Here is a 72,089-nt window from a genome sequence, read left to right as displayed (position 1 = left end):
TACATAGACATTCATTTTATCGAGCTCTTATTCGCTCTGCAGTGCATCATCTTGTTTCATTCACATACTCACACAAACACTCACCTATCTTTCTCTTTGTACACCATACCTATTTGTACAACACCACATTGAGAGCACACATACCTCAGCAGGCAATATTTTCCACTGACTTTCAATGATACCACATGTAACTCGGAGTCAGGGTATGATTTTTCTAAAATTGCATAATGGATCCAAAGATCCGATGGCTGAAATGGGCTGTTATGATCATCCAGTCTGACTTTTGGTATAACAAAGGCCATAAAATAACAAAGGCAAGAAGTGATTCCTGAACCAAACCGATACCTTCTGGTTAAGCTGGAGAATGTTAACAGAGATCTCCAGTTTGGGCAATCCACTACAGCCTTGGAGAATTTGTTCCAGCAGTCAGAGGTAACTGGCCTTTTTTATTGTGAAGAAAACATCACCGCCTTGTAAAGTTTCCCTTTTCAGCCACTGATTTTTATTCCCTTTGGATCATAAAATCAATATCTATCTGACATCCAAAGTCTCCTCCCCACAGGGATTTTGGATGTGCAGAGGACATGCATCCGGACCATCCCCTTTAGCAGCGATGAGCAATTGGAGTTCTCAATCACCTGCAACCATGCCCCAGTTTCTGTCTGACAAAAAAAAATGGGTTATATTTCTTTCAATTTTCTCTATGAAGCAGGTTTTGAAGACCTTATCAGCCCATGCATTTCTGAATATTTCTCAGTCATAGGCCATTAACAGACTGGTAAGAAGTGATGTTGCAAGTACTTTCAGTGCTGGGCTGAGGAGGCTTTTTCAGCATCAAGGTGAATCACTTAATTCCTGCCTATTTCACAGTAAGTAACACATCAGCTCTGCTGCCCGAAAGAAAAGCCAGATGGCAATCTGCATAGATCATACACTTCTGATTGCTCCAAACCCTTCATCTAGCTAGGAGGATGAAGATTAGACTCCACACAACAAATAAAGTTCATCCCACCCTAGTGGAGAAAGGTGGAATAGTTAACTTGAGTTTCTTTCCAGCCTTGTTTTCCATCAGTCTAAAATACATAAAATTCACAAGATCGTGTAATTAATATTTATTTGCCTACCACCACCTGCATTCGGTGATGTAGGCGTGTCCCTAAGGCTTTCCCAATCTCTAAGAAATTTCAAATACCCATTTTAAATACATCCATATATTAGCAAAATCTTCTCTCTTTCCTCCAAAATTTGGGATTCTGTACCAATATGACTGTTTCTTGACATCTATTCTTTTCAACATTTAATGTGATTTACTGACACCATTTCCATACATAAAACTACCATAAACTGAAAGGCTGGCAGCTCACAGTCTGCAGGGTGAGATGCTGGATCTTTGCACTGCTGGATCTTTGCACTGCTGGAAGGATGGATGGAGCTGGAGCAATGCAGCGTGAGCCAGGACTTGTCCCAACCCTGGAACCATACAATGGATTAGACATTAATATCTGAATGATTTTTGCTTTAGAAAAGTTAATTTTGATATAACTGTTTATTTTATTTATTGCATAGTAAAAATTTTCACCAAAAAGTGAAAGTGGTATTTGTCAATGAGCTTTTTTCAGAAAATCTAGCCTTTATCTTCTCAAGGAGCTCTTCATGAGAGGAAGATAGCTTCACCAAGGGCAAGTCCTGCTTGACCAACATAGTGGTCTTCTGTGATGGAGTGACTACATCAGTGGACAAGGGAAGAGCTACGGATGTCGTCTGTCTGGACTTTTGTAAGGCCTTTGACATGGTCCTCCATAACCTCCTTCTGTCTAAATTGGAGAGAGATGGATTTGATAGGTTGACTCTTCAGTGGATGAGGAATTGATTGGATTGGTTGCATCCAGAGGGTAGTGGTCAACGGCTCAATGTCGAGATGAAGATTGGTGACAAGTGGTCTCCCTCAGGTGTCCATACTGGGACCAGTACTGTTCAAGATCTTCATCAATGAAATAGACAGTGGGATTGAGTGCATCCTCATCAAGTTTGCTGGGGGATGAAGGGATTAAGAGCAGCCCTGCTGAGAAGGATTTGGGGGTATTGGTGGATGAAAAGCTGGCCATGCGCTGACAATGTGCGCTCGCGGTCCAGAAGAACAACTGTATCCTGGGCTACATCAAAAGTAGTGTGGCCATCAGATTGAGGGAGGTGATTCTGCCCCTCTACTCCACTCTGCTGGGAGCCCACCTGGAGTACTGCATCCAGCTCTAGGGCCCTCAGCACAGGAAAGACATGGACCTGTCGGAGCGGGTCCAGAGGAGGGCCATGAACATGATCAAAGGTGGTAGATGCCCCATCCCTGGAAACATTCAAGGTCAGGTTAGACAGGGCTCTGAGCAACCTGATCTAGTTGAAGATGTCCCTGCTCATTGCAGGGGGGATGGACTAGATGACCTTTAGAGATGCCTTCCAAGCCAAACTATTCTATGATTCTAAGATTTTTATTGTTCAATGTCAAAGGAGAAAAAAATGCCAGGAAACCTCTTCATCAGTTTTTTTCTGTTTTCTGACTAATTCGTATTTCAGGATAATCCCCTCACAACCCTGGTCTATTTAATGTTACAAGTTATTCTCAAAATAGCACCTGGACTATGGACTCCTCTTCTATGAAGGTGAAAGGATGTGTGTCACCTTCCTTATCCTACTTGGTGACTGTCAGAAATTTTCAGGGTTTTATCTGAAGTACAGTTAATCTCAGAAATTCATTTTTCTTGTATACACAGACATTGTACAGTGGAGGTTTGAAAAGGACAGAATTCATCTGGAGTATCATGAATTCTGAACCATCCTTTCAACAGCCAAATAGCTGACATCTGATTATTGGGAAGATGCTTTGGATAATTCAGCCCGTTCTGTGGTTCCACTGTCATTTTTAAGTCATATCATGCCTGTTTCTTAGCACAAATTGCTTAACACATCCACTCGTTTTAAGACAGCAAAAAATCAGTTTGACAAGCATTCATTATTCTGAAATCACATATTAAAGAGAGTAACATTTGCAAAAGTACCACAACTATTAAGGGAGAAGAAGAACTTATATGGGGTATAACCTTACTGTGCAGTGGGTAACAGAAGCATTAATAGGAAAAACCTAAGTGGAAACAGTTGACAAAATAAATTAAAGCACAGCTCTCCCCTGAAAAGTGACTAAAAATGGCATCCTAGGGTCCCATGTTTATTATGTGTTACCGACTCCAGATCAGATTTGCTCAGTATACAAATAAGGGGTGAAATTCTAGCTGGGCTGAATTCAACTGGAGCTTTGCAGATGACTTCAATGGGGCCAGGATTTCATTTTAAGAGGGTTTTTGTTGGTTTTTTTTTCCTTCCTGAGCAGCCTGTGGAGATTTGACTTGGAGGATCACAAGGCTGGTTGAAATGTAAAACAGAAAAATCCTAAAAAATTTCAAAATTGTTTCCATTTTGTAGAGTTGAAAATAGGCCAGTTTTTCACTTCTGCATTTTATAGTTGAAGATTTTGCATACAATGTTTTTAATTAATGTTCTTATCAAGGATATCACTGACATATTTATTAGCATTCTTTTCTGCCAAAACCACAAAATTTGGAAAAATGAAAAATCTAAATGATCATGCTGGCATTGATCTTGATAATGCTCGTCCATAAAAATATCAAAAGAAAAAAGAAGCCAAATCATAACACGAAAAAGTTCAGTTTTCTCTCATGATTTCTCTCTTGAGGAAAAAGTCAACTTTTCAAAGACAGGAGAAGAGAAAGGCTTTCCCTAAATGGAGACTTGCTCTCCCAGAGACCTTGTGTACCTGGGCCAGTTTTACAGGTGCCTTGGGTGACTTTTTTCCCTGAAGCCCATGAAGGCTGGTGGGTGTTTGCTCTGCGTGTTTTCATCGGAGAATCCAGCAGGGAAGGATAACCCACTGTGCTTCCCTCCTCCCTGGTGCTGATGGGGCCGGGGAAGGAAGTTTCTTTTGCCATTTCCCGTGCTGTTCTCTTTCTGCGGTTAAAAAGAGACTCCAGACTCCAGAGCTGTCAATCTGGCACTTTTCACTAGCACTTAAAAGCAATTTCAAAATCTATTAAAAAAATTAGATCCCAAACCTGCTGTATGTGAACAGACAACAGCATGAGCCATATCAAGGGCTTTGATTGTAGGCGAGGCTGGCTGCAGAGAGTCGGTGCTGTGCGGATATTACATTTTATTTTTGATAGCGCAGGACCTCTCTGTGCTTCTGTCATGTCTAAGCTGTCTGTTTCCATCAGGGAAAGGTCTTATGAGCACAAAACACATGGGCAGCTTTTCGGCCCTGTTTCAAATTTCTGCAACACAATAAATCCGTTTGTTTTTATTTCTTCTTTCTGTAAACATTTCTCCATCTAACATAGTAACTGCTGTTTATACAGCGCAGTAAAAACACAGGTCAGAGCACAATAAGATTATAGTCTTACTTCAATATGTCCAATCCATAATAAAATAAAACCTTACAAAATATCCAGAGGAACAGTTTGGGGTTCTCTTCATATTAATGTATATCGTATGGGAGGGTTGTATTGGGGCATAATATTTTCCACAGCTGTCAGGACTTATTTAAAAGGCAATATCCTTTTTCTGGGATTTTATTTAGGTTCTGTTTATACCATGTGTAGGATTGTTAATCCCATGATGTATGACTCAGTGGTGTATGATTACTTGAAGGTAATATGTACAAAATGAGCTAAATATTTTGGGATACATCCTTGGGATCTGACATGCTGGGCTCACGACAGCGGAGGGGAGTGCGATAAAGAGGCAGCAGAAAAGTAACTGCAAACTGCTTTTGTGTCGTGTGCTTGGCCCAAAGGCAACCTGCATCCATCCTGCTTTAGTGCCTTCCTTGTTCCCTGTGGTCCCCATGCTCTCTTCTGCAGGTAGGGACAGGACAGAGGCTCGGATGCTTTGGTCTGGAGTGCTTTTTCACAACTCTCTGCGTTACACCTCTCTGTGCTGGGACATTGATCCCCTTGTCCTCGCTCTGCTCTATTCACTGGGGCATGCCTGAAGAGGCAGAAATCCCTCGAAGGCCAGCTACATCAGCTTTCGAGGGTGATGATTGCATCATGAAGGACAGAAGTAGGCTGATACAGCCTTCTGAGGGCTGTTTGACGTGAAACATGAAACATATACTGCGCCTTCAGATTTAAATGACATGAAACATGGGTTCGTTTCACAGATGGCGTGAATGTACTGAGATGTGCTGTCTATCAGCTGCGAATCCTTTGACATGGAAAACAGAGGCATGACTAAAACCACTGAGCTAAATTTGTCCCAGGTGTAACTTCATTGGCCTTACATCAGGAATGTCTTTGGCCCAGTGACTCTACAAGTATTTAGTTTTGCCATTTAGATGGGTTCTTTCCAAGTGAATGGAAATGAAAGGAAACCATTAAAAGGACATAAAATAGCTGTACTATTAGGTTGTTAATTTTCTCTTAGTTATTCAGTATGTTTGGTAACCAGCTCATTTGGTTAGAGAATTTGCAGGGATGCCACCAACTTCTGTGCTCCCAAGCTCTAGGTGCTTCTGGAAATAGATGAAAGATGTAGAGATAAAACTTGTTAAGGTGCCAGCAGGCCAGGGTTTTGTAAGTATTTATATGCATGGAGAAGCAGACAGACTCCTAAGGGGATGTTTTTAAAGTGCCCATATGCCTGAATCCAAGTCATAAGAGTGTAAGTGAGGAGGGAAGGAAGAACTCAAACATCTGAGGAAGGTGCCAGGCCAGGAGGATTTAACAGCTGAGATCTGGCTAAGTATGTTGCCATTTTAATGTCCAATATACCCAGCTTTTGAAGGGGATAAAGCAGGGCAAGTCTTTCTTGAAGCACAGGACCTGAAAAGGACTTCTCAGCTGCTGGGTACATCACCAGGAGTCACTGATGTGAAAGCCTGAAATCTCTGAGACCTTGGCTCGTCCCAGGCCTGCAGTTACCTTTAATGATGTTTTTGAGCACCGAACACACCTCTGTTCTCACACAGTTTGCAATTGCATGAAACCACTAGGAATGACACATGTTGCTGTACAATGTTCAAGGTCTCCTACGAACAAGCACATAGTGAGAGGCGTCCCACCAACAGAAGGCTGCCCAGGAGGCTAGTAGGTGGCTGCAGACCCAGCCACAGGCAGGTGATGAACAAAGGGACAACAGCAAAGTAGGAGGAGAGGAGGTGGCCCCCATGGCAAGGAGGGCTTAAAATATGTGAAACTTAGGCATCCACCCAGAGAGACGCCTTGTGTGGGGGTGGAGGGTGACAGTCCCCTGCTCTGCTGGGCTTGATGCACAGAGCAAGGCAGGGGGAGCAGGACAGAGCACAGATGAGAAAAGCTCATAAACCTTGTGAAATATAGTAGAGGTGCCTTTGTGGGATGGCATGGGACCAGGGTGCTGAGCTGCGTTACCTCAGCATAAAGAAGTCGGGAGGAATATGGCCTGTTTCAGGGAAAATAGATAGTATTGAGGCACCTTCATCACTTAAAGCCAGATTCAGAAATATTTACGTATCCCTAGTCAGAGATATGAAACCTGACTAGAGGGGAAGATTGGAAGACATTCAGTGTAGCACAGCTGTGGTAGGCTGTATTTGTACGCTCCCCAGATGAGAACTTATGTTCAAGCATTGCTCTGATCCACAACTCTGTTCAAGCCTGAAGCAGCCATACAGGCAGCCTTGGCACCACAGTTGGGCACAGGAACTGCATAAAGTGGGGAGATGCGTAAGAGAACAGGTAGGGTGGTAAAAGCATTTGCTAGGCTGAACTTCAGTGATACAGTCAGCCATTTTACCGCAACATTACTGCAAATGCTGACAGGCAGAGTTTCACCAGCAGCACAAGCAGCAGCCTCAGCTACAGTTGAGCGTTGGCCAATTTGATGGAAAACAGTTCTTAGTGGGGTGAATTGGATAACTGCAATTTTCCTGAAAACTGTCAGTATGAGACTTAGTCAGGAGGGAAATGGCTTTTAGAGTGGTCGGGCTTCTCTCACAGAGGTTGTTTAACACCATGGGATGCTACATGGGATGTTACTGAAGGGTCGGTAGGTGAGAACCCCACCAGACTGCATTGCACTGGCCACTGGCAACCCAGGGGGCATCTGCTGGCTACTGACACAGGCTCTCTTCTTGCCTTATTCCCAGATGCTAGGTTGCATTAAAAGAAATAAACAAAATGTGAAACTGTGTGCAAGATTACTTTCCCCATGTCAAAGTATTTGCTGGAAAACCACAGGGAGGCAATGTGATTCCAGAGAGGGGGCAACAGGCAATGGGCAGCATCTTCCCTGTGCAAGAACAGCAGTGACCAGTGCAGCCCCACAAAATCAGCTTGGTGACTTAAAACTAATTAATATGATTAATTTACTTTAAGATGCAGGGCAACTGCTGCCTACTCTCCTGCTCTTACATCCTGAATAGTGAGCTTGCTTTCAGTTTTTAAGCTTTCTGTGTCACCATGACATTTAAAATTTACATTTCTTCATTCAGAGGAGAAGGATTATTGTTTGTTTAGGTTTGCTTTTTATTTTTTTCCTACTGACAAAGTGGGGCATTATGCGATATACTGGATATCATGATACTGGGTAGGTTTTGGCATAGTGTCTCCATTAATGTACAGCCACAGTTAGAAAAAAATTGAGAAATCTTATGTACACCTCATAATCTGACAGACCTATCCCATTTATCATTTCTATGGGCCAAGTCCTGAAGATATTTATTAGCTACGGATAAAATCCTTGTTTATTTTTCAGTGGAGATAAAAGACCTTGTCACAGAGCAGGACCTTCTGCTGGGTGCTGTACAAGCCTTCCTTTTAATTTAGGGAAAAGAACATTTACAAAGTGTTCTCCAGGCAAACATCAGCTCACTCTGCACATGCTCAGAACAAGCTGAAAGCAATGGGATCATGTTAGTACAATGTTGTATCTATGCTAATCTACTTTTCTAATAATTAATAGAACTGCACTATCCATAACTTCTGGTCAAGACAGGCCATAGTAGAGAAAGCCTGCATTTGTTCGGAGCAAGGTTAAACTACTTCAGAAAACGGGCAGACCAGGCTCACATATAGAAAATCTCTACAAGTGGCTTGCAGAAGTTGCTTGTTCAAGTAGGCAAAGGATGCAGGATATTGTGTTGCAGTTTAATATTTTTAACACATAAAAGGGGCTGAAGGCCTTCTGAAGCCATAAAAGTCTCTGATGAAATCCACCGAAATCAATAAAAGATTTGTCTATTCTTTCTGTAAGCACTATTTGATGATGAAGGGAAGGCCAGAGTAGTATCTAGTGTTGCTAACTATTGTGGTTTTTACCACGAGGCCTTACAGCTCTTTGGAGTTCCCCCACCACCCAAACCCCAAGGTTTCTACAAAAAACCCCACTTCCCCATGCCCCATATTCCCCTTCCCTCTTTTCTCTGGAGCTGATTGACCTCTGAAGAGGCACTCGCCTGGAGAGCTGGCATGTGGAGGCTGACACTGTGTTTTAAGCCCAGTCAGAAGATACAGTTTTCAATTTTCTGCATTGTGCTTCACAAAAAGCAAATCAAACTTCCATGTTTGCATTTTTGAGGCAAAGAGGTTCCATGGCAAGCCTGGCATGCAAGGGCAGGGGCTTTCCTCTAATTCTCATTATTTGTGACAAGCTCTGGTTGCATGTAAATAACTCCTGCACACCATAACGCTATTATCCAGTAGTGTCTTTTTCTTGCCTTTCTATATCATTGTCAGGTTTATTTACACAGCCCCTTGCTCTTCAGTTAACACCCTTCCAGACATACTATTTTCCTGCTCTATAATTATCAAGCCATTGTAAAGCTAAATTGGCAGACACTATATTGTAATTCTGGCACTTTTAGCCTAATTGGGGATAACCACATCAAGAGAAGATGGTCAGTGACAAATGAGCATTTTTTTCCCTGAAAGATAATAGGTAGCTGCTTCAATCACTTTTTTGACAGCTCAACATTTCTATATCTTTTTGAATATATATTTCTACAAGGAGAAAGCTATTACTGATACGCCATACGAGCATCTCCTGTCCATAAATCTATTTTTTTGATATGGGAGAGCTTTACCCGTCGAGACAGTGTGGGCAGCTTTCTGCATTAATTTCAGTAGTCGCGTCCAGGAAGACCTGCAGCCTCTCAACCCGGTGAAGCAGGACCAAGATCTGCTAGACAGCCTGTGGGCTGCTAAAGGGGTCACAATAGAGCTTAATACACAAACCAGAGAAACCAGAGTTCTGGGCTCGGGAGAAATGTACGATAGAAGCAACGTAAAAGTCCAGGGCTGCCGTCCCTGGGATGAAAAGGGTTTTTTCACACTTTGAAAAATATTTCATCTCATTCATGACATATTGGCCTTGGAAGTCATACAAGTCTTGTGAGATATTAAATATGTAATGCCTTGTGGTGACAAATGTATATTGCCGAGCGGAGGGTAACAGGGGCCGTGTCCCCTGCTAGATCTGCCCAGGCACATGTGTGGTGCCCCAGGGGAGAGGCTGTCACCACACAGCCTGCCCACACCATGCTGCCCCACCAGGCATTTGGCCTTCCTTCTCTGCGTCTTTCTTATTATTTCCCTTAGCCAAAGACAAAATCTTTGGTGAGAAGCAGCTTATTTTGTACACTTTTGGTGGAATTGGTGTGAGCACAGCATTCAATGCTGAGAGGTGCACAGTGCAAAAATCTACCCAGAAGCCAAGCCACCACAGATCCCCACGGGGCTGTCAGAAGAGACTTCATATCCTCCAGAAACTGCTCATGACACCACAAGGGCCACTGGCATGGGAGGGACCTCCTGTGCCTCACGAGTGTCCCTTCTTGCCTCAGGCCAGTTTCAAGACCCCTTTGGTCTGTTGGAAGATACTCCAGGAACCCAAAGCACTCTTGATGAGCCACTCTTTCATTTCAATCCTGTGTTGGTATCTAAGGCAGCACAAAAATATAAAGACTCAAACCTTTCATAAGCTTTTAATCTATGCATTTCAATCCACACATTTGTAACTCTCTTAAATATGTTGCTTGCTCCACCTCCAAATTTCTGCATAATCCATCCATCCATTACACCCTATACCAAATGTTTTGCCTTGTCATCTCCTTGTAAATAGAGGGTGTCAAATACATAGCCGGCTCATTGGACATAGCTAGGGAAATAGTTTAATCTTCCCAGTGGAGTAATTAAAGAAGTCATCCCAACTAGCTGGTCAGCTCTAGCCACACACCTAATCAGCTCGGCTGGAAGCAGGAGGCTTGCAATACACATGCACTTGAAGGGGAAGGACATGCAGGACGTGGTCATACATGGAGAATTCATGTTTTTGGCAGCTGCATTCCCAAGGATCCAACTGTAGGACTCAGTCTGAGAAAAGTGACCTTAACACTGGAAAGATGTTAAAAAGCCTGTGATGGGCTCTCCTGGTAACTGCTTCAGAAAAGGCAAATCCTTGAGTTCAGCTAAGTTGTGTACATTTTGCCTCCAGCTGATAAAATTGCTACTGTGTTTCGGGCAGTAGCCCTCCAGCTGCAGTCATGAGCAAGGAGCTTTGCCCAACCAAATAATAAGAAAGTTATCCATGAAAGCAAGCGCTTGTCTAGGATTTGTTCAAAAAGTACTGTACTGCATTGTATCCCACCATGTGCCTGTTACAAACTCTGAGCAAAAAGGATATGATAATGCAGAGACTGCAGATTCCTCTTTTCCTCATTTTCTTGAAGAAGTTTCTTTTTACCGTACTTAGTTTTGTGCTGCATATTAAAAGAAAATTCTCCAAAACAAAATAGTCTGTTGTGACAATACTCTAACTCAAGAACAAGTCTGGAATTTAATTAAAATCTCTTATTTCAGTCATTCTATGTACAAGCTAGCAGTCTTTGAACTTTTCATGAACTAAAAGGCTGTTTTTTGAGGAGCCTGGCTGTTTGATAGAGGAAAGAATGAAGTTCAGTAATACCTGAGAACTGCAACAGCATCACAGTTCTTGCTGCTGTCTTCAATTCTCTAAGGGGAGACAAGAAAGGAACTTGACCAGCAGTGAGAGACAACGCTCATTTTTGCTGTATCCCTTGGTGGCAATGCAGGAATTGTTTCCCTGCTTGCGTTGTTTTTCAGTCCTTAATGGGCTTCCCTATTTTTCTTCTTCATCCCCATAGAGAAGAATATTTCATTTTCTTTCTGTTTTATTTCAGTTTGCCTCACAAAAGGAACCCTTCTTAGAACAGGAAACTACAACAAACTTGTTCATCCTAATGTGCTTCAAGCATGGTGCCACGATTATAGATGAGACTCAGCTGTGCTTGTGTTATGTGCTTTAATTAAGCCAAAGTGGAAAGTCCCACCATACTCAGTAGAAACTTTGGCTTCAAAGCGTGACTGGAACCATCGAGGGAAACAAGGAATTCAGTGGAATGTGGTGGTCAGTGCACTAATTAGTGTCCAACAGCTGCATCAGAGGTTCGGAAAAGGTAATATTGAGCCTGCAGCTGAAAGGACATAAGATGTTCTTTCCTTTGTGCTCAGCCACACGTACCTGTCCCTTGCTGTGCTCACAGCAGGACTGGAGGGGGGTAGGTCAAATGGATGAGGGAGATGATCTGGCTGACAACTAACCCTAAGGGAAAGGGCAGGAAAATCCAATACAAGCAGTATGTCTCTGGGATGAGGGGGAGGGGGCAGCTGGTTGTAAAACTACACCCAGGTATATAGAAAATAATATTTAAAACATCTGATCTATCATTATTTAATGCTGTGCATCAGCAGAATGTCCTGTTAGCAGAGAATATATTCACTCCAGAGTTCTCCTGTCTCAGCTCACCAGAAAATTTGTATTTTTAAGTTTCCAAACTCAAACATGTTTCTTCGAAGAGTGAAGTCTGCTTGGAATTCATAATACATGTTCTTGTGTTCTGGGTTCTGATATTTATTTTAACTTTCTGGAGCACCAGAAGAAAAAGGTTCATTTATCAAGTGATTTGGTGCATTTCAGTGGGAGAAAGCTGCTTCCATAGGGGTGTCTGTCTGCTGCTGTTAGGAGGAGAAGGGCAACAGGTCTCAAAACCCAGGGAGTTTTGTCTGTTTATACTAGAGGTCTCAATTAGGTCAGTGTACCTCATTTGCTGAAACAGGCTGCAATGAGATTTCCAAGCTGACGTTACTAAAATGCCTTAACAGAAAGAAAAATTATCTGATTTGTGAACTGAAACGAGGCTTTTGATAACTGCAGAACTAGAATACATCCTATTCATCAGTGACATTCAGATGGGCCACTGCATAAAGCACGTCAGCATCACTGATTAGACATCTGCCAGAGAAAGGCAAGCAAACCTCATAGGAGAAGACATTCTTCAATCAGCAGGGCTCACAACACTCCTGCTCCATTACGAACACCTCTGTTTCCTTTGCTGAAGGTGTGGTGGAAACATCTCATTTCTATTCAGCTGATCAGACAACCATTTCTTTGCAAGCTGGAGTGTGGTATAAAACATTCAGAATGAGGTTTTTAAGAAGTTATACATTTTCTTGGACAGTTTTTAATTTTAGACCTCTGAGTCTTGTTACTGTCCAGCCAGAGCTTGCTAGCACTTTGGGAGTGCCAGTTTCCTTAGTGTTTGAAGTGACAGCTACATGAACTGTGACATTTTAAAAGCATGATGTCTGCTAGGCATGTCTCAAAAGTTGTGTGTGTTTGTTAAGCCCATAAATCTGCATGTTCACTTGTTGCATTACGGTTTTAAATTCAGATTCCAGCTTTTGCTTCTTTTTGCCAAAAAAATTGTATACGCCAGTGTTTAATATTTCACTGTAAATTTATTATAACTGGAAGAACTCATGTAGGGTAACACTCCCAGACAGAGGGGGTGTCTACACTGCAACCTGGAGGTGTGACTGCAACTTGAGCAGACAGCGGAGCTAGCTTTCATCTGGCTTGCTGGGTACTGATAACAGTGCAGCCATGGCAGCAGAAGGCTTAAAAACCCATCGAGAGCTGTGCACCTCGCCGTGGTCTCCAAGTACTCTGAGGCTGTTCATTTCAAGGTAGACTGGAGAGCTTTCGTGAGCTGCAGTCTCCTTGGTTTTCTGACAGGGATAGACAAACGGACAAGGAGACCACATTAGGAGAGAATACTTTTCAAAGAAATTATGTTAATGGCTATTATGGCTGTCAGAGTCTGGAGTTTCAAAAAACTGTCAGAAACCAAAAGCTCTTGCCCTCTTTTACCCAGACCTAGGCTCTTCAAGGATAAGGGCAAGTTCCTCTTGCAGGTTAATAAATGGCTGAAATAAAAGGTATTAAAAATCTGTGTGAAAGTGAACAGAGAAAACGTCCCCTAAGGACTGTGAGAATCAAAACAGATGCAACCTCCTGGCTAAGAAGTTTCCAAGGCACAGACCGGCATAATACAGAAAACACACAGAAAATACCACAGTCTAACACCTGATTCTTTGCCTAAGCATCCACAAGCCACTATCAGAGAGACAGGGTTGTGGTCAAGATGTACTTCTGGTCTGATCCAATATGGGCATAGTTTCATTCTTCTTAAAAAGCTAGAAGAACCATTTTCACTTCCCCAGGGTAGAGAAAATACCCACAAGGAGTTGTCTCAAGGAGTTGTTCCTGGAGATGTGCTCCTTAAGCAGGCTCAAAAACTAGTTTGGAAAGAGAACTGGGTCTCATTGCAGTTTGTCCTCTGAAAGTATCAGCTCTGGGATTCACCGTGGTCTAAAGAGAAAACATTATCTTAGAGTTAGGAGAACACAATCACAGTGCTCGCTGCCCTGCTGTGTACGGTGCCACCATGTCATGAATCCTCAATGATGTTCTGGCTGCCTGGTCTCTAGCAGGATGCAGCAGAACTGCAAAAGGGAAAGGCAACAAGCATACTGGAGAAAAGACTACCGAGAGCAGTAAAAGACAAGGATGTATTGAACTTTCATATATGGAAGCACTCAGTGGAAAAAGTACCTTGATTGAAAAGAAATGGCTGTGTTGGGAGTGGAGAGGATAATGAGATACAGAAGAGGGGTGTGAAATCACAGATGCTACAGAGAAAGTAGATAGCAAAAGCTTAGGTCTATTGCAAGGACAAGAAGAAATGGAAGTCAAACCTACTGCTTTGAGGGCAGGGTGCAAAACAGAGATCAATTTTTCTGAGCCCCAGTGTCTCTTGCTTATCTCTTCCCATCCAGGAAGAGGTGCTTCAGCTCTTCTTTAGAAGAGGGGAGTAAGGGAGCACTCAGAGGCTCTGAAATGTCTCAGTATCTGCTGGGTGATAAGCTGGCAGGAGGCAGGAGGTATGAGAGATGCCCCTGGGGGCTGTAACGACTAATGGGAATGACTGTTTACTCTTGTCCACCCCATGGGAGCTGAGGAAGCGAACCAAGCAGGCTCAGAGCAACCAAAAGGATGCACCTTCTCACCCAGGGTGTAGTTACAACATTGGATGTCACTGCCACAGTAGGTGGTGGAGGCTGAAATACAAAGATGGTTCAAGATGGAATTAAAAACTTCGGAAGCTATTAAGCCTCGTGGTGGGGACACAGCCTCAAGCTCCAGTAGTCCACAAGCCATGAAGTGCCACAATCAGATGGTCTACCAGGAAGGATAACTCTACACTTACTCCATTGCTTATATTCTTTCCTCAGACACCTATAGACCACTGCAAAGGTGCATCTTGGGCTGGGTGGCCTTTCAGTCTGAGCAGTTCTGACAGCTTTTTGTCACAACCTTATGTAGTTCACTCCCTAAACAGACTGGCCTCCTCCATATGTATTTTTCATTTCTATTGAAGAATTTGCCAGTGAGATAAGTGACAATGAAATGTTCAAATAATGGCATCTACAAGAGGGGCAGATCTGGGATCAAATAAGATATATTTTTTAAATCAGTTGAACAAGCAATTATTTCCTGGAGCGCAGTAGGAACCCGAGTGAGTGCAGCTCCATTAGCTCTAGAGCACAACATCTGCAATACTGAATATTTAATAGGAAACATGTTTGCCAGAGCAGATCAGACCAGTGCTCTACTGTCTTCATCAGTAGCTATTCCCAGAGGCTTCACAGGAAGGCACAAGACATCCCATAATAGACCACTAGGAAATAATTTATCCGTAAGAAATCCATCTCCTCAACTCATTTTTGTTAATGATGTCCTCCTTACTTTGAAGGCTGATACCTTTTCCACTTTGGACCTCTTATTATTCATATAAATTCCTAACCCTGCAGAGCGGTTGGCCTCAGTAATACTTCCTGGCAGAAAGTTCCACAGGTTAATTATGTGTTAATTATTTCCCAAGTTCCCTTTAAAAAACCTGCATCCAAGTCAAAGAAAATCCTCACCTCCCTTTGGTTTCAGTAGACTCAGGGGCTCTCAGACCTTGGCAGTTGGGGGTGGCATTGACAAGGTGGTAAAGAATCCAGCTATGCATGTAGTTTGCGTTAAATGGAGCATACCCCAGCTGCCCCCATTTTTGATAGAGATCTGAGAGCTGCAGAGATTTAACGTTCCCCACAGTGATCCATCATGACTTGAGAGGCAAACAGAGCTGCGTTCTGGGATGTGCAGCTCCCCATGGAGCATTTTTCCATGCCAACAAAGAAGCCATTGTGTGTGCGTGTGTGTGTGCACGTGTGTTTGTGCGTGTGTGTGCTCGCGTAGGGGATGGGGAAGGAGGTGAGCGGGAGCGAGCCAGAGCACACAGACTGATATCTTCCAGAAGTATTAAGTAAACTTCTTCTATCTCACCACTGAAGTAAATTGCTAAACGCTTGCTGTGTCTGACATGAACACACTGAGATGGTGCTTTGATCCGTGCCTCTGCGCGGGCTCAGTTTCACACCACACATATTCTGACCCAGCCGCAGACTGCTCCCAGGAGCAGTAGCCTGGCTCTCCCTCTCCCGCCCATCCTCATCCATTTCCAATGCTTTCTTTGTGCTGGGACCATGCGGCTGCACACAGACACATCAGCTCGTCGAGTAACCTGAGCACCAGGTCAGGAACTGGTCCTGGTGACATTCCCATGGTTGGTGTGACAGGGGACATGGGTTGGGAGCACATGGCCAGTGGTCTCCCAGTGGCTCCCAACAAGGGGAAGCAGAGACTGGTGTCAGACCATGCTTCCCCAGCTGTCAGTAGCCCTGCCTTCTCCCTTGTGTTGATGCTCCTGAAGCTATGCAGTAGGTCAGATGAGGGACCTGATCCAACTGAAAGCTAACCATGAAACAGAAAAATACCCAAAGGTAGGCTGCAATGGGGATAGTTCCCTTGCACAGCTCAGTGTGCAGCCTGAAAACACCACTGGCAGTGCTGGGGGAGAGGCAGGAGCACAGCAATGGGAGGGCAGGAGAGCAAGGTTGGATGTCAGCTGCACAGTGGTTAGCTTACAGGGACTGAAAAATCATCCTTTTTTTCACCTTTTAGTCTTTACATTTGGGAAGCTCTAAACATGCTCCCGACACAGCCAGCAGCCGTTGTGCACAGATGTCAGTCCACAGGTGAGGCTGAGTGGTCCCCAGCACAAACTGCTTTCCTCCCACCCGCACTCCCCAGCGCAGGGGCAGGACACAAAGGGGAAGGTGAGATGTAGCAGGAGTCCAGGTAATGGGAGCCTTGCAAAGCAAATGGAAACAAACAGCACTGCAGGGTTCAGGGACATGAAACCAGAAGAGAACAATTTGAGGTAGAAGCAGATTGGTCTTCTGGGGCACACAAGGTTTGTCACAAGAGCTGTGAAACATTGTGTGTTCCCCCTGGGGACATTAACTGCTAGGACATGGTGGGAGGTGACAGTTTATAGACTGGAGCCTCTCACCCAGGTCTGAGAGAGCAGACAGACGCAATGCTCCTGCTAGACAGGATGGACTTTTTTTTGCAGACCAGAACACCAAAGCTATTAGCTATACTTAATGTCACCAGCGTTTCAATCTTATCTTAATGGATAGGAGGGCCCTATTTTTAGAATCAATCAAGAATCTGAGAAGATCAGCTCAAACAACAGTTTCCTCCAGCATTCAGATTACGTTGCTCTGACTTTGAGGAAAGAGAATAAACGCAATTTCAAAATAGGAACATATGAACAGGGATATTTTAGGACATAATTTTCAGAGGTCATGGAGTGCTTGATGGATGTGGCTGAACATGTGCTAGCATCAGAACTGCTGGCTCCTGACCCAGTAGCTATTTCCTTCCATATTTCCAGATGCAGAAATTTTTTTTCCATAGTTTTAGTGCTAGATTAAGGAGGGCAACACGAGGACAAGGACAGCTGCTTATGCACCTACGTGAGTTCTTCTAGGCAAAGAAGCAAGGCTAAATTTACCCATTCCATCCAGAAAGACAAAGGGACAAATGTGAAAACCAGGCCTTTGTTCTTTCCCTCTGTAAATGTTGGGGGCTTTTAGCAAGCTAAAAATTATGGCACCTAAATACTTGGGGGACAACACTCATTAAGAACATCATAAGCACTTCTGCTACACCTTGGCGTTAGTAGTGACTGCATTGTTTTCTTTAGAAGCTTCTGAGTGGCAGAAAAGTGGATATATAGAAAAGAAGAAATAGTTAGAAATTGTACAATATTCAAGCAGACTGTAATAATGTTAAATACCATTTTAAAGCCCCTAAACTACTTTAAAAACAACAAAAAAGGGCCTGATTTACAACCTGCTTCACAGCTGAAGGGTGGAGTCCAGTAGGAGTATTTGCCTTTGGATATGCTGGTAAAATAACAAACCTATATTAATCCAGCCTTGAACATAACTGCCAACATTTTGAGTGTATCTGTCTGTTAACAGTATAGCGAAGCAGTCAAAACAGACTTTGTTTTAAAAAGGAATAAAAAGATGAAGGCACCACTAAGACAGAAGTCCGTTATTCATTATAATGCTTTTTGCAGCAGTTCTTCTCATCAGAAGCTGCAGAGCTAGTTGTTTTCTTTGCTTTGTTGTCAGATGGTTTGACATGAAAGTCATATATGAGCAAGTCATATACAAATACATATATAGTGTGTATATATAGAGAGATATATACACTAAAGATTGTATTAGTAAACTTTTTTACTTGGGGAAGAAGGATGAGGTATAGATACATGTTCAGATGCACGAAAAGAATCATATTTCGGTCTTGGTTCATAGGCACACTGGTAGAATAAGGTCACCAACCATGTACCCTCTTTTGACCAGCCTACCCCAATGTCATTAGCTAATGGGCATTAAGCAGGAAAGAAACTACCTTCAAAGTCATCGAACTGAATAATCATGTTTGAATTGAAATATTACATTGTTGGGGCACAGCCATCATTGGCCAGTGAAAGAGGAAAGAGTTATCTAACACCAGCAGCTCCTGTGTTTCACTGCCCCATAGGAAGATGTGAACTGGAAGAGTAAAGGGGCTGTGAGAGGCAGGATGGCTCAGCAACGTCTCTCTGCGAAACTCAGCTGATCAGATCACAGTGCTAACAGGCTTGCTCCAAATTGCTAACAGCTTGGCGATTATTCACACCACACAGAACTATTACGGGGACTGAGCCGAGATGTCTCTTATGGAAACCATTATAGAGCAAACCGTTGGGCCCTATCTTCTCTGTGTAAATGAACAGAGCTCAACTGAGCCAGCAGAGGTTCCCCTTTTTACAAGAGAAAAGAATGTGGCCCCCCTGCTTTGAACCTTCCAAACGTGCCAAAACTGTCACCTTCGAGGGCCGAGTGATCAAGGTTTGCTCTTTTCATCCAAAACGACTATTTCAGCAAGTCCTTGAACACAGGTAAAGTAAAATAAAGTAATTGAAACATTCCAACCCATACTTAAAAGAAAATTAAATAATAAAAAAGACAGACTTACAGCAAGAGAAAGGATTGTGCTTGATTCTTGGTGCCAAAGTCTTCCTCAGTGAGAAGTTTAACTTTTGCCTTTTTGGCACGAAGTTGCAGACAGCGCGGTGGAGTCTCAGGCCTGCCCCAACACCGATACCTGGCAGCTTACTCAGGAGATGGGATAGGAGGAAAACACCTTTCTGTGGTACATTGGGATCTTGTAGACCCACATTGCTTATTGCCCCCACCACCGCTAGACATTTCTGAGTAAATCCAAAGATGTCAGTAATAGCTTGTCACTGTACAAGATGATACTCTACAAACATGAGTGAAGAAACCTTCCCTGCACAACGTAACTTAAGCAGAAAAAGCAGAAGTCTAAGGGCATAAGCACATGCAACTGCAAAATAAAAACATGTTTTATAACACAGAGCTGACCTACACACCTGTTCCAAAAAGGAGTTGTTGGACATCCCTCATTGTCCATGGCAGAAGAGGTACATTTTGGGTTGAAGACAATCACCATGGTTTTGCTCTGCCTCATAGTATAGAGAAGCAACTCCTCCACCTCAGCACCATTCTCCAGTTAGCTTTCTGCTGGTACAGCCATGTTAAATTCAGGATGACACTGACACCCCAGCTAACTAGCTCAGTCAGCTCCAAAATGACACCTCTCATTTTAATGAGGAAAGCTTATAAATATGCAGCAACTCATCCATGACTTGGGCTCCTGTGTGCTCTCCTCATGTAAAGCAAAGAAAGTGCTGATGAGCTCCTGACAAGACTGAGGCCAAGGGGTCTCTCACCATCAGTATCAAGGGATCAGGATTTCAATCCATGCTCTAGCTCAGTCTATGGCCCCAGCTGGGTAAATCACTTAACGAACCATTTAACAATTTATTGCTTTGGGAAGAGTTATTTATTTTCCTGTGTTTGTTTTCTCCTCTGACAAGGATAACACTCAGAGATTTATAAATCATAATTAGCAAGTTTTGAAGGCACTTTGAGGTCTTGAGATAACAGCGTGCTACAGGTGCACAATGTATTTATTCTCAACACTTCAGGCCAGTGGTCCCTGACCTGGGAGCTGCAAAGCCATAGCTTACAGAGATGGGTTGCAAGTCCAGTGGAAGTAAAAATGGCAAATTAGTGCTCACAAGAAGAAACTGTGGCACGAACCCAGATGTGGTATTGGGAGTGAGGTCATGAACCTGGTAGTGAAACCAGAAGACAGGTCCATCAGCTTTGCTAGTTCCAGAATGGCTTAAAAAAGCATGCTTTGTACTGATAAATATGTTTCCACTCAAGGCTAAAATGCAGTCTCACAGACCTGCTTTTCTCTTGAGCTCTCCCTCAAGAACAACAATAGAAAGTTCCACCTATGCCAGTGATCTACTCAATTAGATTTTACTTCAATATGTGTTAAGAGATTGGAACAAGATTTTAAACAAATGTTTACCCTGAAAAAAGCCTTAGCAGACCCAAACCTATATTCGTCATGGGTATACATAATCTGAATAATAATAATAATGATAATAATACTGGAAAACCTCTGGGACATACTGTGAATGTCAGATTGGCTACAAACTTTACTGCATGGAAAACCTCCTGGCAGGTGGTTGTAATCCTTCTAGAAAGGATCAGGGCTGGATCAGTAGTGCCTCGGGGAGTTAGGTGCCCATCTCTTATTGGATTTACACACACAGAACTGTTGCTTCTTGAGTTACTTAATTAAAAAGCTAAAATTTTGGGTTATGATGCCATGTCTAATTGAAGCACTTGGTTTGCAGTCTGTTTATTTTCTGGGTTCATCAATGGCAAATGACAATTGTCTTAAACTTTTACAAAGCTTACTGGTTCTTCCTGGGCATTGGACTCTCTCTTCATCCTAAAAAGCATATTTAGTTTTTCAGGAATATTATGTTCTGGAAAATGTTTTTCATAGGGCAGTAAAAAAAAATATAAATCCCCCCCCAAAGGGTTTTCATTTGTCAAATATAATTTATGCCCACATAAGATTCATTCCTTAAAATAAATACTGAAACCTCAGAGAAAACCCTTGCGCGGGGTTTGCAAAGGAAAAAAAGTGCCGCGTAAATGGGAGCGGTGGTTTCGCTGCAGCCCAAGCCCCGCTGGTATCCTCGGCGAGCAGAGCAGCAGACCGGGGTTTTTACTGGCCTCTGTTGTGTCTGTTGAACTGTTGCTCCGTCTTTAGTGAAATCTCAAGCAACAGAAATCCTCTATTAAAACCACCTGCGCGGCTTTGTCAGCCGAGCTCCGCGCTGTCAAATAACTTAGCTTCTTAAGCCAATACAAGTCATTAAGAAGAAGGTGAATTAGAGATTTAGACGTTGCCGATAGTTACTATCTCTGATCAATTGATATCTTCCTCTGATAAAGTGGTGCTCCTCGGCCGACCCCCTCCCCTGCCTCATCCGCGCAGACCCCGACCACTGGATCTAATTACGGGTGAGGAACACCAGGCCCTCGTCAGCGCTGAAAGGCCATCAGTAGGCCTATCCATTAATAACTCTCCTGTGCGCTGTACATTGTAATTGTCAGACTGCAATTTACAGTAATCCTCCAATGCAAAAACTTAAATAGCTGCAGCTGATTTGAAATTCATACAACCAGTTGAAAGAGAGAAAAACAAGATGCACGGGTTAAAAGGCCAAATTGTGCAAGTGTGTGCGCTGAGTGACAGACATTTTAGTACTAGCCTGGGACCATATTTTAAAAGGTCACTGAAAACTTTTGGCTTGGGCCCTCTGACAAACAATGAACTTTCCATATATTTATTTGCCATCTCTTTGTTTTTACAGCAAGCAGAATAAATGAGTTAAATGACGTTGTGCGGGTCTGCACATTGTCAGCACAGGTTATAAGTCATTATTAAACTCCATCAAATCAGACCAAACCCGGTCTAGGCAATGAGACTAAAAGTTATTTGCATTCCTTCTGTCATAAAAAATCATATCCCCTTACCCAAGACTTTCGTTTCTTTATTAAATGCAGCCACAAGAGTATTTCAGGTCTGGCAATGTGAGCTCAGGAAAACCTACTCTGTATAACTCAGTGTAACAGCTTAGAACCGATTCCACTAAAATGTCCCAGTTGAGTGTATCTGGGCACTCAATCAAGACACACATATTACTTTTAAATAAGATTAGCCTTTATATTTTGCTGCTTAAGTTAAAACTTTTCATGTCATTCTCTCATTTTATGTAAACTCCAACATAATTCTGTTTTAGAGAATACTTCAAACAAATTAAAACCCTCAACTCAAACGTGTCTAGCAAAACTTGCCTAATGGCATAGCAAGCTGTTTGGTGACACTAAAACACTTTTAAATAAGATGAATTTTCCCTGCGTTGCCCTGGCTTTGTAATTACTGCTGCTGAACAGCATACGCCTTTGGTTACAATGGCAAAAGCAGCGGCTTGCGCTCTGAAACTTATTTGACAAATAACTTACAAGTGACCTGCAACATCTGTTTAAAAAATCGTCCTTTGGTATCTGCCTCAAGTTGAGTTCAGCATTAATTATGAAATGCAAACATATCATCTGGGGCCAAGGGCAGCTTTTACACATACACAAGGCACGGCATGGGGAGGGGGCCAGGCTGCAAACGCCTTCCTTACGCCAGTCAAGTGGAAACAAAATGTTTAAGTAAACCTCCATCCGAGCTACCAGCTTGCAACGCCGCGCTGGTGACATCCATCTACACTCAACCATGGGCCTGATCCCGGCAGTGCTGAGCTCATGGGTGCTCCAGGAGGCACAAGATGCAATGGGGTGGAGCTTGGAGAGGCGGGCAGAGATGCTCAGCACCTCCAGCCACCCTGGATGTCAGCTGGAGCGGTGGGCGTGCAGCACCTCCGAACCCCAGCCCTGAGCATTGCTCCTCTAGAAGGTGCCACCAATGACTACGGAGGTGCGTAAGTCACAGCAAACCCCACAGAACTGCAAACACCTACATGAAAAGTAAAGGGCTCCACACCCCAAAGAACCCCAGCAAAAGGCTTTAATAAAACTAACGACAGCCCAATTTACACTCACAAAATCCTATAGCGGTGGAGAAGATGTGTTCTTCAGTCGCTGAGTTTTAAAACATCTACCCAGCCCTACCTCTAGATAGTTCACTGCTGTGCTGCTTGGTGTAACGTCAGCTCAGGCTGAGATTCAGCTCATAGTACAAAAGCAGATGGAAGAGTGAAATAGAGCACTTGTCTCTTCTTCAGAGAAAGGAAACATTTTTTCAAGGACTTATAAGTCTTTTTTATGTGGAAGACAGTAAAAAGTAAAAATAAGAAATTCTGACCCTATGTAATCCTGAAATTACATTATTTTGGATCTGATTTAAAAACTATCCAGCAAGGCTTGATTCAAATAACATGTGCAGTACATATATCCCTTCACATCAATAAATATTAATACTATAACTATTGAATATAAACTTTTAGAGAACTGTTTCATTGTTGCAATCAAAATAAACTGCTTCTAGCCTATATGGAAGCACATGTAAAATACAGTTAGACAATACTGAAACTATTGATTTCTGTAGCTAAAAAGATATTTGCTTGTAAGAGATCAAAGACAGATCTGAAAGTTTACTTCCGCAGATCTCTTTTCTCTGCACTGCTTTTTTCATTTACCTTCGTATACATGAACTTAATCAGCAACCAAGCTCAGCCATCAGGTGATAACATTTCTGCAGCTAATTGCGGCATACTGGAGTCTAGTGAGGAATATTATTAAACTGTCCTATAATTCACGTTTTTGTGTGAAAAACTGGGACTTGAAAAACACCTGCCCAAACAATTCATAAACACACTGCGCAGCAAATACCTATGGTAATTCACTGGATTTACAACCGTCGTATTATATTAAACATACAGTATCAAAATTTATCACCCATTACACAGATTCCTGTTTTAATAATATCTTGTACTCGTACAATAGCACCTTCTCTCCCAAAGGGTCCCGAAGCACTTAAGAAATCGTACATACAGGAATTGCTTCATTCGCTGTGGAAATACAGCTGCCTCTGGGGTGGAGTGGGGGTTGGGGGAGGTGGGAAATTGTGCACAGTGGTTATAAATGCTGACAGTCAAGGGAGATGGTTGGGGATGGGAGGAAATCATGCCAAAGTCTCAGGAGCACAATTTAAAAGGCATAACCCTATTTGGAGGTGAGGGAGGTGCATAGGCAGTCATGGCAGGACATGCCAGGTATCCTTGTGGGAACCGTTACCCATGAGCAGTCCCGAACATTGGGCCAAGCTGCAGTCTTTGGCTTCAACCCTCAGCCCAGGGAATGGGATGAACCTCCCCACGGTTCATCGAGCTGAAGTCTTGGAAGCTCCATCTCCAGTATCGTCACGCTGCATTGCTCATATTCCCCAAAGATAACCCCAGCTGTGCTTCCAGAAAACCAGGGGACAATGGGAACCCACTAACCAGAGACCTCTGTGGTGGGCAACTGCGTGAAATTGTCCAAAAATAATGTAATATTAGAGAAAAATCAGGCAGCTGCATGGATTTATGGCCAGGCCATTGACCCAGTTAGAACCTGGCCATCAAAAACTGCTGTTACCTACAGCACTGAAAAATGTTTGTGTTCCTCAGTTAACTGCAATTGCAGCTTCATCTGCTTCTTCATACTTGCCATAACTGCCAAATTAATCTCTTGTGGCTTCACGTCAGCCCCAAATCTCTCCAGCCTGGTCTTACTCAGGTCTTTCTCAGAACCAATTTCACCACAGCGAGGAATCAACTTCTGAACATCAGGCTAGATTTAGCTTGACAAGACAATCGGTCAAAAACTTAAAACCGTCCCCTGAAAATCACCACCAATGGGCTTACTCCCGCCTATTAGACTTCAATCAGACAACTGAAACCCTAAGCTGTGGTTGCTTCTCTCTAGTTTGGGATGTTATCTTGGTGAAGGCTCAGGGCAGAGATGCCTTCTGAAAAAAGACAGAAGACTTGGCCAATGTAGGGGATGAGCAAATGTGAGCAATCACAACAAGGTGAAAAACAGCAGGGGATTCTAAGCCGAGTGAAGCCAGAAGGCCACAACTACAGTCCTATCCCTAACAGCAAAACCAGTTTCCCGCCTATTAAACACAGTCCCATCATGCCTGCTGTCTGTGGTGTGGCTGGCACAGAAACTGTACGTTTAGCGTTGGCACAGCAGATAGACCACAGCTCTTCTCACCACAAGCCTGCCTTGCATGCAGGGCAGAGCTTTTGCTATTGCCATTAAGGCGTGGAGTCCTCACAGTGGTGACATGCAGAGTCACAAGCTCTAAACTGTTGCAGGAGAAGGCAAGATGGCCTCTGGACCACAAGGACTTGTTTTGGACCTCAAAGGACTAAGGTCAGGGATACTTGAGGCTTAAAGTTTATTGCAAGTGGCAAAAATTGGTAAGTGACTGCTGCACTATCTGATGGCCAAGCTCCACCTCTGCTTCTGGTAAGGCTCTACGTCAGTTGAACTCTTCTTCTCAGTCTCTCGCACATGTCTTGCTGTCACTTTAAAACCTGATGCTGGAGTAAGCGAACTTTGGCTCTGCTTATTTCCACCGTTGCCCGGCCCTCCTCCACGATGCTCACTCTTTTCTGGGGAGCTGATTTAAGAGCTGAGGTCACAGAATCACAGAATGGTAGGGGTTTGAAGGGACCTTCAGAGGTCATCTAGGCCAACCCCCCTGCCAAGGCAGGGTCACCTAGAGCAGCAATGCATCCAGGCGGGTTTTGGAGATCTCCAGGGAAGGAGACTCCACAACCTCTCCGGGCAGCCTGTTCCAGTGCTCTGTCACCCTCAACAGTTGTTGTTACCCTCAGAAGAGTTGCCCATGTCTGTTCCCTTTCCTCGTTATATTTGAGGTTGCTCTGAATCTTGGCATTTCGTCCAAAACGTTTCCAGCCTACAACTTTCTCTGTTGATACGACTCAGGTGTTCATGCAGGTTTCCCTTCACTCCTTACCTCAGTCACTGCAGTTTCTGGGATTTTCTGACACACATCAACACACCATATCTTATACAAAAAGCAGCTGCAATGTATCTAGTATAGATTATGTACTCAATTTCAGTTTAGTTCCTGCAGCCTATGTGCCATAGGCTCTGTTGTGATTTATTTAGCTACTGCATTAAGTAAGCCTTCACCTTAGCTAAACTGCCAATAAGCCAACATTACTTCACAAGAAATCTTCCACAGAGGTTGCTGTATGGTTATTTCACAATAATTTAGCGCCTTGCTATCAAACATTAAGTCAAATAAGGAATGCCCTTGCCACGCACACGCACAAGGATGTGTGCTTGATTCAGCTCTGCAAGGTGGGTCAGGAAGGAAGGTCTGAACCTTCTCCTGTGCTGGGGACACCAGTGCTCCTTGGGCATTCAGCCCTCCTTGGCAGGTAGTGGGCCGTGGTCAGTGCAGGAACCCTTCGAGCTGATGGATTGCACAGAAAGGGCAACTTTTTAAAGACCGGCAAAGGCACTTGGTCCAGGAAAAAATGGTTACTGCATCTTCCACAGATCCCTTCCCACCTCCACCGCCAGCAACTTCAAAACTGCTGTTGAGGCAGAGTCCTGGGAACTTCTGCCCTTGTTTTAAGGGAGGTTTTTTTGCTGGCACAGCCCTTCACAGCAGCCAGTTGGCCAGACAGGGAGTACGGCTGCCTGTGCCATGCTTGTTTGTATAATGAGATCTCTCTCGCCTGGAGCACATGTACTATGTAAAGCTGGGAGGAAGGTGATGAGTGTTGCTGGCAGGAACATAATGCCCTGCTATTCCAGCCTGAATCACCATGAAAGCAATAATTTCTGAACTTAAAATTGGTGCTGCAAAATACTATTAATTGCTATGGATGTGTGAGAATAGGGCAGATCTTAGCTATCAAGATACTGAGGCATGACTGATTGAAGGGAGGGGTTTGTTCTGACATCAGGGTCTTGCCTAAATTCAGGTGACTGGAGAGTGAATACATGAAAGCAAAATGGCTGGTGTAGGTGGCTGTGGTATAAGAACATGGAAGCAGATGTCTGAGCTCAGTGATATCTGTGTTCAGACACTGGTGCTAATGCTGGTAGTTGTGAAATAGACAACTCGTACAACCATAGCGCTGCTCCTCTGTGTTACTTAGATTCTAATTTATAAACAAAGTTAAAAACCTTTGTTATAAACAAAGTTAAAAACCTTACCCTAAAATTGATGCCAAAGTGCCACTCCCAAGTACTTCTGTGAAAAGTGCATTCTTAAAGGAATATGTAGTTGAGGACTGGACTGTTGATCCCACTGTCCCCTCCTGCAGCTCAGTCCTTCAGAGTTAGAGGAGTCAAGTCTGCAAACTTGCCATCATTTTATTACAAATGCTGGAACAGCCACAACAGCTCATATTCACACACCTGCTTCAGGCCAAGTGGCAACAAAGAGGGGATCCTCCTCACCTCGGCAAGAGATGAGCACAACCCTGGAGTAACTAGTGACCCCCTGACAATGATGCAGCTGGATGAAATCTCTTCTTGCCTCATCATTTTCCCAGAAAGAACATTTCCAGCCTCAAGCTACAGTGTGGGATCTATCTCATCAGCTAAATGCCAGCCCTGGGCAGGGAGGAAGGGACCCTTCTCTCTCACATTCAACCTACCTCATGGTGAAAGGATGACTTAAGGGCAGGAGAATCGTCGGTGCCCTGCAGCTGCTGCTGTGATTCCACTGACTGCAGAAGAAATGGGTGGGAGTCAGCCCAGACATCTGCAGAGCACACACCTGAAGTTAGCTAAAGCACCCTAGATATTAACAGAAGCTTTGAGGAGGATAGCCCACATTCCTCCCCTCTAAATCTTGTGCATCTGGCAAAGAAAATGGAGTAAACAGCTGGATATTCACAGCAATAGGTGGGCTATCTCAAAAGTAGGTAGCCAGCTAACACGCTGCCCTTTTTAGTTAAAAGCTTGAAAAATAGAAGCAAAACAGAAGAGACTGCCTTTGCATATTGCCGAATTTCTCAACTTTTACTTGATGTCCGGAATTTACACTTATTACATCTGAAGGACTTTTGTGTACGTTCAAAGGCACGCAAATTACAGAGCCCAAGTGGATGTCTTCCCAGTGACTTCAGTGGGAGCCGGGCAGGGACCCAAAACTACAGGAAATTTTCAAGTTAACAGAGGAAAATTACTTCAATTTAAGAGTTAGCATGAGGCTTCCCATAAAATATATATCTAAAAAGTAATGTTAAAAAAAAGAAAAGAAAAAAGGAAAAAAGAGTATAAACCAGGTAAGTGGAGGTGGTTAAGCTGCAAAGTAAACGATACTGTTTTCATAACATATGGAAGGTCCCTGGTTATTTTACTCACCAAAATGAAAGTATTGTTCACATTCTACAATAAGGAAGGACATAATCACAGCTATGAGAAAAATAAAACCCACTTACATGTCAGTGCTGCCTGTGTCCACTGACATGGACATTTCCTCTAAGGATCAGATCCTGCACCTGGACTCCAGCAGAAGTGTTCAGGGAAGCCAAGCCAACCACCAAATCTGCTCCTCTGTGTGTCTGGACCTGGAGTTACAATTAACTTTACTACCTCCTTTCAGGGCAAGCATATTCAAAAACTTGTTCACCTTGGTTTTCACTCAAATTCCTTTTTCTGTATGGTTTTACTTAAGAGTAGCAGCTAAGCAAACACATACCTTAGTTCTATTGACACAATTATGAAACATTTATTCTTATAATAAGGACGTCAGAAACCAGTACCTGTAAACTCTTCTTCAGATATAGAGGTATTTTCTTTTCAGTTCCCACAGAGCGGCCACTGAGGTTTGTGAGGATGACAAGTGGTAAGTACCGTGAAAATGTGTGTCTTGATGTCATAGCTTCATTGAAGTTAATTCTTCTTCTTCTTAATTCAAGCCTGATGTTCCTTTGGGGGCAGGAAGAACCCAGTCATTGCTGCATTCTGAGCAGCTTAAAATTAGGAAAAAGAAAAAAAAAGAAGGATCTTCACTATCTTCACTTTGTGTTACGCAGTTTCAATACCACTGCTAATAAGCTGTACTTAAAATCTGCAGTGAGTAGGTGATGCTCCCACACGGGCAAAAAATGCAGTCACTTGCCTTTGAAGCAGAGCCTTTACTGATTTTACCCTGTGACTTTCTGGAGAACCCTGGATGCTTCACATGACTACCCAGCAAGGGATGGACCACTTCCTTTGAGACTCAAGTTTGGATGACCATCCCCCATCTCATTTCTCCACAATGAACAGGGAGATGACGGCATCTTCAACTATTCTTTTTTGGTTTAAATTATTATTTTCAGGCCTATTTTCCTGTAGAAAATGTAGGGAAAGAAAATTTTTCCAATTTGACCCACTTGCTAGAACTTGGAGGGTGGGAGCTATTGTTATCCCCTACTACAGCTGACTAACCTACACATGGGAGCTTAAATCTACCAATGCCATCAGTGTCAGGGTGGAACCTAGAGGTGGGGAAAAAATGAGCTGGAAAGCCACAGAAGATCCACAAGTTTCCTTAGGATCCTCAGCTGAGAATTGCTTGCTTCATTACAGCTGAAACAAGGAACAAAGTGACACCATTGGAAGATGTGGGTCACTCAGCCCCCCTCCAAGGCCCAGAAAAAGGTACCACCATGGCTATCAGCAGCTCAGCAGGCTTTTCTCTATAGCCTAAGACAAACCATGGAGTAGAAATTGCCCATTGCAGATGCCAAGAGACTGACCGCTGCTTTGGGAAGTTTTCAAAAAGGAAGATTCCCAATGTTTGACCGGCAGGTCTGTCTCTGTCTCCGTAAAACAGACATGACAGTGGTGGGCCAGAGAGAACACTCTACAAAACATTCCATATTCAGGATAAGTGAAATACTAACAGAAAACAAATGGAAAATTAGAAACTATGTCAATTAAATTGAGACTATTAGCTAACATTAACATGTTGTTCTTAAAACATGTGTTGAGTTGTGTGGACCTGTGTTACTGAACCCTTGCACCCAGGGGCCTCCCAGCTCCAAGAGAAATTTTGCAGGTATCACGGTCAACACAGAGATCAAATTGTAGCATGTACACCATCATTTTTAACCTGAGCGTCCCTTAAGAGTCTTCACATAGCTATGAAGACAGTTCATTCATCAGAGGAAGGAGACAAGCAGACTTGTCTTTAAACAAGGTCAAGAAATAAGGCTTTCACAATTTTTTTTTTATTCAGACGGAGACTGAAAAGTAATTTTTTTGTAAACTCTAGGTTTATGGGAAGATTAAGAGGAACTAAAAACAAAAGCAGAAAGACAATACAAGGTGAACAGACCATAACTTTATTGGAGATATACTCAGCTACAATTATTACAAAAAAACTATTAAAGGTAATTGTGATCCATAAGGTGCAGATTGCAAACTTCTGCAGCATGATTACAGTATGAATGAATTACATTTTATGTCCCTTGAAGACAGCTGCAGCATGTGATGGTAAATATTTTATTGTCCATCAAATTATATTTGTTATTCATTCTACTTGATTTTAACCATCTTTTCAGTCAAACTATTTACAATAAAAATGCCTGCAATTTCCAATTCTTGTTCACAAACATTTTTCTCTCCAACTTGCTGCTGCAGTAAATTCTGAGTGCATCTACAAAGCAATTAAAGTAGTCTGTGGTTGCCGTTCAAAAAAAAGAGGGAAAAAACCCAAGGAATTTATTGGATAAAATTTATTGTTAAGAAATGTAGTTAGCTTTGACAACGACCTCTAGATTTGCTAAAATAATTCAGATTGAATTACAGTTGATATTTAGATTACATTTCATGATCATGATCGGTAGTGTTTTAAGTTTTAAACCTAATATGAAAGTAAAGAAATTAACTTCTTGAAAATTAGAGCAATTGGAAAAGGATCAACGTCAGTAAGTACCAGAAATCAAAATCCTTCTCGCTTCACTCATGTGATAGATAGAGATTTCCATGAGAATGTTTTTGTAGGGAACCCCACCCAAAACATACAAACCCAGAATACTGTCAGACAGAGGCAAGCGTGTCATCACAGCAGACCACGACGCTATTTGTCATTTCAGGATTACGTGTGCTGCTGTGACTGGGATACAGAGATTTCACTTTCTATACAGATAAATGCACGTAGCATAGTCATGTCATATGCAGCAACATAAAAACCACATCTTCCAGTTTATGGTTCTGCATTTGCTTACAAGGAGGAAAACACAAACTCTCCAACATACATATAAGCACAAGATCTTCAGGTATGTAAAAGAATGTAGTTCCATTAATTAAAATGATACCACATCAATTTGCACTAGGCTGAGGATCTGGCACCTCATCCTTGGGCCACCACTATATTCCTCCCCAGCACAGAAATCGATTCTTGTCCAAGTTCTGTACTCTGCAGTCACAACACACTATTGTGTAACGAGACTTAAAAATAGTAGGCTTTTTTTTCCTGTATGGACTTTAGCAGCATCCAAGCTGAACAAACACTTCAGAAGTAGCTACTGGGCACTCAATATTCAGACTGAGCAGAGATTTAGTTGAGGTTGACCAAATTACTAGGGGCTGTCTTCTTGCAAAAACTACACTATGCGCATAATATGTCGGTTTGTTCAGAGATAATTACTGGAGTGTCAGAGGTCATTCTAATTTTAATTACTTCACATAACAGTAAAATGATGTAGTAGAAAAACAATAGCTTTAAAATACAATCAAGAGTTGTTACACATCTTTGTTGTATTTTTCCACATACAGTAAAAATGCCACAGACATTACAAATGACCTATTTAAGTTGTGCAAGTAAATGACACATTGCAGGCATTATAATTAACTTTTTCAAATTCAGTAAATCAGAACAGCAGCAAGGCCAAACCACATTTTTCCTCTCTGTTAAGCATTTTTTCCTTGAAATGAGGTAAAGCATGGTACCAAGTGCAATGCTTATTTGTGCTACATGAACAGAACAGCGCAAAAAAAGCCATAAAAATAAAAACGCAGCATAGTTAGGAGGACTGTTTAAAGTACAGTATAACAGGACTTAGATAAAAAAAAAAAACAACAAGGTTCATGCCAACTAACCCCCACACTATTTATGATGAGCCTGTGTGGTTGCTTTTGAAGATGGGTTGCAACAGTCCACTTACACTTGTGCTTATAGCATGTCAAGTGATTTCTATCCCAACCTTCAAATGATCAGATTTAGGTCTTTAATAGCATACACTGTCCAATATCAAAATCATATCAACTGCAGGGTAAAACACACAGATGAATGACATGGAAACTAATATGAATTTTCTATCTCAAAGGATAAAAAAATATTTCAATGAGGTCACACTGGAAAAAATTACGGCATTTAAAACGCATTTAAAAACACATCAGCAGCAGAAACTACTTTATAGTCAGCCACTACACATTTCCGATTTCCAATTCATAGGCTTTATCTAGTAACAAAGTGATCATTAAACTGTTCTGAAACACAGAGCAAGTTCAGTTAATTTTCCTTGCATCAAAACACTCGGTAGCACTTTACTGCTAACAGCTACCTGAAACCCCTGAGAATCTATAACCTTGTAACAATCAGTAAGAAATTTTAGGCATTCAAAGACTAACTTAAATTTTAGTTTTTCATAATGCAGTTAAAACTACTTAAGACTTTCTAGATGGTCTGATTTTATCTGCTGCCTCATGTCTGGCCAGAAACAGAATTGTTAACATTAGTAATCATGTATTTTTGCTAAGAAACTTCACTCCTACCATGAAGAAAGAGCCATAGCTTAAATCAGTGATTTGCTTTTTTTTTTTTAAAAACTGCTAGATCAAAGCAATTTACCTTCGAAAATTTAGACAGCATGTTTTTACTGTTCCATCTCATTTATATTTGTTTTATACACATCAAGACTTGCAGGTCTTATACTTCCCCATTAAATTTTCATGACTGAAGTACCAAACAACTGCTAGAATTTTTTATAAGCTAGTATTTTAATTCTCGGTCTGACTACTCTAACAATGCTGCTTTCAAATACAAGAATGGTCTTTTTTGCAGAATGAAAAATGACTGAGATAGAAAATATATGAACTTTTGAAAACTGTATTTCAGAAAAGCTTAATGTCTACCCCTTGTCACTAAGGCATTCATTTTATTTTTTTGTTAAGAAAGCAAGAGCTGACAGTTTTTGTTTTGTTTTAGTGTGCATTTGTGAGGAAAGGAATAGGGTTTAAAAGCAGGAAATACAGTATTTATTTGTAATTTAATACATAAGACACAGCATCAAGTTCAAACTATTGTGCTGGAAAACGTTAAAACACCTTGCTCTGCTTTCTCAAACTTCAAGCATAATTAACAGGGCAAAATTGCAGCAAACCTCTACTGATATTGGTGGGAATACGAGACCCACAGCTTTTTTAAAAGGTAAATTAAGAGGTATTATAGTTACAGTGCAAAAAATTAAAATTTCAAGCATAATATATAAACATAGCACCAAAACAGAAAAAAAACAATGCATGCAAAAAAAGAAGGAAAAGAAAAGAAAAGAAAAAAAGAACTGAGGTATTTAAGTGAAGAGTGCCTACAAAAATCTAATTAAAGAAGTATAGGCAAAGCCTAAAAAATAAAAATATGATTTCCCCCCACCCCTAGTAGACCAAAACACCAATGAGCTAGTTTCTCTAAATTAAGGACCTAAATCACAGATGTATCAAAAGTACGGCAGTTATATCTCAAACATCAACTTTCATGTTATTTAACAGCACAGCTTTGGTAGGTGAAATATGCATGCAACTCTGAAAAGTACAGTAAGAAATTTATGTGGAAATATCTCTAAGTGTAAAGGTGCTCTGTTTGTTAAATACGTAACCAATTGACTATAAAATCTGCAGCATATTTTAGGTGTGATATGTCTAAGGTTATTTTGTTAGAGTGACAGTTTGCACTGTGCAATTATTCATTGCTGTTTCCAGTATTGGAACTATCTAGATTGCAGGTTTGTGTAAAATTGGAATTTTAGCCAAAGACCATATTTTGTTTATGGTATAAAAAAAACTGTAGACTAACCACCTCCTCAGAATTGTTAAAAATAACCTAATTACATATATATGAATACAATTTCTATTATAATCCTGTAATAAGTCACAGCTATAGTAATGAGTTGTACTGTAAATATAGAGCTGTATCATTGTAAAATGCATAACAAAATGAAGGGAATGTAAAACAGTTTGTTCCAAAAAAGATCAGAAATTAAAGACTATTAATGAGGGTTTATTTATTTTTAAGGCAAGAACCTTTTTTTTATGCAAGACTGTGTGGCATAAGGAAATTGAAGTTTCATTCTACCAGTATGCCAGCCATTTCAATTAAAATCTGTCCCTAACAAATAAGTGCAATAATGATTGGGATTGCCATCTTAATGTAAAAAGATGACATGGAGAGAAACACAAAAAAAAAAATAAGAGAGGAAAAAAAAGAATACTGGCACACTTATTCTTTCTTATACCCAATCATCCAGTACAGTTTATCAACTGCTTTATGACTGGCACTAGTGCACAGATTGAAGAATTTTAAGATTACTATATATAAATCTAGCAACTGCATTAGGCGTAAGCTCCCTGGCCTTCTAACACTAAGCAAAGCTGTACTGACAATAAAAGTAAACCAAAAAGACCTGACAACAATTATTCTGAACACTTGCTAAATGTCATCATTAAAGCACTCTCGTGATTAAACAAAGCAGAAGTGAGGAAAGAAGACAAGATTGTGTTTGCGCAAAAAACTATAACTACAATTAGTTCCAAAATTTTATACATGTTAAATGTTTTGTTATCTATTCTGTTATCAAACAAACTTTAAATTCTGTCTTCCAATTTGTTCCTCTCAACATCAACATTTTTAAAAATTTGTTTTATTTGTATGTGTTTTTTTTCCCCATTTTATTTATTTTTTTAAGAGGAGTCTCAGCTGTTTGGGACCTGAGGTTGATTTGCTTTGAGGCTTCGTAGTGCTCTTCTCGCAGCTGCAGATTTGGCAATCCTGTAGCTTCTGCCAACACCTTTAAACTTTCCCTTTCCTACAACTTCCACTGTTACTCTGACCTTTCCATCGTAAGTTCTTTCTGCAGGACTGCAAAAATATACACAAGAATTACTTACTGCCTAGGCAGGTTAATGTGAAATAAGAGACCTACATTCTCCTTTCTACAGAAGCTAAAGCAGTATAGTTAAAACAGAAATCAATACTTTTCTCAGGAAGTTATGCACAATGATCATACTAGCTGCTTAGTGCAAAAGAAATTACAAGTAATTCGTGACGTTTAAAAATCCTCAGTAGTTTATGAAGCACAGCTTAAAAAATTTTTATGGCAGTGTGTACCAAGAAAACGTATTCTTACCTAAATTTGGCTGTCTCTGGCTCCATCTCCAGCAGCTCTCGCACTGGGGAGCGGGGCACATTAGCAGAAAATTTTTCTATTTAAAAAAAAAAAATTAAAAAATTAGCTTTGTTTCCTTCATAGAAGATGGTACTTAATTATTATGTTTTTTCAGAAAGCTGACAATACCTATTAATGGCCTCATCATTGGATAGTACACTTGCCAAACCATTTCCAAAGACATTCCACTATCCATATAAATGGCACCAGCAAGGGACTCAAATATATCCCCCATGGCCTTTGGTACTTCAATGTCTTCCTCTTTTTCTTCATCTTCTTCAGATCTTCTGAGCTGTTTGCAATTAACAAAAGCCAAGGGAAGGGAGGGAGGGCGAGAGAAGGGGAGGAGAAAAGAGAGAAACAATTGCTTCTTTTAAAATAAAACAAAGAACTTCAAAACGTAAACTCTCTTACATCCTATCCTGAGCTGCTTCCTTTAAGTTCTTCATTGACAACCTTCCACAGTGAAATTTTTCTTTTATTCCCCAATGAAACCAAGTTGCTGGATGTATCGTTTTTCAAATGTGAAAAAAAAAAATCCCCAACACCATTGCATACACAGACCTTATATGCTTTGTGAATTCCTCCTGTAATAATTCTGTAGGATTTCACCATGGGTCTGTTTTTTCCAATAAGAAACAGACTTGGCTCTATCAGTTAAGAGTAGAAAGCTACTCATAACAAAGGAATAGTTCATACATTAAACAACTAGGAGACTGTAAAATCTGTAAATCCAATCTCTGGATTAAAGTCGGCTGTACCTTTCCTTACCTCATTTACCCCAGAAGACAAGCATGAAACAAATCTTACTAAAATAAGCCATTAATAACTGATAACCAGCACCACCAGACTGAACTAACAGGCACACTTGGGTATTTTTTAAATGTAGCAGGCAGTGTTTTCTTCTATGCTACTAATTTCAGACAATAGTCTATTCGCATTATTAAAGCTAAACTTTCAGTATGTGTCTTAATGGTCTTCAGTTATTCTAATCCTTTATAAATACACCTCAAATACATACAATATACATTTACCTAAGTCCAAACAAAGCAACCTGAACAAAGTTTTTGGCCATTACTCTCCTCTGCCTAAAGAGAATATAAGTTTCTGTCGGCCTTTCCCCCAGCAGCTACCCTCTCACTCCACGCAGCCCTTATTTGGGGTTTTATACCCAATTCAGTCCTCTTAAGAGTCACCAGAATACTTCATAATCTAGTCCCACCCAGTATTTCTACCTGAAATAAATCAAACAAGAAGTCAGACCTGATACGTACACACTCCAAATGGGAATTTTGATGTTAAAAAACAAATTCAACTGTTTTGAATAGCATATTTCATACCAAGTGCAAACTGAAGCACTTTTGAATTATACTGAAATAACAGAAGGAGAGAGAAACTAAGAGCTCTAAGGCAAGGGACAACAGATGTTTCAGGAGTGAGATTTGAAAAAAAGAAACGCAGATGACGTGGAGACACACATGGAAACCAGTCTAGCTGGCATGAACTGCAGAAACAAAGACTCTTGCATTAACTCTGATGAAATAAGAGTTCCAGTAATTCAGTGCCAGACCAAGATAGGGAGCAGGCGTAGGGAGAGTGAAACAAGAATTTTATTTGAAACAGCTATCGCACAATTTGGTTGCAACTTTGTGGAAGTTTCTAGGCAAACCTTTTGCATACTAGCAAAAAAATGAACAAAGATAAAATTCTCTACTATGGGCTCTTAAAGTAAGTTTTTAGCCTTAACAAGGCAGAGTTTGATCCTCTGATGTAAAATGATTTATATTATTTAAATTTTAGTGACAAATTTCTTAGTCAATGTTTATTTAATCTTCCCATAAAACATACAGATTTCACTCTGCAATGGAGTGCAAGGGCTGTAAACACATATATGTAACTGACGTACTTTGACTCCCAAGCTTTTAAATTGTTTATCAGAAAGAAGAAATTACTAAAGATAAAGATAACGTGTTTATTTAGTGTTGGAGTTTTCTCAGAATATTTTCTAAGAGACTGGTCACAGTTTTTCAGAAGAGAAACTATTAGGGATATCGACTGGATAACACTTTTAAAGAAAGGAAAGATTATTTAAAGAAAGATTAAATAATGAGGAAGGCCATCTCTTCCAGGACACTGATTAGAATTTGACTCACAAGGTCCTTGCCCTCATACATTTTCTGAACAGCTTATCTGAATGAGTTAATTCAGATTAGTCCATTCTCCAGCAAATAGATGTTTGTTATCATTAGCTTTCCTGCATAGCATAGATGCAATCTATGTTTGCAGGTCTTCAGTTAAACTATTGTTCAAGTAGCTTATTTGAAAGATGCGTATAATGTTTCCCCGGCTAGCAGATATAAAGCCTATAGGAGCGTGTCAAATACACCTGAGTACGGTGCAATGACACCTGCTCCAGCAGAAAACATCAGAAGAAAACCAGTGGAAATCTCTGTCAGTATGCTACATTAAATAATCCCAGCACTGTGCCAAAGCAGTACTGCTCATTATGTTACATGGATATCCTATCCTGAGTCAGCATTATGTGACTTGCATCATGCTAAGAAATCCAGTGACATGATTCAAATCAGAGACCGAACAGTTGTTCTACTTCCACTAACCTCAGAATCCATTCCTTGCATTTCATTCTTTTCCATTTGAAACTGCACAAAGTCATCAATAACATGAAACAGTTCAGGAGAGACAGCTTTGAAGTACTTATGGTAGTCATACTTTACAGCTAATGATGCAAAAATGGTATTATTGACTAGAGCAGATCGTAGGTCAGTAAGAACTCCTGGAGAGTGTTGCCGTGGGTCTTCATAAAGGTGCTTGGTTATGAGGTAGTCCAAAATTGCATCTCCCAGGAATTCTAAGCGCTGGTAACAATCTTAAAGCGTTGGAAATAAAAGAATGTACAACACCACAATTAAGTTTAACACACACATTCCTTCCAGGCCTTTCTGGATAAGAGGTTTGGTACACTGCCATGTAAATTCCACAAACTAACCAATGCTCAGAGAAGACAATCTGTTTTTTAAAACAGGTATCTCTATGTTTAAAGAGATTTTTATTGAATTATTTAAAAAAAAAAATCAGAAAAAACAGAAGTTATATCTAATGACAAAGCCACTTTTGAACCAAATGCTAATTTGTCAGGCTAGCAAAACACTTGTGTTTATGATCAATTAAAGCTTTTACTCAAGATCTTCACATTGTACTGAGAAATATCAAAAAAGTAAAATCAAGAGATTCTACCAGCAGGGTGATCTGAAAACAGTAATAATTACCACTCCAAAAAAAGTTAAAAGAAGTCATTGTATTAAAGGCAGGGGGAATGTACAATCTGCTATTTTTCATCTAATTTGCCCTGCATTTAAATTTCTCAAAAAGCATTGAGCAAAGATTCACATCAGAATGGGTCTTTTGAACTGGAAACTAAAATTACCAAGCCTCTGCTGTTTGGAAAACTGACAGGGGACACAGTAATAGAGAGCTACGGAGGTCTATTTTTAGAATATAAACAAAAGCACAAAACCCTCTTGAAAGGTAACAGGGGTAGGTGGGTAGACAAGGAAGACAAAATTACTACAAAAGCAACATGAGAGTGAAACATCTAGTACTAAGTTGCTTTTATAGCAACTGCATCTAAGATGCTGCCAGATCTCAACTGCTACCTACTCCTTAAGAGAAAAAGTTACAGGTAACAGCAATTCACAGTTGTCTTACTTGATAAATAGAAACAGAATAAAAAAAAATTCTGCTACCAACAGCATAATTTTATCTTGACGCTATGCCCCAACATTTCTGTTTGTTAGTAAAGATATAGAAAGGAATTATCTACCTTCTATGTGTTTTATGAAATACTTGTAAAAAAATAAATATGTATGTGGGTAGTATTACCTAGAATGCAAAACCAAAGGAGCATTTCAGCGTTTTGTCAGAACTGTTTCTCAATGTACTAACTTTTCAAAATGACTTATTTCTTCAATTAAAGCAGAGCTTTCTTCCTCCTTGGAATAAGGAACCAATTCACTATGGGGAAAAATTCAGACTGCTGACTGCACAGGAATTTGCCATTCACTTCAAATAGGGTTGGAATTTTACCATGGTTTGTTTTCAATTGCATATTATCATAGAAAAATATCTAAAGTTTTAGAATGAACCAATACTAAGTTAATTAGTATAAGCAAAAGTAATCCAAAAAGATTACAGAAATACAAATTCCTAGTGCTGTAAAATCTTTTATGAGATCATGCACAGAAACATTAAGCAGTTAACTTGAAATTAATATTTAGTCTGATTTAGTCATTGCTCCAAACTTTGACTTTAAATATTTACTCGATAAAATGCCTAGACTTAAATTAAGCCTTCCAATTCACAACTTCAAACGGAAATCTCTATATTTTGCTATCCTATATATTCAGCTGTAAAAGTTGTATAGTCTACTTCTAATCTTCAGAAGTACAGTCAAAGGGTAATATTCTTAGGATTAAATCATGGGACAAATTTGTTAAATATATTTGCAAAGCCTAATAGCTACTTCTAGAACTACACTGCAATCTACGCTGCAATTTTCCAGAGTTCTAACAAGAACTTATTTGTTCCTTACTATTAGATCCTTATGGGGATCTAGTCTCAGTCATGTACAACTACTAATATAACATCAGAGATGAAAATTGCTGCTCTTTCCCAAAACTTGGTTAGACTTAGTAAATCTTGTATTTGTATCAAGTCAAAATATGAGTAATCATTGAGATACAGTTTCAACAAGTACCCTCCTCTAGATAAGGGGCAAGATACTATTTTCTAAGATTTCGTATGCAGAGACTATTGACTTCTTAAAGTAACAAGTGATGTCTAAAAAAAGACTGCTACACAACATAAACTGCTTCTCTTGCATTTACAATACATCTTTAAGACAACTTACCAGTAATGGTATTATAATGGTATGAGGCATGAGTAAATGCCTGAAGAAGATAAGCCTTGTTCTTAAAACTGTAGTTTATTTTCTTCTCAAAGTTTTCAAAACCAGAAATAAGGTGATTTAGGGTTTTTTCAGCATCTGGGTGATCAAACATACACCTCGGTGGAATCTTCAAACAGCCATACTCCAGGTCTTTATACAGAGAAGGCTCTGAATTAGCTACAGAAGCAGAAACAGAGTTTGGTGAAAGATTCCTCTGCTCACTGTTACAATTCTCTCCGGTAGCACACGAAGTGCCTTCCCAATCAGTGTTTTTAATTACAGGGAGCACCTTCAGCCCCAATGAACACAGGAAAAGCTGAGCTGCTCTTTCACCACAGCTGGTCAGATAGCAGCCCAAGAGGGCTTCCACACAGTCTGCAATGCTTTTGTCAGCAATACACTGCTCTGTATGCAAGTCATATGAGATAGACTGCTTTCCTGCATCAACACCACAGTTTTCTTCTGATGGATTCCAGAAGCCCACTACAAAATCATCCTCTTCAACAGCCTTGCTAGGATCCAGATAGCACATGGCATCCCAAGAGCTATAGTCAAAATCATCAAAATCTGATGAAAACTGAACATTACCCAGGGATGACTTTTTGGGTGCTTTCCATTCATAGTTTGAATCAGTGGTTGAAAAGTGAGAGAGAGAAATTTTCTTCACAAAAGCCCCTGATCCCATTAACATATTATCAATGAATTTGATATGCTCCTGATCATACTCCAGAAAATCATCTTCAAAGTCTGTTTCTTCCTTGGGTAACCTCCACATTAGATCTTCATCCTCTTCATCATCATCATAAACATCAAGTTTACCATTAGCCAACAAGTTCTCCTTTGTCTATAAAAGAACAAAAAAAAAATATGGTATTAAAGAAGGAAATGAGAAACTTTTATTCCAGAACTGTCAGAAGAGTAAGATTTGAGTAGTGTCTGCTAATAATAAGATTGATTTTTTTAACGAATGTTCCTAATTACATTGTCTGATCAGATGCACAATACAACCCCAATTAACACTAGCATTCTAAGACTAGAATAATTGTCCTGGAATACAAAACTTTTATTACTAACCTATAATAGTGTCTGTTCCACATACAACACATGCTGCATTTCATAGGAACTCGAGGAACTCATGCTTATACTTGAATGTGATGCACAATTAATTTTAAAACCACTAAACATCACATACTTGCACACCAAAGTAAACAAGAGTTCTAAATTAACAAATTTAGAGAAGTACAAGAAACAGTCTTGCGTGCATCCTTCTCTCTAGTTGCTAAGTAGGGCTATTACAAATATTTAATCACTGTAATTTTGAAGATTCTTTCTATAGCCTTCTATTGAAAATAGTAAGGAGCTTGCAGGGTTTACTCATAATCATGATAATCTCAGTTTTGGGACACACAAACAACACATTCAATGAAACAACTAAAGAACTTTACCCTAGTCTTCTAATAATCATCACTTTAAGCAGCAAAACACATTTATCTATGCTTTCAAACACAGCTGCAAATTAATTCAGTCTACTTGGCAAACTAGTAGAAATTAAATTTAATGAATCAGTGTAGGTGATTTTTTTTATATAAGAGATTAAAACCAAGAGTTTAATATGAGTTAGTTGGCAAGAATCTAATGCTTATGTGGGTGACAGTCTTGACTGCACGCCTTTGGGATTCAGTAAGTGATCTTGCAGATTAGACGTTAGATATAGCCAATTTTTGGTTCTGTAAGAATTAACTCGTACTATGGTTCTTAATTTTAACAAATATGAAATCTCTCTAGTCTGTCATACATTTAATATTACCAGAATTTCAATATAGCAGGTCTAAAAATGGAAAAGCAGAAAAAATGGCACACTTCTGTAACATACATTTTTGTTGTTTGTTTTTAAACTGAATATTAACATCTACATTAAATCATGAAGTAGGATAATTCAATGCAAAGGCAACTAGTATTAATCCTAGCCTTTAATGAATTACACACTTGCTTGAAGTCTTGGGGTTTTTTTCAGGCTATACTTATAGCCTTAAATAATTAAAAGGAAAGTTAAAGTTGTCACCAATTTTCCAATACTTACATACATATCCACAACAATAAAACTAATGATGTCCCATGTCTTTTTCCTGCTCATATTGAGCAAATTGGTATAGACTGATGTAAATTACAAATTGAACACAGATATGCCCAAGCTACACAATGCTGTACAATTTGCCATGGCCCCAATCCAGGAAAGCACTTAAACATATTAGCTAAATGCACAAGTAGTCTTCCTGAGATCAAAAGGACTATTCACGGGCTCAACCCAGCATCACTGATGTCAGCGGGAATTCTGCCACTGAATTTGATAGGAGCAAGATCAGATTCAAAGTGCTTTTCTGGATTGGGTCCTGAAAGACAACACCATTTTGAATCAAGTGAAACAGCCTATATCTGCCCTCAATGTATGTATGTCATATTGCAGGTCTCGGTCACTTAATCTTGCAAATCTGTGAACCAGATGCTACCACTGGGAACATCTCCCTTTGGGCCAAAGGCACAACTTTATAGAGGTGTGGATGGGTGTCAGCTGCAGGGTGCACTAGGCAGCACCTGAAACCATCTAAGGATCAAACAGATCATGATGCTCCTCATCAGGCTGGAGCAGGCTCAGTCAGGTTTAGTAATGAGTGGAAGAAAAAGTGGCTACAGAAATTCACAGTTTAGACATTTTGCCAAAGAATTTCTGCTGGTATAATTACCCATCTCACATATACACAGCAGGGATTTCTGTATCTTTAATTGATCAGAAATAGCAAAATTTGATTTGAAATATTTATTTTGGATACTAGTAGCAGTATAATGCTCAAAATGAGACTAATTTAACCAGTCTCAACTAGAGCTAGTGCTGATTTTTTCTTGTTACACACCACCTGTGGTATGTCACCAAAATAAAAATATACTCCCTGAATGAGGCATGTCTATATGGACGATTCAAAACAGATTTCAGTGTCTGTTTTCACAAAGATTTAACAAATGATAAAGTTCATTTTTACTACAATTTCATTCACAAGTTTCTTAAAATTTATTTTAATTATGACAGCTACATGAACTACTTTTACATTGTCTGCACATCGCTTCATGTATAAAAAAAATAGTAAAAATTTTAAATGATGAGGATGAAAAGTAGATAAAGAAGCCAGGAAGCAATTCTGATAGTTGATTTTTTTCATTGTTAGACAGCATTTCAAAAATAAATCAAAATGAACCGCAGAAGAAAGAACCTTTTCTTAAAGAATATCTGATTGATTTTGAATGTTACGGCCACTTACAAGCTGAAGATAAATACAAGCAAGTGCTTTTTTCCATGCTTTTTGGAAACCAGCTATTTGATCAGAGGAACAAAAGATCTTTCCCCTAAATAAAGCTTGATAACACACACACACAAATCAGCATTTGACTAGGATGTTTTAGTAATAACTTGTCATAATGATATGAGATTACTATCCCCAGCCATAGACCTGAATCAGCCCATGGATGGAGAATAAAATTTAAGCAAAATATCCACTTGGCACAAAACCCACTTCTTAGTTGTATCACTGCCTGCATTTTGGTCTGAAATTGTGTATTTTATTCAAAAATAAACAAATGACTAACAAAGAGGAAGAGGCCACTGAAAAGTTATGGAGAGCTGAAAGCTTTTTAAAAGCAATCATTAGCTCCTGTCCCAAATGTGCTATTTTATTTTTAGAAAGGTACAGCAGTAAGTCTCTTTGAAATGAAGTCTTGGCACAATATAGAACCACAATAATCAGGTTGTTTTATTCTGCAATAAATGTTTATTTGCACAGTACATTTACCTAACAGTCCTCTCATGTGCCCTCTGGTGGTTTACAATCTGAGTGTGGTCTTCAGAACTGGGAAAAAGAAGAAAATCCCTCCACACCCTCCCCCTGACCTCCAAGCCTCAAACATTTAATAATTATGTTACTGACTGCTGTGATCACCGATATTTCTTATATATGCACTTCTATTCTTGACATACACTGAGTTTAATCGGAAAGTAATTTGAATCATTCCTCATTAAGATTTGTCATTCTGAAGTTTTTGGTGATAGACAGGGAAGGTGTCTAAGCCAGCACTGAATTTCAGCTGAGAAGTAGCTCTCCGTCATACTCAGGGTGGAGCTAACAGCAACCAACATTGAACATTTTCTCAAGTCAGTTCTAATCTTCATTCTGCCTCAGCGCTATGAAAAAAAACCAACTCCTTTTCATATATTCTTTAGAGGTGAACTCATTATTAATTTAAAAGCAGACCATCTTCTGACTATATATATTGCAGCAAAACCAGTAATGATAATTAAATTTAAAACTTCCAAGAGAAATTTCAGAAAAACTCCTGAAAGGACACTAAGTACAAGCAAAAAAAGCTTTTCTTCTCTGCTTTTCCATTAGTATATATACTCATTATTGGATGATGTTCAGCAAATTTCCTTCCTTTGGATTCTATTCAGGATCAAGTTTTCTCTCATTTTCCATAACTTATATTGAAATTTTAGGAAGGAAACAAAGATACATATTTACTTTTTTTTTTTTTGCTGAAAACATACCAAAATATCCGGGAAAAGGGAGAAGGTAAGAGTGAGAGAATACAGACATGCAAACAATAATTCCTCAACATAGTTAAATAAAGTCTTACCATTTCTTCTTTCTCCCACTTATCGGTGTTGCTCTTGTCCTGGTTTACTATGTAACCAGGAGGAAGCCAATTCACTGGGGGATCAAAAATAGATACCACCATGCGACTAGGTAGTCCTTTCTTTTTTCCAAGGCGATACAAGTTACAGTTGCTGACCTTCAAGAAAAACAGTCTGACAAACCTCTGGACATACACTTACATAAAAACAGGTTAAAATGCAAAAGGAACAAAACAATTTTACATGTCAAGCCCAGATTTTGTACCATTATGTACGTATCTAGTTCTCAAAAGGGATTTCAGCTTTCTTAACATAGTACAAGCAATTTACAGCAAGGTACTAATTCTTCAAAATTTTTTTGTTTTAAGGCCAAGGAAATAAGGTGTGACAGTTTCAGTTAAAGAAATCCGTTAGACTAAATTTTCTTTGCAAAATAAAATTATTGCTATTTTTAAAAAAATAGTAAATATAACCTGTACAAGTGTCATTAATTACCAATATTAGTAATCAACATTCAGACTAGATTTGGAATGACAAATGCTATGCTATTATGGGTATATTGACCTAAAGCTTGGCAGTAGAAAGTGTTAAAACAGTTCCGTATAACAAATCTTATTAAGTCATAATCCAGATGTTATTTTGATAGCCTGTAAAATTCTTTTAAATGTTTTACAGGGAAGGGAAAAAAAGCACTCTCACATACACAAACATACTTCCTTTTCCTTTTTAACTATCAACTTCTGGTCTTTGTTTCTCATTTTAAACACACTTTCCATGTTTCAAGACTTGAATTTTGCACTTGAATATTCAATCACTTCCTTTATTTGAACTGTGCAATTTATTTAGCCCTTCTTATTTTCCTAGATTAAACTACTCAATCATTTAATTGAGTGATGCATTTTATTAGAGGTAGACAATCAAATCATTAGCATTTAATTCAAATTATCACAATATGCAGGGAAAAATCCCAAACCAAAACACACTTTCACATGATTGATTATTCCAGAATTTAAAAACAGCAGCAGCAGAACTGAAGGCTCTGCTCATTACTGTTTATGTTTACTTTAAAAATACTTCCAAAAGAATTTTTAGTTCTGTTCAGTCCTGTCCTTTTGTAGGCTAGTAATCAGCTGGTTTAGATTTCAAAATGAACTGTAGACAGTTTTAATAATCACAGTTACGGCGACATTAATCCTGTAGTCCTGTATTTTTATTCCTAATATGCATGCTACCCAATGTATAAACGGTAAAGCTGCAGAATCAGATCAACCTGTTGCTATTCAATCTTCTAGTGAAATTTTTATATATATGGCTTGTTACAGCATGCTTTTTATATAATATCATTGGATTGTTACTACTTACTTTTTTGCTTCTCATATATGACAGCCGTCCCTCATGAGCATCAGGGTAAGTGCAAAACAAGTATGTAGTGATGGCATGCTTTAAAAACGAATCACCAAGCATTTCTAGCCGCTCCAGATTAAATCCATCACTAGCATTTGAAAGAGTCAAAGCTTGAAGAATGAGACCAGGATTAGGACCGAGAGTTTTTGAGGAGTACCCACTGGAAGGGCTCTTTTCAGAATCTGCTCTGTCTTTTGAAAGATTAATAGCTTTTGAAGTACTGGTGGTCACTGCCATTTTGGGGCATCCATCTGAGGTAGATCTGTTAGCATTTCCATCAAGGTATTTATTACTCAGTAGAGTACATTCATTGCTGGGCTTGGGCTGGTTCTCACTGCTGTATAAATTCTGAATGGGATATGAGGTAGTTGGTTGTACAGGTATTTCCTGCCTGCAGTAATTCAGCTGATTTCCTTGGCAAAAGTCTCTGTTAACTAAATCACAATTGCCATTGGCAAGATTTTTATTATAAGAAACACCATTAATTGCTGCAAGTTCTGCTGAGACATCAATTTGGAGTTTACTGGGTGACTCATTGAGCAATGTTCTGTAACTCACAGACATTTGGTCATGGTTTTCTGCAGAAGAGGTTCTATTAGCACCTTGATGTGCAGCATTTTCAGGGACTACAATTGTGCTGTGCTTACAGTAATTTTCATTCTCTACTAAAGAGGAGTTAGGAATAGAGATGAAGGATTTGCTGTCAATAGACTTTTTCCATCCGAAGTCCAAGTTAGGATATCTGTAAAGATACATGCTGATTTTGTTAACAAAAAATTATCACCACAAGACAAGAAGACTATATGCACATACAGGTTTAAAAAAAGCCACGTTCTTCTGAGAAGAACAGGGACTACAGCATCTAACTTCACCACAAGTCTTTTTAACTAAGCTTCCCTGGAAACTGACATGAGTTAAAGGGAAGCAGTTTTAAATTCAAGCAATACCTAATTTTCCAGTGAAGTCAGACATCATAATAAAAAATTACATGCCTGAAATCTGCAGGAAGTGATTTAACCCCTACACCAGCATCAGTGGCTGTTTGAGCTCTCAGTTCCTCTGCTGTCAAAAGGCAGTGCAGGCGATAAAGTATGCTGGGCAGGCAAACTGCTTTTCTCCACAACGATGCTGGAATAGGATGTATAGCACAGAGCTCTGGAACCAGTATCTGGGGAGAGGAGGGGGGAAGAAAAGAATTTTACCCCTGTACAGATAGTTGTCTGATCACTGTTAAGAGAGAGGCAACTTGAATTAGATACTTCTATTTTACCTGCTTATTCTGCAAGCTTTCCCACTTTGCTTTCCTCTTCTCAGCACTGCTTAGTGGAAGTGCTTTCCCCTTCTGATTCAAATGGCGAGGAGTCAAAAGATTAAGTCTAAAAACCATGTGAAAATACTTTAATGTAAGCACATAATTAATGAAAAGAACTTACTTAGCCTAAACTTTCTAAAGTGATGACTTATTATTAGTATTCAATGCATTGTGAACTGACAGCAGTTATGTCTGGAAAAAAATGGATTCAAGTTACAGTTATAACGTAAGTTAAGTACCCCAAGAAAAAAAAAAAAAAATCAGTAGTTATTTTAGAAACTACAAGCCCTCAACTTTATCCCATTAAAAAAAAAAAAAAGGCACTTTATTGTCAAACTCCAAACATCAGACACGTATATGACTGCTGTTACCTTGAAGATGTGTGGTCCACATCCAGCAGTGGCTGGTTGAGATTGGTCAGGTCAAGATTATACTTTGTTTTATAATATTCAGCAAAAGTTTCATATTCAGGGGAAGGGAATTTACTGAGTGGAGTAAGATCAGTGTATACATCAGCTACATAGAATCGATGAGGCTGATCAAAATTTCGATACCTAAAAAAAAAAAAGTAGTATTTCGGCATATGTTATAGCCTTAGGGTAAAGCTTATGCTAAGTTCTTTATGTTCTAATGTGGTCAGTTGATAAACCGTTAAATAGCTCACTTGAGGTCTTTGTTTGGTGTGTTTTTTTGTTGTAGAAATCATTTGTTTAGCTAACACAGAAAGAGTGGTCGGGCATTGGAATAGGCTGCCCAGGGAGGTGGTTGAGTCACCATCCCTGGATGTGTTTAAGAGACATTTAGATGTGGTGTTGGGGGACATGATATAGGGGAGAACTTTGTAGTGTAGGGTAGATGGTTGGACTCGATGATGCCAAGGGTCTCTTCCAACCTGGGCGATTCTATGATTCTAACTGAAATACTGAATGAGAAGTGTGCTATAAGATAAAAAGAATAAAGTCAATCTATCATCTACAGAATTCCCTCTACAGAAATATCTAAATTAAATGAAGGATTTATGTCTTCAATATCTAATACAAAAATCAAGCTCTGGACGATGATCTCCAAGAGTAATGCTGGAAAGGATAATTTCCAAACACCTAACAAACTTTTTATTTTGGCTCTTTAATGTCTAGTCTCCTATGTGCTACAATGAGTAGAAATGAGTTCTACTGCATACAAAGACTGTACTAATTCACATCTAAACTGGCATTTAATCAAGTCATCCTCCAAATAGAGTTAAAATACAAAACCCCAAATACCTAGTAAGGTAAATTCACAAACCTTCCAAGGACAATGCAGTTCTAGTAATACAGACAGAATGTTAGAAAACACTGGATACTATAGTGACAAACATGCACAGGAAAATAATAATAATATGTATAAAAAAATCATTAAATCAATATTCAGTATTTATATTTCCATATTAGCTATTTCATATTTTGATCTGCTACCCGTATCATTTTAAACTTCTAATCAAATATCTAAATAGACATCTCTAAATAAAATTAACACACTATTAACGAGTCCTTTTAGCTTTCTTCCAAAGAGGAAAAAAAAAAAAATAATCAAGAAAACCATGTTCCCAGTCTGTCTGAACTTCTTCACTGAAGAACATTTTAGTTAAAGGAGCTTTCAGGAAATCCTTTTTTCTTATCTTATTCACAATCATGCCGATTCTGAAGAATTCAATGAGAACTGTACCAATACATAGTTATTGTATTATGCTTCCCCTGAGGAGCTTACAATCAAGCAGGATAAAGAAGAACAAGCACATATTTCCATCATTTTTATGCTGATGAAAATAGAAGTACTTGAAATTCTGAGATTTCTTAATGTATGAAACAAAAAAATTTTCTGGCTTCTCCTAAACCTGAGCATTAAGAGTTATTAGTTGCCATCTGATAAAGAGATGTACTCAGCCACCTACTCCAGCCCCATCCCCAACAAAAAAACAAACAAACAAAAAAACCCCAACAAAAACCAACAAAACAAAAAAATATGAGAGGAAAGGGGGCAGTATAATACTGGTATAGTCATTGAAGTCCATCAACTGTGCTACTTCACATCACCTATGAGCAATTTCTATGGCATTAACTCTGATCTCATGAAGTAATGCTTGCACACACTGATGGTCCATCACCACTTTTTTATGCTATCATTTTTACGACAGTAGTCATCAGCACAGGTAAGAAGAGATTTTTTTCTTTAAAAGAAAAAAAAAAAATCACAGATGAAGCTAAGACAAAATACTAATATTTTCCTTACATACATATTCTGCAACTACCATTGTTTACAATATACTGACTACAAGCACAAGCCAGTGAACCAATTTTCTTTTCACATCATGCCAAACACAACGTTGGGAAAAATTAAGTCTCTAAAATCTCTACAAAACCTACCAATTCCGGAGAACCTTTGCATATCCAGTACACAAAATGATGTAAATTTCACCTCTAAATACCACTCAATAGAAAGATTCTTTTACCTGTTTTTTTGGGTTTTTTTTTTTCACATGTTAATTTTTCCATCTACCAGTAGCATACCTTCCTTTAGCAGGCTTTTGCTGTGAATAAGTGGTAACCAGAGAACACCCACTCAATGTTCCAAATTAAAATTGGTTTCAGTAGGCCAAGTCTTGATGAAGTTGCAATGTTTTAATGTTTTAACAGAATACTACATAAGTTTTATTAGGAATAGTAGAGTTCACCATAAAAATGTAACATGTCTTCGCAGGCACTTAACACTTAAATCCTATGATATAAGATTAACTATTGACTAAAAAATATTTTTCAGTTATTTGAAATACCACCAGCTACCTTCAGAATAATAGCATAAATTTCTTGCAAGCAGTTCTGCTGCAGATACCAACATCCCCTTACTACCAGTGTTTATATAAATATAATAGGTACATACTTAAAATACGTATATAGCACTCACCGTGGAATGATAACCGCATCCTGGTAATCTTCTAACTTGAAAATAAAAGGCATTTCTTTTGTATATTGTGTACTGGGAATGCCTGTACGCGCCTCAGATTTCTCAATGTCTTCCATAAACTTAAAGTCAATGTCCAAAGTGCTGGAGTCATCAACTTAAAAGGAAAATGCATAACTCAGTTATTCAGGAGGGAGTTTTCCAGGCTGAACTTTTCTGGGAAATGGTAAATTACAAAGTTTTTTTTTTTTTTTTTTTAAATTCTATACACATATTTGATTATTTCCAAAAAGTTTAAAAGGAGACATATATTTTAGACCCTTGTGGGGTCTCCTGAAACTTACTATAAATTGACTCACATCACCAACTTAAAACTAATTTGGAATTGTGAAGAAGTAATAAGAATATAACTGACAAATTGTCATACTACCACATGTGGTATTATTTCTACAGCTAACACCTGAAATAAACATTAACAAACACGTTGCTAAAGGGATTCATAGTGAATATTTAAAAAACAAGAGCTCTATTCTTACCAACATTAAGAGGTAGAACACAATAGGCTGAATCAGCTTCTGTGGGTTTGAACTCTAGTGCAGGTTTCTCAAGACGAAGAATATGTGAAAAAATGTACTGGTGGAGTCGTGTTATCAGCTCAAGCATTTGCAGAGACAGAGTAAAACCAGATTTCTTAAGCTCAATAGATATTGTAACCTCTCCAGAGCGAGTATACACAGGAAAGTGAGGAATCTAAATAAGAAAAACACAGGAGAAATCAAGAGAGAAAATCTAGAGCAGGATTCCTCTACAGAGTACTGGGTGTTTAGTTCAGATGCTGAGGTAGCGCTTGCCTGACCCCACAGCAAACTGGATCAGAATTTTGACCTTTAGTGACCTTCAATTATAGATGAGATTTTGAAGTCATAAAGAATGGGGTTTTTTGTTGCTTTTTAATATTCTTGTGTTTTACAGCTCTTCTCTGTACATAAGATCAAATAAAAATTGAAGTCGTCTTTCCATTACGGAGGAAGAAATGCGAAACCCAGCAATATTGCTGAAATGTTTTCTTCTACGGACAACAGAAAACATAATTCAAAAAAATCTTCCTCAGCTGAGTCTCACCCACAGATAATGTCTATCAAAAATTTTCCTATGGAAGAGGTACGAATTTCAATTAACATGGCCTACTTTTTCTGCTGCTGCAGACTAGGAATGCTGAGAGGACTTGTTACTGTAGCTTTCATATAGATAAAGGTACAGCAAGGCATCTCTGTAGCTGAAACACCACTCCTATCATGCCTCATATAAAAAAAGGAGAAAGATTTTGAATTTGTCACTGCAAAACAATAAAAAATTAAGTTGTAAAACAACAAAAATAGAAACAGTAGAACAAAACAGCAAAACCAGGACAGATTGTTCCATCACTATAGAAAGAAAATGAAGTGATGACTGGGCTGGATGGATATTATTGCTTATTTTCTGCAGGTTACTCCATACAAGCAGCACTTATGGTCATTTCCAACTCTTCAGTCTGGGGGTGGGGAATAAGTTGAAAATGTCAGGTTGTAAGCCATGTAGAATAAGGAAAGGAGCTAGATTCATTACCTGAGGTATAGGTTTGGCTGTCAGTATGCCAAAACATCTTGTCGTATCCTCAGGAGGATATAGTTTTCGTCTCCTGAAGTTGAGCTCATCAGGGAGAGGAGTCGTTAACACCATTCCTATTACATACAAGTAACAGGGCTGATCAGGTTTGGGATAACTATCCCTCAAACATTCTGGAATCTAAAAAAATCAAAAAAAGAAAGAAAACATTGACATGATAAAAATCAGCAAAATTCACCTAAAGGCTACTCTTTGAACAAGGCTTCACATGTTTATTTGGAACAGCATTGCTAAAAATGAGGAATAAAAAAAATTAATTTGGACTTAATTGTTTCTTTCTTAAGCAAAAACATTTGGTCAGCAGTCTGGCCCAGCCGCCATGAGATCTGTCCAAACAGTTCTTACTTGCCAAGAGGCAACTTCCATTACATCCCTAAAACTTCCTCCATATCCACCTTGTGTTAGAAATGCAAGTATAACTGTAAAACACAGACAGTACTTCACCATAAACACAACTAAAGTTTTTATGCCAATTTCCATATTTAGCCAGTAACTCTGGAGCACACTTTATATCCAGGGTTTTTGGACCTTAACCGTAGAAAGAAAAAAAGAAAAAAAGTAAAAGGAAAGAGAAAGAAAAATGGGCACACACAGGAAAAAACTACATCCCAGTAATTCAATTTTCATATAAGCTTGGCCAAACTTACAGCTTCATTAACACAGATTCTTTTCCCCAGCAGAACTGTTTAAAAGTATCAAAAAAATGTTCTTCATACACTTAGGGCAAACACACATACAAAATTAGATACACTGCCCCTTTGCCTGTGCGCAACACTATAGGATTTTCCTAATAACAATTCTAGCTTGCAGATGTGAATACTCACAACAGCCACAAGCACTTTAAACTCTGCTGCTCATATTTGTTATAGACCTTAAGAAACCATGAGCTATGTCTGATAGGAGTTCATTACTTTGTAGGTCTCAAAAATGATCCTCCTGTTTATCTAAAACTAAATTGCAATACATGTAGTCCTGGATTTTAAAGTTACACTGTGGCAAAACTATGGTTTTGGCTTAATGGAAAATTACTCATAAGCTTAATAACTATATTAAGCCCAAGAGAATCTTGTAGACCTTAAACATTTGCCAAAGCTTCTTTTCCAGATGTGAAAAGCTGTGACAAAAGCAAGGGAAAGTATTTTTGGATTCTGCATTAAAAAAAAATAACCAAGAAAGAATGATGCATCACTTGACAAATCAACTCCTCTGAATGAGAGATACCATAATCATGCATTTTATGGGTCACCCCTATTCCAAAAATCCCTAGTGAGGTAAAGGGACTGAGAAAGGCACTTGTAACAAGAAGCACCAATAAACACTGTGCAAAGATTAAAACTGTTTGTGAAGTACTGCAAGAGAAAGGTTTTTCTCAACTGTTGTTCCCTCTGTAATATACCCCGTGATGCCACGTTATCCTTTCCTAAGCTTTCCTAATAACCAATTATTTAAACTACTAATAGAACTGGGGCACATGGAAAACGCCAAGAATAGAATTATTTAAGGGTTTTATAGAAAGTGCACATTATTTGAACTACTGGCATGCTTTCGAAGCATATGGTTGCATAAACTCATTCAGGTCATGAGTTTCCATACAGTTAAAACTACAAAGTATTTCCACTATAAATGCAAGATTTGATGTAAGAGATTCTTATCAGATAAGGTTAAGAGTTGGCAATTTTGTCTTCTAATCACTACATAAAGCATTTAATTGGAGATGTGGACAGCAGTGTGATACTAACAGCTTTAGGATAGCACTGTCTTCGTTTTGTAGAGCCTGGCCTTCCTGGAACATTGGTTTCTTCTTCATCATGTAAATCAAGCTCCTCCTCATATTTAACCGTTTCTTTCCCAACCGGCATCAAATGATCATCCAGTTCACCTGTATATTACAAAAGAATACAAAGAAATAGCATTATAAACAATCAAATCTTGGTTCATTCAGATACTACGCAGCAGATGGGATTGATTGTTCATGAAAACCGCTCACTGAAGTTGTTAAAATACACTTACTACTGCACAGCTCCAAAAGTGTAACTTTGGGGAAAGAGTGATAAAAGCTGAATTTTTTGCAAAAATACTTATAGCAAACATCTCTGAAATTTTAATTAAAAAAAATTCAATTCTGTAATGAAAATATCAAAGAAAAAGAAACTTTTTTTGCCCATAAAAACCAGTGACCCTACTCATTTGAAAATCACTCACATGGAGTTATGCCAAGAAAGACGGAACAGTTATATTTCTGTATCATTCTAAAAAGGGGATTACTACTCAACAGTAGTGTGTACCCTCAACACTGAGTTGAGTCATCACGGTGTCATTCCTGGATACATTTGTTGGTATGAATTCAGTGATCAAAAGGTTTAATTCAGACAGAAAAAAAAATACAAATCCCAGACCTACAATCTTTTTTGCTTAAGAGATAAATAAATACTTCTGTACTTCATCAAAGCACCCATAACATGGAATTCTCTTTAAAACATTCTACAATAAAGAACATGCTCCATTATACTTACTAGAGACAAGAGAGCTGAAATAATCCTATAATGACCTATTTTTGGAACATGACTTATGATACAGTAGAGAAAACAATAAATTTGGGGCTGCGTATTTTATATTTTAATTTGTTACAATTCACTTTAAAAAAACAAGTTATTTTTTGGCTGCAGGATGTAATCCCTGCATAAGCAGGGGTTACAAGACTTACTATAAGCAAAGTCTTGTAGAGAACAAGACTATTTTCCCCTTTATTAAGTATATTCAATGTCAAAATCTGTGCGTCTTGTATTAATATTGCATTTACTGGTTAAGTCAATATATGTTAAATAACAAGATTCCCCTGGAAAATCTAACTTGCGCTTAAAAGACGTATGCTAAATTAGTAATTACATGACCATATCACAAAATGAAGGCAAGAGAACGGAAGCTATAGTAGATGGCTAGAGCAGAAATGCATGTATATGCATGATAACTATACCATCTTAAATTTCTCAATTATAAAATATTCTTTAGCAAAGAAATGTTGCTTTTCCAGTTCTTACCAATTTTGTGCAGTTTTTCACAGCAAATAAGAGCTACAACTCTCTCAGCCAGTCTTGCACAACTCATTGGAGGACCCTATAAACATTAAAATACTTCTTAAAAACTTTGGTTAATTAGCACATTACTTATTACACATTGTACAAACAGTTTAATTAACACAAACATTAGATAAGCAAAACTCTGCAAACTATTACATTGATGACAGTTTTGTGCAGATATTCAGGCATAAGTTGTTTTTTCACAGAAGCTAAAATTACAAGTTTTTGAACTCAACTTACTATTGATCAAAACCAATAAAAGATGTTTTCCTACAACTGATATATATGTAAGTGTGTGAAAAAACAAGACACTGGGAAGAACATATAAATATTTTTGCCTTTGGAATAAACAGTAACTGCTGGAAAACAGATTATAACAGATACAAACAGGGATCTAAATACAGTTACAGAGCACAGTAAAGGAAAAGAAAAATCATGTCATTTTTATTACAAAAATGAAACAAACTAATTCTAGAAAAGGCACACACACACACATCTATGCCAACATATTTACTTATTTCTGTGCTTTTCCTTCCCCAAATACCTACAACAATTGAAGCTCGAAGAGGTGAGTTGATTGGCAGGTAGAGAGTAGAGTAAAACGTATGATCAGGTAGTTCTCGGGTTTTACACTTGGGAGCTAGGTGTGTAAATGGATCACTCGGTAATCTAGCGCAGTACCTAAGTTGACAAAACATTTTACAAATAATCAAAACCTGCAAAGTGAAACCTAAAGACATTTCAATGGAATCTTGCCTTACTGTTGTAAACAATACAGAAGGTGACTTCAGGCCATACTGAGAGCACTGCAAGGGTACACTGCTGACTGATTCAGTTCAACAGTTCAACTAACTGTTGAGCAGCAGACCTCAAGTCCTTTACTACAAAGCTGCTCTCTAGAAAGGTGGTTCCAAGGTTGTAGCGACACGCAGGACTATTCAATCCCAGGTACCAGAGTTTGCATTTGCCTTTGTTTAATCTCCAACTTTCACTGTTGGCCTATTCCTCCTATTTGTCATGGTTTCTCTCTGAATAGGTAGGCTTATCTCCACTGCACTTATTTCCCCGCCTCACAACTTGGTGTCAAATGCAAACACGCTGATGTTAAACTGTACTGCACCGCTTAACGGTCCATAAAGAATGCCAAACGCAAGCAGCTGCCTTTGAATCATCTACCATTACACCCTTTGAACCTGACTGGTTTGCCAAGTTTTATATACCAGGCAGTGCACTGAAATGCTCTGCATCTCACACATTTGGCCACTAAAGTACTATGGCAATTGCACTGAAAGTTTTACTTAAGTAAACGACATTCACTGCTTTTCTCCTGTTTCATAGTCAAGCAAGCCTTTCATCACACAGTAGACAAGGTCGGTCAGGCAAAAATCTGCCCTCGATAAAACTCCTGCTGGCTGTTGTCAACCACTTTTTCCTTTACATGCCTGCAAACAGCTTCCATGAAAACTTGGTGCGTAATATTCCATATGACTAACGTAACACTGACAGGTCTGTAGCTCCTTGGAACTTCTTCCTTGTGTTTTTTAAAGTGTCATAAAATTTACCTTTTCCTGCCACCGAGGACCTCCTCTAATTGCCATGCCCTGACAAAGATGATATTGGCTTGGAAGCATGCGAACTTGTATTATGTTCAGCTTGCTTACTATGCAGTTGTTGGTTTCTTTACACATGACAACAGACTGCTATTACAAATGTGAATATTAGAACTGGAAAATTTTACTACAGTTTTCACAGGACACTTTTTTTTTTTAAAGCTAGCTTGCCAAGAGCAAAAAAAAATAAAATAATCTTACTACCCATTTGGAAAAGGAATGTTTTCAGGGCAGCTTTTAATTTAACAGGAATCAGTATCACTAGATTTATTATCAGAGCTAGAACCTCTGTAGGATAAAAAGACAAAAAACAAACTATCCCTTCAAACTGCTACGTTCACTTTCTTTAGCAGGGGAAGATCCAACAAGATTCTTAAGGCGAAACTTGTACAATGCCCCAGCCTACACTTCCATGTTGCGAGACAGACGAAGCAACTTTTTATTTAAAGACAAGAAGTAAAAAGTGAATGTGCCTCTTACCTATTTATGTGTCCAATAGCAGTGTTAATAGTAACTCTTGGACTGTTCTCATCTGGCCTCAACACATAGGGCGGAAATATATCGTCATCATCAACAATGGGTTCAGTTTCAGTTTCATTGACATCGACAGATTTTGAGCATTTGTTTCTCAGGATCTTAACATTTCAAGAATAGAGCATAATGAGAGATTTTTCCTTTAAAATACTATGATAAATTTAATAAGAACAGGCACATTCCTTTGACCTCATACCTTTTCAATTGCTTTGTATGTCTTAAGATCTTCTTCAAAACTTTTGATTTTGTCTGTATCTGCTAACATGATGTAATTGGAAATTGGTGCTCTAGCTCTTCCTTTTGACTGCACGTAGGAACGGTATTCTGTGGGCAAATCAAAACGCACCACCAAGTTGCATTTTGGTATGTCAACACCCTCTTCTACAATACTAGTAGCAATAAGTAGGTTGGTCTCATGTGCACGAAATTTTCTAAGAACCTGCAAAAGTAATGAAGACAACTTTGAGAGATTAGTCCAAGACCCGTTTCCATCAGATTCATCAAAAGCCAATAAAAACAAGGAGAGCGGATCAGACATTCCACAAATTGTCTAAATATGCAGATATAAAACTATTACAAAAAGTCATTTCAGAAACACAGCAAGGCTATTTATCAGAACAGGCAGACTTCTAGGAATCAAATCCGGTATGTGGAATTACCCAAGTCTGAGAAGCTACTACAGGCAGGTGAGGGGGAAGAATAAATGCATTTGCTTTCAAAATACTTCACATGCTTTAAGTGAGGTCAAAGTCATATGGTTTTACATTTTTATCATTTAATGATTTACCAAATTCATTAGCAAAGATAAATATTAAAACCAGCTTAACTGTTGAAAATGTCAGAAACCTGGATTTTCTTTACAGTATTACTGTACTACTTATTTTTATTTGGGTTTTTTTGTTTATTTGTTTTTTTTTTTTAATGAAGAACATCTCTATCTCCAATAAGCATGCATATTAAACCAAGGGTATTCCCTGAACTTCCAATGCCTGTGCCCAGACTCTGCTTGTTGGTTTGTTTTGAAGATACATATGCATCCACCCCCAAAAAAAGAAACCAAAAGGGTCTCAAAAGTATTGCTAGTTTCAATTATTTTTCTTGAAGTTACCTCTTCCTGTTTTCTGAATTCTACTTCCATCTGCTTGTTACGAGGCTGGTTCTTGCCAATGCCATGTCCAGTTATAAAATTGCTACTGATGTAAGCCAGTTCTGGATCTTGCTTACCAGCTTCTTTTATCAACCTAAAAATATTACATGTGTTTTTAGAAGTCACACAACCCAGAAAATGGAGGACAATCTTTTCTTTGCAAGACTTACGTTAAAAGAAGAAACAGAAGGATGACAATTAAGCTATGCTAACACTTAAAACTGACCTTAGTTTTCTCTAAAAACACTAGTTCTAGTGAAAACCTCAGTAAGGAAAATAAAAGACTGACTGCATACACACACAGCGTGAGCATGCATGCATCACATGCATTTCAGACCTATCATGGTAAAACCAGGTATTTTTAAACCAATCTATTGCTCTAAGGCTCCCTATTGTTAAGGCACCCTACTCACAACCAGTTTAGTTAACTAATCTAATTTTCTGTAGATGATAACTGATTTTAGCAGTAAAACCTGTAATACTCCCTCAAAGTCTGTTTCCCCAATATAAGGTGTTAATTTTTAGGTTAAAACATAGATTGTTATTCTCCTTAATATTAAAATACATATTCTGTTCAGGTATACTAATGACAAAACATTGACCAGTGAGACGTTTACTACTTTTGAAATTAACCCAAGTGTATCTACAATTGGAGGATTTAATCCAATCTTCAAAAAGGAAGACTGAATGGGGAGGTAAGGATCATCCAAGTTCTCAGTCTATTCCCATACGTCCTTCTTTACACTACAGAAGCCGGAAAGGCTGGCTTCTGCACTGTTTTGATTTCACAGACAAGGCAGAGTATTTCTCATATAAATAATTCACAGTAATTGAAACCTTTCCCAACTACATCTCTAGCAGATCTGCCTCACATATAAGAAGATGGGTGCCCTGCCAGTCCCCAGCTACATGCCCACCACCCACCCAGTGAGCTGCTGCCAAACCAGATGGAAAATGGAAGAGTTCTCCCTGGCTTTTCTACCCTTGGGGAACTACTGAACTCCCCCCTTAACCTGGTTGCCGTTTTAAACAAGATTTACAGGAGCATAAAACACCTTAAAGAGTTCCTTCCTTTGCAATCTGTTAGAACTGGAATGGACAGAGAGCATAGGCAAAAGAATGTAGAAGCTTACTATCCTTACAGAAACGTACTAGGACCATCCTGTTCTAAAATGCATGTGATTCATTAGTTCAAGGCCAAAGAGATTCACATTTCTGTATGCAGGCTAGGTTCCCGAGAAAGGAAGGATGGAAACATAGGAAGACAAGTGTGGGTTAATAACTGGACAAAAAGCCTAGTATTTTTTTAATATTTCTTTTTCCACATGGCATTTCTGTCAAGTCATATAGCTTCAGTTTGAGTGCCTACAAAGAATCCCCAACAGTCTTACTCTATCTCATATATTATAAATTGGACAATTAAAACCATCTAAATAAACATTTCACTTTGCACATCTTTGGCAAGTTCTTGAGAAACATTCAAGACTTCAACCTTGTGGTTAAAAAATTATTAGTGTTAGGTAACAAGTGGTGTTTTTCAAATAGATATGAAAACTTCTGCTTTCAGACCCCTCTCTAAGGGAGCTGAGAGGCACCACAACGAAAATGGAACAAAACTAGGCTTCAGAAAGCTTTTTCTCTTCTGAAAAGGAGCTTATAGGCACCAGAACTCAACTATACACACCAAATAAACCAGTGAGTCACTTCATCAGTTGTGTGCAATAATAATCAAAGAATAAGTTGAGTTTTTTGGGGTTTGTGTGTTTCTCCTTTTTTTTTTTTCCCCAATTCGTAGTATTTACAGTATGCACAGTGGCTGTTGCTAAAGATCTAAGACGACAAGCTCCAATTACTGCTTCAGAGAAAATTCCTATCCATTTCTTCCAGAATATACAACAGGTGCCATGAATTTTGCACTTCCTCAGTCATCATGGACTTCATAAATGAGACTCTAGGCTCTAAAAAACTGCCATAATAAATATAATTTAAGTTACACTTCTGCTTTAAGTTAGTTCTGTATAATGATCCATGCTGGATTACTAGAAGCTCGAGTAGTTTGATACAGTAATTCAAACACTCATGAATTCCTTATTCAGGAGACAGTCTTTCCACCTGTATATACAGCATAAATATAGTTACAGTCAGCAGAGGCTCTTCAACCCAATCCACTCAATTGAAGTGAGGGTCTCCACTGAAGGCTTTCAGTCTTAACTTCAACAGACCAGGTCTGCTGATCATCCAGGTATTTTGAGACCAGGTGTGTTACATAACGTAAAGGAGCATTTTGAGTCTGCTGGCTAGCTTTCCAAAGTGGATAAAAATTTACATATAGTTCTATTTTTTGCTGCCAATAACCTGTACCAAAGGCATCTAAAGCTTTTTAAAGATGACAGAATTTGGTAACCTCTTTGATCTAGACATTGTATTCTGTCAGGCTGAACAGCAGTCAGGATATAGTACAGCGCATAAAACAGTCTATGAGAATGTACAGTGGAAAAAGTAAAATTTAAATCACATTCATCACATTCATAACTTAACAGAGAAGAAAAAAAAGTTTTCACAATTCTGTTCACTCCCTGTAGGATAACAAAATACTCTTTGTCAGCTCAGCAAAAATTTATCAAAATCTGTTAGGGTTATTTCTTCAGGAGTTATTAACAGAACACGTTCATTTCACTGAATGGCTTAGTTTGCTTTATATTGCGAATTTACATAAACATATTTAAAAATGCAAAAAAGGCAGAGAAAAAAAGAAGTTCACAAAACACAGACAAATCTGCAGATCAAAGAATACATTATGCACTCAAACTGTTCACTCCAGCAAAAAGGTAACAACAGAAGGGTCAGATTCAGAGGTATCCAGAATGCAATAAACAAATTGCACAGGACATTTAGCACGCTATCAAAAAACCCAAAACCCCCAAAATGAAGATCAGTGAATAAATCAGATGTCATTCATGGTTTGTGGCAAATAGCATTTAACAATTAAGTGTTATGCAAAACTAACAGATCACATTCGGGAATAAGAACTGATAAGGAACTAGAGTATTGCAAAGTGTATCTTGGCAAATATTCCAGGGTTCATATTTTTCTTGGTGGAGACCATAAGAAAGTGCTTAGTATTTGACTGAATAGGCATTTTATAAACACTAAGACATTTTTGTGCAAGGGCAGATTTGATTTTCTGTAGTTTTGGATCATATAATAATGTGATTTAGTAAGGTAATAGTAAAATTTCCAGAAGTATTGCACTCAATAGGATAGAGAGGTTTCCAGCATCCATTGCAAATATAAATTTAAAGACTGATTAAGACAAATCAGTATATGGCAATTTTACAGGTTAAGTACAGTATTTCACATTTTGCCTTCTAAACGAATCAAATTACACACTCAGGTCCAAAACAAGCCCTTAAGCACAATTTTCAAAGACACGTGTTCTTCCTATCCACCCCATAAACACACAGCTTGAATTATATTTTTTCTTGTTACTCTTTATACAGATCCAGTATGATCTTCTAAACCAATAGAGTTCTGAAAACCTAAGACAATCCCCTACACGTTCATGACATTAACATCCACGTGCTGGCAGCTGAGTCTGCATTATTTCTTTTTTAAATGAATTTTTTTAAAAAATGAAAAGCTTTACCTATTTAGAACAACTGCTGTGTATCTTCTTTCCACAAAAATAATTCCACATAAAATATTAGTAAAGGGAGATGGGAAATTAGTTTCTGGCTTCTCTTTCTCCTCTATTTCTTCATCTTCATCATCATCTTCAGAATCACTCCAAGATACATAATTATCCTGATTCCTATTGTTATACCATTCAACACTTTCAAACTGCTGCCGTTCATATGGTTTATATTTGCGCAAGATTTCAAGCAGCTTTATTACTTTTGGGGTAACAAATTTCAGGTCAAGTGAGGCAGGCGAGAAGTGCTCTTCACAGAGTGCATGTATTTTCCTTAGGAAAGTGTCTGTAAACAATAAAAATTTCCTGTGCAGCTCCTCTTGTTCGTGTTTGATATACTTCTGTAGCTCTCTCACCATCATCCCAGCTACCTTATCCGCACACCAGGGTCCCAGAACAACCAATACAGCTCGACAGTCTGACAATATCTACAACAAATGAATTCAAATATCAGTTCAAAGAGTACATTCATGAACATTTAAGAATGGGATCTTGTTTCTCATATAGCACAATCTTTATAAGGATTATGACAATTGTTCTATTATAAAAATATCTACAAGTCTGTTTCGGTTACTTAGATGACCTTGGGAACTTTGGTGTTTCTAATGGAGCAAGTTTCCCCCTCTTCCCTGAATTACTACAACTGAACTTTGAACTTTGTACATTTCTGAATCTCAAAAAAACCCCAAGTTTAAAGAATATTTTACAGTTTTGTAGAATTGTAATTTGAAATTTACCATATGATAATTATGCTAGAAAGGAGAATACTTCCTGAAGCAGCTAGTTGAACAAAGCAGAAATTATTACCATTTATATTTAACACAGATCTAATGAAAATAAATACTTTACTAGGCATTTTTACTTCCCTCATTCCTGATACTTGCCAGGGTTTCAAAAGCATCTAACCAGCAAGTTGTACAGTGGCCTCAGGGTAATCATAGCAAGTCTAGCCTCTCAAAGGGAAAAAAAATGAGGTGTTTGTATGTGCGGGTAGAATAGGAAAAACAGAAAATTATATCCTACTCAAAGTACAGCATAGGCACTTGAGTACCATCAACATTACCTAGTCAAACAATAACCTAGGAATCCAGAAATTGGGTACATTGATAATACTATCAAAAAGACTCATGATTTGGATGTACATAGTTCTTGTAACAACTACAACAGAACAATAAAAACAGTCAGGATGACATAGGTTTCAGTTGCTGCTTTAATTTCTCTTCCCTCTTCCCTTCTGCGAGACAGTAAAGAACAGGTTATCACCCTCTTTACACTATCTTCCCTGAAGTCTGTTACCTGTAAGACTTCACTAAGGGCAAAATTTATCTAAGCCAATTGTAACTGCACATAGAGTCTTGATGCTTTCCAGTGCTAAAACCAAAAAGGCACCTCAGGCTGAAAACTGATTTCTTTTTCATGATACGGGTGTCTCCATCTTCTTGGAGAGCTACTCGATAAGAAAACAAGCACAGAGGGCTACGTGCATTTGAAGCATAGCAGTTAATACACTCTTCTGGACTATGCAAATCCTGGGGATTGCCCTCAGCCACCAGCATTCCTTATATAATTTAGCCTATTACATTTTAAGTTTAGCACAAAAGTACCCAGGACTTCCTTTTCCCATGCAGTCGTTAATAGGCTGCCTTATTTATCATCCTTCCCTCTAGCCCAAATAATCTTTTTCTGGACAGCATCAGAGTGCTGGGTTTCTAAGAACGTTAAAGGAAACTGGAATACTTTGGGCTGATGAAAGAAATACATTCTCCAACTTCCTCATGGACTGTTATAGATATGTGACTCATTACCCTCTTCTTGTTAAACAAGGACTTGCATACCTACATAGCTGTACTTCAGGAGGAAATTCCAAACCACAAAGCCCAAGAGGGGAAAAAACAATGCCTGGACCCCAGACCCCACGTGTGACAGGTCCCTGCTGAATACACCATGCCTTCTGGACTCTACTCTGCCATCTCACATAACAATAGAGGGGCAAACACATAGAAAGGTAGGGGCAAGCCTGAGGCTCCATTCTGTTCCAGCAAAGTGCGTTCTAAGACAAATTGTAGAAACTGTACATCTGTGGTTGGCATTTTTGCCTGAATTCTTATTTTATCATCTTTTAATACAACTGGGGACGTTTTTTCCAAATACTTTCTGCAGCATTACTTTCTCTTCTGTACTGAGCTATTTAAAGGTCATAGGACACCACAAAGATGTCAAATTCTTGATTTCAGAAATAAGGACCCACAATATCAAGGTGTAGAATTATTTCACTGTCTTAAGCAAATTTGGATACAAGATTCTCTAACCAGATGAAGTTCTGATAATGGTTGATATTCAAGTCCCACTCATTTGAGAAAAGACTTGCACTGACTTACAAAAGTCAGAAGTCTTTTTGCTCAGATACTCTAGGCTGGCTACCTTAAAGTTTCAGTAAAGTAATATACATGGCAAAGAAAAGCAGCAGTAAGACTTCTATTCCCCCGTTTTTTCACATAGCTTAATGTCCTTACCTGCTTAGAAATTAATGTTGAATCTCTTTCTTTTGAATGCACAGATATGTTGCAGTCATTTAGAAAAGCAAGTGCCTCATCCAATTCCTTTAGCAATCTTCCATACAAACCACTTTTGTCAGTATATGGTCCACAGTCTACAACAATCTCACACGGCTGAGAAGTATATCTTAATTGAGGGCAAAGATCAAGTTAAACACAGCTTCTGAAAGTCAGACCTATTTCAGCCTGTTAAGGTTATACAGCAAATAACAGCAACATGAAGTGTATTCAAGTACACCATGAATTAATAATAAATAGTTACACAGTTAAATAAAGTAAAAAACTCTCCACCAACCCAAATACTGAACTACTTCATTCTAGAATACTTTGCTTTCTAATACACTTTCTAAAAAGGAGGTTAATATCACTATGTTTATTTCAAATATCAGAATAATTTAAGGCAAAGCAAATTGAATTCACTTGCCACCACCTTCACTTTTGGGTTTCCAAAGAGTACTCTCTTGATAGGCCAAACAAATACAATCCACATAATGTAAATCTAGGTCTACATATACACTTCTACTAGTAAAGTAATTACTATTCTTCAATGGCAGAGCTATGAGTGAGAAATTCGTAAAAGCAAATGCTTCACAGACGTTCAGGAAAATCCATTTAAAAAACACACCCAACCAAACACCTGTTCCAGAACATGAAATAACTGTCTTTGACTTTGTCTGAAACTCAGTTCATACAGCACAGGTGGTGCAAGAAAACATGCTATATATGAATCATTTCACACTAATTCTCCTCTACAACAAATCATCACATTATTACCACTTTATTTTAAATAACATTTACAGGATCCTACATTCTGTAAGAATAGAGGAAAACACCCACTTGCACTGCTATTTAAATAGTTTTTATTACTTCCTCTCATCTTGCTCTGTCTTTCATAAGCCTCTAAATCCAGGCTACTCATTTGAGGCAAAAAAATCAACCCAAAACATCATGCAACTTCTGACATTAAGAGCACCTTGTACTGCGGATGTTGCAATATTTTTCTAAATTAAATAGCAACATTCTGGCATACACTGAACATGAACCAGTTACTCTCCAAACATAAAAACAGTGCATTTTACAAGTTCAGATATGTACTGTTGAATGTGAATTTTCTTGATTGGTGGTGTACTGGTTGGGGTTTTTTTTGTTGTTGTTTGTTTCTTTGTGATTTTTGTTTTGTTTGGGCTTTCTGTGGGTTTTTTTAGTTGCTTTGTTGGGGTGGTTTTTTGGGGTTTTTGTGTGGTTTTGTTTTTTTTTTTTTTTTAACAACTACAGAAAATCTCTGATTATCAAGGCAAATCAGCCATCGTACTTAACTTTAAGGAAAGATGTATTTCAACAATGGCTACTCAAAAAGCAATTTAACATTCCCTCCCCACTCCAAGTAGAAGTAATGGTGTCACATACACACAAATTTTCCTAAAATTTAGAAGTGGAAATATTTCTACTGGTTTATTCCTCTACCCAAAATGAAAATGCAGACATCAATTTAATAATCATAACTGTACAACATACCTGTCTAAAACCACCAAATCAGTTGCAGTTTCAGCATTGCTCTTTAAAATTTTCTCCAGTTTCTGGATCTTCTCCTCTAACTCAGCAGGATCACATTTCCCATTTAAAATGGAAGCTGTTAATCCCAAAATTCGAGGACATGATGGGTAATCCTCACAGATCTGTGAAGTGAAAGAGAATGAAATACCTTAGGACACTTATCCTGCAAATCTACCATCAAGCTTGCAGACTGCAAACTTAGATGCTTAGTTGGAAACTAGTATTTCAATAGCAGGTGTTGGAAAAGAAACATTGAATGAACATTTATCTATTCCATTGGCTGGAAGTTAAATTAGAAATTGAATAACATTTAACAGCAATCATCTCTAAAGGTAAATATTTACAATGTGTAAAAATATAAATAAGGAGTGAGCACTGCACAGAATATAAATTTACAACACATATCGTAACACTTCCACGCCATGTAAAAACTAAAGTATCACCTGAGAAAATAAAAGACACATGCTCTGGTTACAAAGAGAGATATGGAAAGACATCTATTATACAGGTTTCTTGCATTGCGTAAGCCAAATTCCAGATATTCTTGGCTCCATGTGGTAAGAGCCCTACAAATATCTTTAGAAATCAGTATTTCAAAATTAATAAAAACGGATTAGTACATCTCATTCCTAAACTCAAATATTTTATCAATGATTTTACAAAATTCCCCTAATTCCCTAAATTTAGCTTTCTCTTCTCTGTTAATGCCAGTTCTCTTTAGTACCCACTGTAAAATACAGTAAATACACTATTTTTCCATCTCCTAATATCACTGAAGTCTTAATTCATTAATTTAACAGTCCCAGAACATGCTAAAATATGGTTCCACTGATATTTTTCCGTGGTAGTAAAAGCTGCCTTAAATGGTTCCCACTTCTCCAGCCCTTCCATCCAACGACTCCTCGTCAACCAAGTATTAAAACATTCATGCAACTGAAACCCACCTTCATAATTTCACAGTATGGGTGATCCTGGATTGCAAGATGGCACTCATCAAACACCAGAAGATTAATATTTGACAGGGATAAATACTCATTTCTCAAAACAGTCAAAGCAACATGACATGTCATAACCAGAACCTAGATTGAAAGGAAAAAAAAAAAAGGGTCAGTATAAGAAAAGTGCAAGCTTCTGATCAAGACTAACTTACCATAGGCTCTGCTTATATTTATAGTTTATACTTAATATGTTACCTGATGCTTAGAGAATTCCTGACTCCACTTCTCTTTTGTCCATGATTCAGTTGCCTCTAAACTTGAATACTCTCCCACTTTAAGATCTGAATGTGTCCTGACAGCAGACACTTGTTGAGCAACTTGATTTGCTTAAGAAAAAAAATATTTAAAAAACCTCAGTCACATAAAGGTCTTTTCATACATTAATTTTCAAGATGTCTGTCATATTACCTAGGACCATGTTTCATAACATAGCTTAGACTAATGTTAAACCAGGTGTACACAGGAACTGCCTCCATTTAAAACCACAGCAAGGAAACAGCTTGGAAACTAAATTGCACTTCAGATTCAATATCTTAATTTTAAACCAGGAAACAGATGATGTTATAAACAGGTTGTATTAAATGGATTATAAGCAAAAAATGAAAGGTATCATATTCTTTAATCAGTTTAGCATCCTTGCTGTGCTGTGCTTTCACACAACTGCTATTAGGGAATATTCCATGGAAATATTAGCAGCATGTTTAGGAACTCAGTATACTTTTCGCCTTACCTGAGTTGACCAAGAACACAGTTCTTTTTCCATTTTTGTTGAAATCTCCCCTGATCTGATAGGACAGCTCTTTAGTGAGTAGTACTGCAATAAAAGTCTTCCCTGAGCCAGTGTTTAAGCAGACTATTGTATTATGATCCAAAGCTGCTTCAAGCAGTTCAACCTAGGTTTAAAAAAAATAATAATGTCCTTACTTGCAGCAATGCAGTAAAAAGATGATAAAAGAAAACACAAGTGGTAGATGAACTACAGACAAGTCAGTAGTACCTCTAGAGATCTCCCCAGCACCATAGAATTAACACATCTCTTTCATAACAATGTATTGCCACAGTCTCTCAAAAAGAGATATTAATTAACACTATATATAGTCTAGCTTCTAAATCTAAAATCCTTTAGTATCACAATTTGCTGCTATTTTAGGTAGCTTTCTAACTTTATCTTTTTAATAGATGATTCTGTTGCTAGTTACCTTGTGTGGTGAAAGAAGTTAGAGCTTTTAACTTAACCACATACATCACTTCGGCCAAACAAGCAAGTATATTAGCTCAAGGTGGTCTAAGCTTTTCAGTAATATTAATCAAATGTTAGCTTTCAGGCACCTCTGCAGTGTAAAAAGAACTGAAATTCTAGAACTCAGAAATAGGTTTCCTTAACAAAACAAACATCAGAGTGCCCTGATTGGGTTTCTGACATTACTGAGTTGCTTTGACCAGTACGCGAACCAAAAAAAAAAATAAAATCAAGATTTACCATGTAGAAGACAGAAGGTCAGAGGGGGAAGGAGACATGACTGTATGTATACAATAGAGATGCACAGGGTACTGTTTACTGTATTTTGTATTTACAGCATTTTGCAGACAGCAGCAAGAGAATACTCAGCTTAAAAGTTGTTCTGCTTGTTAAAGCAAACTGAGAAGAGGGCATGGGGGGTATTACAAATGTAGAACACAGCCAAGCTAAAGAAAGAGAGACACAATTAACTCCCAAGAGGTGGGGCTGAGAGAGACATGTCCAGACTAGGTGCAACACTGCATATTATCCAGCTGCTCTGGTTCTTTTTCTATTAAATCAATGAATTTAATTTTACTTTTTTCTGACATTACTGTATTAGTATTATTACTAGTACCTGATATTTTCTTGGCGTATAAATGTTATCATGAATTGCTTCTTGTTGCCATGGTAGTCCAAAAAATGGACCCATTGGGGAGGAAGCAGGGGTCATGAGCTGCAGTCCTGCCATGCTGAGGGATTGCAAAGCAGGGCTTTTCATTCATTCATCCAGTGTTTCTTTCATTGCATTTTTGTTCCAGCACAGCCTACTATGAGAAGAAAAAGAAACAGTATTAGATACAGTCACAACATAAAGCAAGAAGAGAAAATTTATTCTAAGAAAAGACATTACTTGATTTTACTTCCAGTAAGTGCTAAATCTCATACTATTTTCAGCAGAAAATATTAATTTTAAGTTTACAGGCACTTTTCCACTTAAAGATGTGTGTTTATCAAAGTACCAAAGAAATTTGAAAGGAGCTGTACTTTATGGGGCAAAGTTCATTCCAGGCATTTGGATTTACGCATGTACATTTCAGAATAAAGTTCCATTTATGTTCTGACAAAACCCTCTCTCATACATCTTTAAGATCAATTTTTTTAAAAAATAAAGCTGTTTTAGCTTTACATCAAGGAAGGAAAAAAAAATTGTTTTTCTAGAGCACATGCACAGGTAAGTATCACATTTTCCATTTTTCATTTTTCTTTCCAAGCAGAAAGTCCCTATGACCAGTTTAAAGCATTACATACAGACATGCAACAGGAACTTTATTCTAATCAGCAGGAAAAGAATAGGAACTACAAAAGTAGTACTTTTAACTCAACAGATTCTGATCAAATTATCTGTTCAAGAAACTGGCAGAAGTATTATAAATAATTGCTGATGACTCTAATAAGGACTAGTGGAGAAAGGAACCCTTATCAGGTTAACCACCAATTTCCAGAAAGCTATTTTAATTGATAAACAAACAAACAAATCATTCACAACTTGATGACAGTTACACTCTGGAAAACACTTTCCTACTAAGGCTATAAAGTCTTCAACACTGTGTTTTTTTAAAAATGTGTGCTGTTAAGAATGGTCAAGGTTAAAAAAAAAAATTAATTAGTTTTACCTTGCCCAGAGAAACTGATTAAGGCCCGATGATATAGAAAAATAATGCTGAAGTGTAATACAAACATACTGCATCAAATCTAAGAAATGTTGAATACTTTCCCCCATTCAAATCAGATACTGTTTTTGAATAGTGTATGTATTTTCACAAGTTAGTCTTCCTCAAAACTCCTAGATGCTCTATATTCATTTTAGGATCAATCTCAAAACGATAAATGCATTAAAATGGACAATGCTATCAAATTTAATCATTCATTAGAAATACACCAGGAAAACAGTTATCATATTATTGCACAGAAATGTCCTTGCTTTTCTATATAACAGGAAAGTCGGTTAAGTTTTGCAAATGTGCAGTCGGGAAGAAAAAATTGAGAAATGTGTGATATGGTATCTAATAGAAAATACTAGCCGCTAATGGTTATGAAAAATAACTTCTTTAGGAGATTACAAATAAAGCAGTACAATTTTTTTCTAAAAAAAGTATTCACTTATTTTTGTGCTAAGATGAAATTTTACTTTATTTAACAGTCCAACTAATGAAACACTGTAGCTCTGTTGTATATTCACATTTTTAAGTTAAATATTATAATTTGGGCCATGTCTAAACACTGATTTATGTTCTAACTTAACCAATATTCAGTAACTATGGGAAGTTCTGACAAAACAAACTTATTCTCTCTAGTCTTCTATCTCAGGTATATCATAAAGAGAAAGCAATACATTGAATTACATGACCACTAGTTTTGCAGATTCATGCAGAAATAATGCCACTTTATAGAAAATCGTCAGAGATAAAGCTTTGTCTCAGTATTTTCCAAACAAATAGGGGGAATCCCAAAGGACAGTGTGGTTAAATTGAAGTAACATTATTCTGTTCCATTATAAAGAATTATTTCTTTTCTGAGAAACACTGAGTAGTACATGCTACTTTGTGAAAGCAGGTAGACATAACTTCTTGGTCTTTGGCTCAGCAATCAATGTACTTCCCCCTCCATCAAAAATAGTATTTCTTTACTAAGAGAACTGTGTTGATATTGTTGGAATCTTGTCTGATATTTTAATCTGAGCTTCACAGAAACTGTAGGGGAAGAAGACTCCAAAAAAAAAAAAGATATATTTAAATATTTTTTTAAAAAAAGAATGAATGTACATTTTCACAGGAAATAATAAAGAATGCTCTTGACATTTTATCTGATTTTTTTTTCAGTTGCTTCTGAATGAATCTTTAAACACATACAAATCTTCTTATTTACTTTTTCAGTCCTGTAACATAAGCAACTGTTTCAGCCCAAGTCTTTCAGATTACCTAAGCAGATAAAATGGATCAATATGATATCACTTTATTTAGCTGCAAATATAAAACAACATAGTCTACACACATCATAAAAAATCAGTAATACATCGATATTCATTTCGGTTCTAACACAGCAAGACACCTATAGGCTTTTAAATTGTTTTTATACATTTCAAACAATGCATACAGCACAGGTAGGTTTCATTCTAACAATTCAACTATAACTTTATAGAGCATTCAAATCAGGTACAACTGAAAGATGTTTTGGTTCAATCCTTCTTTGGAACTGCTGGCTTTGTGGCTGTTCCTTCACTGGAACACCACAGCTCTGGGACACCGGAGACAACCGGCAGGAAAGATGTGTACGTGCTATGCAGTTCCATGTAGCAAAGATGATCATCCTGGACACTGATCTACTGAACATTTGAACATCAAATGTACTGACGTTAATCAGTATGAGACTAATTGAGTTAAATC

The 72,089-nt window shown here is 38.5% G+C and overlaps 1 protein-coding gene across 5 annotated transcripts; it reads right to left on the bottom strand.

Annotated features, from left to right (window-relative positions):
* Window positions 1–30,181: 30,181 nt before the first annotated feature.
* Window positions 30,182–69,470, bottom strand: DICER1 (dicer 1, ribonuclease III). 5 transcript variants are annotated; one of them, XM_074148420.1, is made up of 26 exons: window positions 69,281–69,470; window positions 68,155–68,317; window positions 67,620–67,750; window positions 67,371–67,505; window positions 66,388–66,548; window positions 64,831–64,999; window positions 62,273–62,745; window positions 58,588–58,720; window positions 57,676–57,918; window positions 57,426–57,580; window positions 55,884–56,016; window positions 55,297–55,372; window positions 53,998–54,146; window positions 52,199–52,378; window positions 51,130–51,343; window positions 50,597–50,750; window positions 48,028–48,210; window positions 47,615–47,720; window positions 47,337–47,512; window positions 46,303–47,086; window positions 44,943–45,098; window positions 40,224–41,106; window positions 37,915–38,183; window positions 35,426–35,588; window positions 35,258–35,333; window positions 30,182–34,989 (listed from the first exon to the last, which is right to left on the bottom strand). In XM_074148420.1, exons 1-26 carry the CDS (start codon window positions 69,422–69,424, stop codon window positions 34,824–34,826), a joined length of 5,775 nt encoding a protein of 1,924 aa, XP_074004521.1. In that variant the 5' UTR covers window positions 69,425–69,470; the 3' UTR covers window positions 30,182–34,823. The 5 variants fall into 5 exon arrangements, with proteins under 5 accessions (XP_074004521.1, XP_074004522.1, XP_074004525.1 ...); XM_074148421.1 differs by having other exon boundaries at window positions 53,998–54,137; XM_074148424.1 differs by lacking the exon at window positions 62,273–62,745 and having other exon boundaries at window positions 53,998–54,137; window positions 64,832–64,999.
* Between the last annotated feature and the right edge of the window lie 2,619 nt (window positions 69,471–72,089).

Source organism: Numenius arquata, chromosome 6 (genome assembly GCF_964106895.1).
Source record: "Numenius arquata chromosome 6, bNumArq3.hap1.1, whole genome shotgun sequence".
Lineage (NCBI taxonomy): Eukaryota > Metazoa > Chordata > Aves > Charadriiformes > Scolopacidae > Numenius > Numenius arquata.
The sequence above is the reverse complement of the archived record's forward strand: the minus strand, read 5'-3'. Positions and strand labels throughout refer to the sequence as shown.

What these genes read in the sequence shown, in the direction of transcription:
- DICER1 (XM_074148420.1), bottom strand. Translation starts at nt 69,424, where the DNA reads ATGAAAAGCCCTGCTTTGCAATCCCTCAGCATGGCAGGACTGCAGCTC. An exon ending in TGTGTTCTTGGTCAACTCAG is followed by an intron (nt 67,751 to 68,154) that starts GTAAGGCGAAAA and finishes TTTTTTCTTAAG; the next exon opens with CAAATCAAGTTGCTCAACAA. An exon ending in GATTTGGTGGTTTTAGACAG is followed by an intron (nt 65,000 to 66,387) that starts GTATGTTGTACA and finishes CCCTCAATTAAG; the next exon opens with ATATACTTCTCAGCCGTGTG.